The sequence below is a fragment of the Salvelinus fontinalis genome, chromosome 4 (assembly GCF_029448725.1).
Source record: "Salvelinus fontinalis isolate EN_2023a chromosome 4, ASM2944872v1, whole genome shotgun sequence".
Classification (NCBI taxonomy): domain Eukaryota; kingdom Metazoa; phylum Chordata; class Actinopteri; order Salmoniformes; family Salmonidae; genus Salvelinus; species Salvelinus fontinalis.
In genome coordinates, this window is record NC_074668.1 from 22713889 (window position 1) to 22775086 (window position 61198).

General features: G+C 44.4%; 2 protein-coding genes across 2 annotated transcripts; both read left to right on the forward strand.

Annotated features, from left to right (window-relative positions):
• Positions 1–9771: 9771 nt before the first annotated feature.
• Positions 9772–26183, forward strand: LOC129852834 (RING finger protein 10-like; the record flags this gene model as incomplete). The annotated part of the gene is made up of 17 exons (XM_055918476.1): positions 9772–9979; positions 20662–20846; positions 21130–21335; positions 21425–21515; positions 21601–21785; positions 21914–22050; positions 22316–22470; positions 22604–22732; positions 22831–23080; positions 23198–23331; positions 23449–23566; positions 23663–23764; positions 23870–24007; positions 24160–24251; positions 24425–24482; positions 24671–24814; positions 24904–26183. Coding segments are annotated over 17 exons (2409 nt in total), but the record flags the coding sequence as incomplete, so codon positions are not given.
• A 233-nt stretch (positions 26184–26416) lies between these two features.
• On the forward strand, positions 26417–59980 carry LOC129853374 (titin homolog). The gene is made up of 14 exons (XM_055919346.1): positions 26417–26528; positions 26792–26886; positions 31933–32023; positions 33525–34901; positions 34991–35081; positions 39720–43307; positions 43910–44104; positions 55569–55681; positions 56826–56991; positions 57075–57246; positions 57464–57600; positions 57718–57860; positions 57977–58066; positions 58248–59980. Exons 3-13 carry the CDS (start codon positions 31959–31961, stop codon positions 58050–58052), a joined length of 6123 nt encoding a protein of 2040 aa, XP_055775321.1. The 5' UTR covers positions 26417–26528; positions 26792–26886; positions 31933–31958; the 3' UTR covers positions 58053–58066; positions 58248–59980.
• The last annotated feature ends 1218 nt before the right edge of the window (positions 59981–61198 follow it).

Below are 61198 nucleotides of genomic sequence, written 5' to 3' on the forward strand. Positions count from 1 at the left end.
TCCCAGTGCGGCAAGGTGGAATAGCCCGCACTGGGCTAAGCACGCGTACTGGGGACACCGTGCGCTTTACCGCATAACACGGTGTCTGACCAGTACGACGCCCTCTTACTCCACGGCAAGCCCGGGGAGTTGGCTCAGGTATCCAACCCGGCTTCGCCACACTCCCCTTTAGCCCCCCCCCAAGAAATTCTTGGGTGAGCCTCTCGGGCTTCCAGCCTCTCATACGTGCTGCCTCCTCATACCAGCGCTCCTGGGCTGTGGCTGCCTTCCTCTCCTCCCGCGAGCGGCGATTCACACCAACCTTAGCCCAGGGTCCTTCTCCGTTGAATATTTGTTCCCAACTCCATTCCTCTTCTCTCCATTGCCTTAGTTCCCTTTCTCTCTCCTCAATCCGCTTGGTCCTGTTGTGGTGGGTGTTTCTGTAAAGGCAGTCAATGTTGTTCTCCCCCTTAGACGAGAAGGAGCATGGATAGGACCAAGATGCCGATTGAGGGAAATAAGCCATCTTTTAATGAAAACAGCAAACAAAACACTACAAAACTACAAAACAACAAACGTGACTAACCTTCAACCGTCCATGTGAGGACACAGGAACAAACACCCACAAAAGCCTACTGCCTATGGCTACCTTAAATCTGGCTCCCAATCAGAGACAAATGAATGACAGCTGTCTCTGATTGAGACCCAATCTAGGCAGCCATAGACATAACTAGACAACCTAACAAACACTATCCCATACACATACAACACCCATGGACTAACCAAACACACACAACATACAATGCCCACCCCAACTCACGCCCTGACCAACTAAACATAATCAAAATAACATAAAAATAGGTCAGGAACGTGACACATGTGACTAACAGAAATTGAATAATGTGTCCCTGACAAAGGGAGGGGGTCAAAATCAAAAGTAACAGTCAGTATCTGGTGTAGCCACCAGCTGCATTAAGTACTGCAGTACATCTCCTCCTCATGGACTGCACCAAATTTGCCAGTTCTTGCTGTGAGATGTTACTCCACTCTTCCACCAATGCACCTGCAAGTTCCCGGACATTTCTGGGAGGAATGGCCCTAGCCCTCACCCTCCGATCCAACAGGTCCCAAACGTGCTCAATGGGATTGAGATCCGGGCTCTTCGCTGGCCATGGCAGAACACTGATATTCCTGTCTTGCAGGAAATAACACACAGACCGATCAGTATGGCTGGTGGCATTGTCATGCTGGAGGGTCAGGATGAGTCTGCAGGAAGGGTACCACATGAGGGAGGAGGATGTCTTCCCTGTAACGCACAGCGTTGAGACTGCCTGTAATGACCCCAAGCTCAGTCCGATGGTGACACACCGCCCCAGACCATGACGGACCCTCCACCTCCAAATCGATCCCGCTCCAGAGTACAGGCCTCAGTGTAACACACATTCCTTCGACGATAAACGCAAATCCAACCATCACCCCTGGTGGGACAAAACTGTGACTCGTCAGTGAAGAGCACTTTTTGCCAGTGCCGTCTGGTCCAGCTACAGTGGGTTTGTGCCCATAGGCAACGTTTTTGCCGGTGATGTCTGGTGAGGACCTGCCTTACAACAGGCCTACAAGCCCTCAGTCCAGCCTCTCTCAGCCTATTGCGGACAGCCTGAGCACTGATGGAGGGATTGTGCGTTCCTGGTGTAACTCAGGCAGTTGTTGCCATCCTGTACCTGTCCCGCAGGTGTAATGTTCGGATGTACTGATCCCGTGCAGGTGTTGTTACACGTGGTCTCCCAATGTGAGGACGATCAGCTGTCCGTCCTGTCTCCCTGTAGCGCTGTCTTAGGCGTCTCACAGTAGGGACATTGCAATTCATTGCCCTGGCCACATCTGCAATCCTCATGCCTCCTTGCAGCATGCCTAAGGCACGTTCACGCAGATTAGCAGGGACCCAGGGCATCTTTCTTTTGGTGTTTTTCAGAGTCAGTAGAAAGGCCTCTTTAGTGTCCTAAGTTTTCATAACTCTGACCTCAATTTCCTACCGTCTGTAACCTGTTAGTGTCTTAACGACCGTTCCACGGGTGCATGTTCATTAATTAATGTTTATGGTTCATTGAACAAGCATGGAAAACTATCATGACACAAGGCGAGACCCAGATGCAGACACAAGAGGCAGATGGTTGGAGTCTTACAATGTTTATTAATACAAAAAAGGGGTAGGCAAGAGAATGGTCGTGTACAGGCAAAAGGTCAAAACCAGTTCAGAGTCCAAAATGTACCGAAGGGCAGGCAGAATCAAGGTCAGGGCAGGCAGGATGATCAGACAGACGGGAAAGTAGTCCAGTGTCAGGCAGGGGTCAAAACTGGGAAGACTATCAAAAAGAGAATAGCAAAAGGAGTACGGGAAAAACACTCTGGTTGACTTGACTAACATACAAGATGAACTGGCACAGAGAGACAGAAAACACAGGGATAAATACACTGGGGAAAATATGCAACACCTGGAGGGGGTGGAGACAATCACAGGAACTGGTGAAACCGATCAGGGCGTGACAGGAAACAGTGTTTAAACCCTTTTCAATGAAGATTTGATGTTATTTGGATTTTTACGAATTATCTTTGAAAGACAGGGTCCTGAAAAAGGGACATTTCTTTTTTTGCTGAGTTTATATATAAAAATCTGCCAATTAATCAGTATCAGCTTTTTTTGGTTCTCCAATAATCGGTATCAGCGTTGAAAAATCATAATCGGTCGACCTCTAATCTAGACTCAGTAGCACATTTAAGTGTTGTGGTGTACTGTTTTCGCTATCTTTTTTTCACCTGGCATATGCTGTCCTGCTTATTCTAGGGTTCAGACTGAATGCAGTTGTAAATGTGCTGCTCACAATTGACAGCAGCAACATAGACCTGTTAAATTGACAAGAAAGGTGTTGATATAGTCGTGTTAAGGCATGGCTTCCTTGTTTTGAGTCTGTTAAATGTGTTTCTCATTCTGCTGGAGTGACCTAGTATTTTACATAAAACTTACCTTACCCACTGTTTTTCCATTTGTAACTCACCCACCAAAATCACAATATGCTGTTTTACATTGTGTTATTTGTGCTGGTCTAATTCCTCATATGGAAAAGCAGAAGAATCTGTGTGCTCTCGGATAGTAATAATAGTTCCTGTGGTGCACTTCGATGTCCCATGTTTGTGACATTGATCAGTACATTTAAGGTTGACTTAAATTCAGAAGTGTATATACAGTGGGGCAAAAAAGTATTTAGTCAGCCACCAATTGTGCAAGTTCTCCCACTTAAAAAGATGAAAGAGGCCTGTAATTTTCATCATAGGTACAAAAAAAATCCAGAAAATCACATTGTAGGATTTTTTATGAATTTATTTGCAAATTATGGTGGAAAATAAGTATTTGGTCACCTACAAACAAGCAAGATTTCTGGCTCTCACAGACCTGTAACTTCTTCTTTAAGAGGCTCCTCTGTCTTCCACTCGTTACCTGTATTAATGGCACCTGTTTGAACTTGTTATCGGTATAAAAGACACCTGTCCACAACCTCAAACAGTCACACTCCAAACTCCACTATGGCCAAGACCAAAGAGCTGTCAAAGGACACCAGAAACAAAATTGTAGACCTGCACCAGGCTGGGAAGACTGAATCTGCAATAGGTAAGCAGCTTGGTTTGAAGAAATCAACTGTGGGAGCAATTATTAGGAAATGGAAGACATACAAGACCACTGATAATCTCCCTCGATCTGGGGCTCCACGCAAGATCTCACCCCGTGGGGTCAAAATGATCACAAGAACGGTGAGCAAAAATCCCAGAACCACACGGGGGGACCTAGTGAATGACCTGCAGAGAGCTGGGACCAAAGTAACAAAGCCTACCATCAGTAACACACTACGCCGCCAGGGACTCAAATCCTGCAGTGCAAGACGTGTCCCCCTGCTTAAGCCAGTACATGTCCAGGCCCGTCTGAAGTTTGCTAGGGAGCATTTGGATGATCCAGAAGAAGATTGGGAGAATGTCAAATGGTCAGATGAAACCAAAATAGAACTTTTTGGTAAAAACTCAACTCGTCGTGTTTGGAGGACAAAGAATGCTGAGTTGCATCCAAAGACCACCATACCTACTGTGAAGCATGGGGGTGGAAACATCATGCTTTGGGGCTGTTTTTCTGCAAAGAGACCAGGACGACTGATCCGTGTAAAGGAAAGAATGAATGTGGCCATGTATCGTGAGATTTTGAGTGAAAACCTCCTTCCATCAGCAAGGGCATTGAAGATGAAACGTGGCTGGGTCTTTCAGCATGACAATGATCCCAAACACACCGCCTGGGCAACGAAGGAGTGGCTTCGTAAGAAGCATTTCAAGGTCCTGGAGTGGCCTAGCCAGTCTCCAGATCTCAACCCCATAGAAAATCTTTGGAGGGAGTTGAAAGTCCGTGTTGCCCAGCAACAGCCCCAAAACATCACTGCTCAAGAGGAGATCTGCATGGAGGAATGGGCCAAAATACCAGCAACAGTGTGTGAAAACCTTGTGAAGACTTACAGAAAATGTTTGACCTCTGTCATTGCCAACAAAGGATATATAACAAAGTATTGAGATAAACTTTTGTTATTGACCAAATACTTATTTTCCACCATAATTTGCAAATAAATTCATTAAAAATCCTACAATGTGATTTTCTGGATTTTCTTTCCTCATTTTGTGTCATAGTTGAAGTGTACCTATGATGAAAATTACAGGCCTCCCTCATATTTTTTAAGTGGGAGAACTTGCACAATTGGTGGCTGACTAAATACTTTTTTGCCCCACTATTATGTATGAAAGGCACATGTAAGCATTGTTTACTATTTTGATTTATTTAAAAGAATGTAATTGTTGGTTCAGGTGTTTGACGTGATTGATGGGGGACTAGGTACCTTGTCAAATAAGTATGCTTATTCATTCATGATTATGGATACATTCTGCAATGAGTTAATCTGGCTTTGAATCTTCAACAGAAAACGTCAACAAGTTAGTTCTAAATTGCTTTAATACAGCAGTGCATTCGGACACTATGAATTGAAATATATTTCACCTTGTTCATATAGTTGTCAGAAATTATAAGTGATTAAATAAAGACCTCCACTGGCTAAAGGAGAAGAGGATCTGGTAAAATAAGAGTATGTTGCTAATATCATCTAGGTAGGTACAGTTGAAGTCGGAAGTTTACATACACCTTAGCGAAATATATTTAAATTAAGTTTTTCACAATTCCTGACATTTAATCCTAGTAAAATTTGTATTTTATTTCTTTCATCACATTCCCAGTGGGTCAGAAGTTTACATACACTCAATTAGTATTTGGTAGCATTGCATTTAAATTGTTTAACTTGGGTCAAACGTTTTGGGTAGCCTTCCACAATCTTCCCACAATATATTAGGTGAATTTTGGCCCATTCCTCCTGACAGAGCTGGTGTAACTGAGTCAGGTTTGTAGGCCTCCTTGCTCGCACGTGCTTTTTCAGTTCTGCCCTCAAATTTTCTATGGGATTGAGGTCAGGGCTTTGTGATGGCCACTCCTATACCTTGACTTTGTTGTCCTTAAGCCATTTTGCCACAACTTTGGAAGTATGCTTGAGATCATTGTCCATTTAGAAGTCCCATTTGCGACCAAGCTTTAACTTCCTGACTGATGTCTTGAGATGTTGCTTCAATATATCCACATCATTTTCTTTCCTCATGATGCCATCTATTTTGTGAAGTGTACCAGTCTCTCCTGCAGCAAAACACCCCCACAACATGATGCTGCCACCCCCATGCTTCACGATTGGGATGGTATTCTTCGGCTTGCAAGCATCCCCCTTTTCCTCCAAACATAACAATGGTCATTATGGCCAAACAGTTCTATTTTTGTGTCCTCAGACCAGAAAAGTATGATCTTTGTCCCCCTGTGCAGTTGCAAACCAGTCTGGCTTTTTTATGGTGATTTTGGAGCAGTCGCTTCTTCCTTGCGGAGCAGCCTTTCAGGTTATGTCGATATAGAACTCGTTTTACTGTGGATATAGATACTTTTGTACCTGTTTCCTCAAGCAGCTTCACAAGGTCCTTTGCTGTTGTTCTGGGATTGATTTGCACTTTTCGCACAAAAGTACGTTAATCTCTAGGAGACAAAACGCGTCTCCTTCCTGAGCGGTATGACGGCTGCATGGTACCTTCAGGCGTTTGGAAATTTCTCCCAAGGATGAACCAGACTTGTGGAGGTCAACAATTTTTTTCTGAGGTCTTGGCTAATTTCTTTTGATTTTCCCATAATGTCAAGCAAAGAGGCACTGAGTTTGAAGGTAGGCCTTGAAATACATCCACAGGTACACCCCCAATTGACTCAAATTATGTAAATTAGCCTATCAGAAGCTTCTAAAGCCATGACATCATTTTCTGGAATTTTCCAAGCTGTTTAAAGACACAGTCAACTTAGTGTATGTAAACTTCTGACCCACTGGAATTGTGATACAGTGAAATAAGTCTGTAAACAATTGTATGAAAAATGACTTGTGTCATGCACTAAGTAGATGTCCTAACCGACATGCCAAAACTATAGTTTGTTCACAAGAAATTTGTGGAGTGGTTGAAAAACGAGTTTTAATGACTCCAACCTAAGTGTATGTAAACCTCTGAATTCAACTGTATATACTACATACTTAATGAGTATATACTACATACTATAAATTAAATTTAGTATACTGTAAACGAACGAGTATCCTCTCAGTTGAGCATACCTGCCCTTCGCCTGTCTACCGGAAGTTGATGCTGTTGCTATGCAAACTCTTGCTAGCTAGATAGCATAACAAATGACTAGTTAGACATTTTACGACTTCGGGTGTGTTTTTAAATTCAATCTGGGGTGCCAGAGTGCGGTCGTAAATTCAGAGCGTTGCCAGATTGTCCGTTTGTAAATTCAGAGCGCACACTGGATGCACAGGCCGAGGAGTATGGTTGATTTTAGCATTCTGTCCTTATGTAACCGATGTGAAATGGATAGCTAGTTAGCGGGTGTGCGCTAATAACATTTCGGGGACGTCACTCGCTCTGAGACCATAAGAGTACCTAACCCGGATCCGGGAGCACCCCCCACACTGATTAGCATCGCTAGCATAGCGTCACAATTAAATAGTAGCATCTAAATATCATTAAATCACAAGTCCAAGACACCCAATGAAAGACACAGATCTTGTGAATAAAACCACCATTTCAGATTTTTTAAATGTTTTACAGGGAAGACACAATATGTAAATCTATTAGCTAAACACGTTAGCAAAATGACACCATTTTCTTACTCCAACAGTTTCTTACTCCATCAGGTGCTATCACCAATTCGGCTAAACTAAGATATTGATAGCCACTAACCAACAAAAAAATTCTTAAGATGACAGTCTGATAACATATTTATGGTATAGCATAGTTTTTTTTTTTTAAATGTGCATTTTTCAGGTATAAATCACAGTTCTACATTGCAGCTGCAATCTGATATAGTGCTGATGCAGCTAGAACAATTACAGAGACCAACGTTATATAACTAATTACTTGTCTTAAAACATTTCAGAAAAAATACACAGCGTACAGACATTGAAAGCCCAACATCTGGTGAATCCAAACAATATTTCAGATTTTTTAAATGTTTTATAGCGAAAACAAAATGTATCGCTAATTAGCATAACCAGGCCAGCCAGAACCGGCTGGACGCGCGCGACCAGTTCACATGCACGACAGATATATGAAATAACATCGTAAATTGGGTCTTACTATTGCTGATCTTTCATCAGAATGTTGATCAAGGTGTCCTTAGTCCTGATGAGTCGTTCAATCCATTCACAATGGCAACTTTCCCTCTTCATTTAGCCTGGGTATTGGTCGACTAGCACGGCTCTGTCCAAAGTTAAAAAACTCACAGAACGGAACACGGCAAAACTCCCGAAAAAATTCTAATAATCTGATTAAACTATATTGAAAAAACATACATTACGGTGATATGGTCACATGTATGAAACAAACTTCGACACGGAGCTAGTTTTCATCCGTAACGTCAGCATAACAAAAGACAATGCCACCTCTGAAAACGCGCATCTCAGAAACCGGAAGTTGTCGGTCACGCTAAAGAAATAAGTCTTATTTCACGTCAGTACAAGATAAACAAAAAATTTCTCCTCTGACGTCTTCCAGACACCCAGAGGAAGAAGAAGGAAGTGTCATTCGGGTCATAGGTGGCGTGACCATATATAGGCAGAGCTTTGAAGCGAGCATACACATCTTGCAATATTTTTCAGGCTCAGGGAAAGTGCTGTGAAATGACCTGTGTTTGACTCAGAGACTCAATTGGAACGGTTTTAGAAACCATAGCTTGTTTTCTATCCAATGCTATATGGTTATATGCATATAGTAACAGCAATAATTGAATAAGAGGCAGTTTAGTCTGTAGAGGCAATTATGCTAATGCGAAATAGCACCCCCTGTATTCTCAAGAAGTTTTAAGCACCCAAGCTAACGTTGGCTAGCTACTTTCATACAAACATGGGACAACTCTGACCATTTTACTCACCATAGCATAGCTGGTTAGGCAGTGTTTATGTTATCAAGAACGTTGGTGACTGTAACTGTGCAGCTGGCAACAATTTAATTACGCTTTTTGGCCGACGTTTACTGACACTGGTCATATTCAACGGGTGTTGAGCGCGCGTAAATTCATTATTCTGTGCTGGTACTCAAACGAGAGGGCTCTGAAATAACAGTATAGATAGCCCGAGCGAATTTACAAAGAACCCGAATGTCCATTGAGAACGCACACGACTATACCATTTAGCTCAGCTAAAATGAAGGGGATAATAAAGTCAATAAACGTTGGGTAATTAGTTAGATAGCCTGTTGTTAATATACTGTCAAGTTTGATGTATAAGCAGCTAGCTAACATTCCGGTACATACTGCTGTAATGATATGCTATGTGGTTCGTAAGGACAGCGTAGCTAACAAATTATCAGCCAACATAACGTGTGAGGTAACTTATTTTGAAACATTTGTCATAATTAGTTAAAGCAAGGAATTTGTATCCGCTCTCGTACTTCGGCTGCATGTTTTCTGCCATTTTCTTCAAATCTGAAAACGCACATTTCCTGAAGAATTGCACTATGGGCCCTACCATACGGAAATAGTGTCCTCTGCGTGTATACTTCATATTTTGGCGAATTTAGTACGATATCCGGGAACTTTTTGCATACTAACTATATCCATACTATAACCAATAAGCACACTATATACTCAATTCACGTCACAAATAGTACGGTTAGTATGAGTATTCGAACACAGCTTCAGTCTTCCACGTTTGTTATCCTATCTGCTCTGTTAATAATTAACATTAGCTATCGATGAGTTAAAAAATGTTGGGTTGTTACTACATTTCCCATAATCCCTCACCGTACAAAAGAACAAACACGCCGATCTCATCTGTGTCTTTACGGTTCCTGTTGCCATTATTAGGAGATCGTCCATGCGATCATATTTTTGGTGTAAAACTGCACAAGTGTCCGTTTGGACAGACCTTGGAGAACGGTTGGGGCCAAGTGTTTCCCAGAACGCGAAAAAGCAGAACTTTACGGGGTCTTGGCCCCGCGGTGTGAGCGTTGGTTTTCTCTTTCTACACAGCCTCCATTACTGAGACGCCTAAATTGTGTCTCTATTTTTCTCTTGTTTGTTTTGTCGTCAATATGTCGCCGTGATGGAGTTTCTGTGTTTGACAGAAATGAATCAGGGCCTGACCCGCAGTCGCAACAACCCGGTCTCCTCTCCCTTTGCACCATTTAATACTAGAGCGCTCGGACGCTCTCTCCCTGGAGCTCGGCCTAAATACCTCTCACAGAAAGGAGACAACTATGGAGAAGAATACAAACAGCAATGCCAACAGCAACAAGGTTCCGCCCCGTTCGGGTTCTACAGGCCCAACAGCTGGTGAATCTAAACCGAAAACAGGTGAACATTAATTAATAATTCGAACCAAATCCTAGTAAATTTTTCTTGACTGGTTTAACTACCCATCCAACGTTCTCTTAGCTTGCTAAATCGTTAGCTAGCTTTAAAGCTGGCCTAGCTGTAGTGCATGGTTTGTTTACTTGATATGGGAGATGACGTGCCTTGACAGAACGGGTGCGTTCGCTCTGAGTGTGCAAGAGTTCAGAATAACTGAAGTATTTACGAACGCTCAACACCCGTTTATGGTGTCAGTATTTTTATTTATTTAACTAGGCAAGTCAGTTAAGAACAAATTGTTATTTACATGACTGCCTACACCAGAAAAACCCAAACCAGGACGACGCTGGGCAAATTGTGGCCTGCCCTATGGGATTCCCGATCACGACCGGTTGTGATACAGCCCGCGATTGAACCTGGCTCTATAGTGATGCCTCTAGCACTGTGATGCAGTGCCTTAGACCGCTGTGCCTCTCGGGAGCACGAGTCGGTAAAGAAGTCTGCAAAAAAAGCGTATTTCAATTGTTGACAGTTGCAGTTAGTCACCAATGCTCTGGGTAACATAACAGCCATAACAAGCTCTGCCAGGTTGAGTAAAATGGTCTTAAAATAGAGACACAATTTAGTAGCTAGCAAGTTAGCCAGCTAGCTTGGGTGCTTGGCTGTCGTTGAGGTCAGAACGCTCAGATCAACCCTACTCGGTCAGAGTGTTTTGTGTGTGCCCCGAGAGCGAAACTCTCTGAATTTACCAACGACCAGAGCGCCCTCTGGCACTCCACATTGAAGTTTTGAGAACACACAACATTGAAACATTCACTAAGATTCCAATGCTTAAGTTAAGGATATTTGCACATTGCATAGAATTTTACACATATACAGTACCAGTCAAAAGTTTGGGGACACCTACTCATTCAATGGTTTTTCTTTATTTTTACTATTTTCTACATTGTAGAATAGTGATAGTGAAGACATCAAAACTATAAAATAACACATGGAATCATTTAGTAACCAAAAAAGTGTTAAACAAATCAAAATATGAGATTATTCAAATAGCCACCCTTTGTCTTTGACAGCTTTGCACGAGCTTGGCATTCTCAACCAGCTTCGAGGTAGTCACCTGGAATGCATTTCAAGTAACAGGTGTGCCATGTTCAAAGTTAATTTGTGGAATTTCTTTCCTTAATGCGTTTGAGCCAATCAGTTGTGTTGTGACAAGGTAGGATTGGTGTACAGAAGATGGCCCTATTTGGTAAAAGACCAAGTCCATATTATAGCAAGAGCAGCTCAAATAAGCAAAGAGAAACCACAGTCCATTATTACTTTAAGTCAATCCTGAAAATTTCAAGAACTTTGAAAGTTTCTTCAAATGCAGTCGCAAAAACCATCAAGCGCTACGATGAAACTGGCTCTCATGAGGACCGCCACAGGAAAGGAAGACCCATAGTTACCTCTGCTGCAGAGGATAAGTTCATTAGAGTTACCAGCCTCAGTAATCGGCAATTAACTGCACCTCAGATTGCAGCCCAAATAAATGCTTCTCAGAGTTCAAGTAACAGACACATCTCAACATCATAAATAAAGGTTCAATAAAAAATCAACTGTTCAGAGGAGATTGCGTGAATCAGACCTTCATGGTCAAATTGCTGCAAAGAAACCACTAAAGGACACAAATAATAAGAAGAGACTTGCTTGGGCCAAGAAACACGAGCATTGGACATTAGACCAGTGGAAATCTGTAATTTGGTCTGATGAGTCCAAATTTGAGTTATTGTTCCAACCACTGTGTATTTGTGAGACGCAGAGTAGGTGAACGGATTATCTCTGGATGTGTGGTTCCCACTGTGAAGCATGGATGTGTGATGGTATCGGGGTGCTTTGTTGGTGACACGGTCAGTGATTTATTTAGAATATAAGGTACTTAACCAGCATGGCTACCACAGCATTCTGCAGCGATACGCCATCCCATCCGGTTTTGCGCTTAGTGGGCCTATCATTTGTTTTTCAACACGAAAATGATCCAAAACACACCTCTAGGCTGTGTAAGGTCTACTTGACCAAGAAGGAGTGTGATGGAGTGCTGCGTCATATGACCTGACCTCCTCAATCACCCGACCTCAACCCAATTTGAGATGGTTTGGGATGAGTTGGACCGCAGAGTGAAGGAAAAGTAGTCAACAAGTGCTCAGCATATGTGGGAACTACTTCAAGACTGTAGGAAAAATATTCCAGGTTACCAACTCTTGAAGCTGGTTGAGAGAATGGCAAGTGTGTGCAAATCTGTCATCAAGGCAAAGGGTGGCTACTGGTTAACACTTTATTATTTATTATTTGGTTAACACTTTATTTGGTTACTACATGATTCCATATGTGTTATTTCATAGTTTTGATGTCTTTGCTATTATTCTACAATGTAGAAAATAGTAAAAATAAAGAAACCCTTGAAAGAGTAGGTGTGTCCAAACTTTTGACTGGTACTGTATATTCAACAAATAATGCTAATATCTAACCACAGGTTAACTATTGTTCAGTTGAGAATCTAGTTATTCAAAGGGTCTGTTTCATGCATACACTGAGTGCTTACTTAACACCAGAGGCTGGTGGAGTTAAAAGTGAGCTTGCCCAATAATGGACTAAAGTAGCCTTACATTACAACTTTTAGTCCAAGGACCTTACATGTTCTGTTTAGAGGTGAATTGTTCTGGTAGCCGAAACAGCTAAATACTCCAGCTAAATACTCCCAATTGATTCTCAATTGCGTTAAGGTTCTAGAAACCTAAAGCCCTCTACTTTCATATCACATCAAAATAATTTCACAAATGTGAAATATACACTTAATATACACTTTACAACAGTTGCAGCCAACAATATTTTTTTTTGTGACAATCTTCAATTTACACACAGGTGTTCGGACATGCAGATGGCTAATTGGCACAGGTATGTCTCTGTCTGTTTTCCGTAAACAAGAGCAGTAGCATCGAAATATGGCCGAGTGGGAATCCTAACCCTATAAAGGTGTGTAGTAACTTTTACATTTTTTAGAATATTATTTTTCGCTGATATGAAAGATAAGTTACTTATGTTTCCATAACCGTACCGCAAGTGACGCGTTTTAACTTTCGGAACGAGCTTCGGGGCTTAACAAAACCCCCGGCCACCAGATACTATTGTTATTAGGCGCTAATGTAGTTAGTGTCTATGCATTGGGTAAAAGTGAGTTTATGAAGGCCAGTGAAGGACACCATCTAGTTTTAGCATTGTAGATTGTCTCCCTTTGCCATTCATTTGGGATTGAGGCATAGGTTTTTAACAGGAGCTACACAACATTTTTTTATTTTATTTTTTTATTTTACCAGGTAAGTTGACTGAGAACACGTTCTCATTTGCAGCAACGACCTGGGGAATAGTTACAGGGGAGAGGAGGGGGATGAATGAGCCAATTGTAAACTGGGGATTATTAGGTGACCATGATGGTTTGAGGGCCAGATTGGGAATTTAGCCAGGACACCGGGGTTAACACCCCTACTCTTACGATAAGTGCCATGGGATCTTTTAATGACCTCAGAGAGTCAGGACACCCGTTTAACGTCCCATCCGAAAGACGGCACCCTACACAGGGCAGTGTCCCCAATCACTGCCCTGGGGCATTGGGATATTTTTTAGACCAGAGGAAAGAGTGCCTCCTACTGGCCCTCCAACACCACTTCCAGCAGCATCTGGTCTCCCATCCAGGGCCTGACCAGGACCAACCCTGCTTAGCTTCAGAAGCAAGCCAGTAGTGGTATGCAGGGTGGTATGCTGCTGGCACATGTCCAACAACTCCTGACAACTTAGATTTTAGAGTGATCTATCACTTTAAATGTATGCAATTATGAGTTGACTTGCTCTGTCTTGTGCATAAGTCCACACAGCCCACCCAGTGCTAGTCATGTGGGTTCTAAATATCAGCTTGCACAGTTTGCTAGGATTTTTTGAAAATGAGATGGCTGTCAGTATTTTGTTTACTTTTCACCAATAGGCCTTTCAGTATTGTTGTCTTTTAGATACATTGCCTTCAGAAAGTATTCACCCCTTGACTTTTTCCACATTTTGGGTTACAACATGAATTTGAAATGGGTAAAAACGGGCCTACACACAATACCCCATAATGTCAGTGGAATTATGTTTTAAAAAAATGTTAACAAATTAAAAAATATATTTATAAAAATGTAAAGCTACTAACCAATAATGCAAAAAAAATATTGGCAAAGCAATTAACTTTTTGTCCTGAATACAAAGTGTTATGTTTGGGGCAAATGCAACACATTTACTAAGTACCACTCTCCATATGTTCAACCATAGTTGTGGCTGGATCATGTTATGGGTATGCTTGTAATCGTTAAGGACTGGGGAGGATAAAAAAGAAACGGAATGGAGCTATGCACGGGCTATATCTTAGAGGAAAACCTTGTTCAGTCTGTTTTACACCAGACACTGGGAGACAAATTCACCTTTCAGCAGGACAATAACCTTAAAAACAAGGCCAAATCTACACTGGAGTTGCTTACCAAGAAGACAGTGAAAGTTCCTGAGTGGCTGAGTTACAGTTTTGACTTAAATCTGCATAAATCTTTGGCAAGACTTGAAAATGTTTGTCTTGCAATGATCAACAACCAATTTGACAGAGCTTGAAGAATATTGAAAAGAATAAAGGGCAAATAATGTACAATCCAGGTGTGCAAAGCTCTTAGACTTATCCAGAAAGACTCACAGCTGATATCGCTGCTAAGGTGATTCTAACATGTATTGACTCAGGGGTGTGAATACTTATGTAAATTAAATATTTATGTATTTCATTTACATACATTTCTTAGAACGTTTTCAATTTGTCATTATGGGGTATTGTGTGTAGATGGGTGAGAACATCTATTTAATACATTTTGAATTCAGGCTGTAACATAACAAAATGTGGTTTAAGTCAAGGGGTTTGAATACTTTCTGAAGGCATTGTAGGTATTTCATACAACAGTAATAATATCAGCAAGATCTTCATAATCTTCACCCCTTCCTTAGATTGATATGTTTTGTACTTTACATCAGAGTGCCTCAGGGAAATTGTGCGAAAGGCAGATAAAGCAATGCAAATAATGCAGTCAGGTGGGAAATTCACTTTAGGCTCCAACTACATGAATACGGTTCAGTAGCTCAAATCAGCAGGATAGGGGGCATTAAATTTAGGAGGCCATGGATCACTAAAATAATGATTATGGTCACAAATATTATGGGGACACCTACACATTTGGCACCCAAGCACGAGTTATCAGTATTAGAGGTCAACCGATTATTGGAGGACCCCAAAAAAAGCCGATACCGATTAATCAACCTATTATTTTTTTTTTCATTATATTATTTATTTATTTAATATATTTTTTGATATATATATTTGTAATAAATGACAATTACAACAATACTGAATGAACTTAATATATTGATTTGTATTATATAATACAAATCAATTTAGTCTCAAATAAATAATGAAACATGTTAAATTTGGTTTAAATAATGCAAAAACGGTGTTGGATAAGAAAGTAAAAGTGCAATATGTGCCATGTAAAAAAATCTAATGTTTATGTTCCTTGCTCAGAACATGAGAACATATGAAAACTGGTGGTTCCTTTTAACATGAGTCTTCAATATTCCCAGTTAAGAAGTTTTAGGTTATAGTTATTATATAGGAATTATAGGACTTTCTCTGTATACCATTTGTATTTCATATACCTTTTGACTATTGGATGTTCTTATAGGCACTTTAGTATTGCCAGCCTAATCTCAGGAGTTGATAGGCTAGAAGTCATAAACAGAGCTGTGCATCCCAGCATTGCTAAGAGCTGCTGTTTGAATGAATGCTTAGAGCCTGCTGCTGCAGACCACCGCTCATACAAACTGCTATATCAAATCATATACTTAATTCTAATATAATAAACATACAGAAATACGAGCCTTTGGTCATTAATATGGTCAAATCCAGAAACTCTTATTTCGAAAACAAAACGTTTATTCTTTCAGTGAAATATGGAACTGTTCTGTATTTTAATCGAACGAGGTGGCATCCATAAGTCTAAATATTACTGTTACATTGCACAACCTTTGATGTTATGTCATAATTATGTAAAATTCTGGCAAATGAATAACGGTCTTTGTTAGGAATAAATGGCCTTTCAACAGTTCGTAACGAGCCAGGCGGCCCAAACTGCTGCATATACACCCTACTCTGCTTGCACAGAACGCAAGAGAAGTGACACAATTTCCCTTTTTAATATTGACTGCAAACATGAATTTCTTTTAACTACATATGCAGGTTTAAAAAAATATACTTGATTTTAAGAAAGGCATTGATGTTTATGGTTCGGTATATTATTGCAACAATTGTGCTCTTTTTGCAAATGCGCTTTTGTTAAATCATCAAGTTAAAGTAGACTGTGATTCGATGATAAATTAACAGGCACGGCATTGATTATATGCAACGCAGAACAAGCTGGTTAACCTAGTAATATCATCAACCATGTGTAGTTAACTAGTGATTATGTGAAGATTGATTGTTTTTTATAAGTTTAATGCTAACTAGCAACTTACCATGGCTCCTTGCAGCCACAAGGTCCTTTTGATGCAGCACTCAGCCTGCCACACAGTCTCCTCGTGTATTGCAATGTAATCGGCCATAATCGGCATCCAAAAAGGCAGATTACCGATTGTTATGAAAACTTGAAATCGGCCCTAATTAATAATCGGTCGACCTCTAATCAGTATTGCTAATTATCATCTAGACATGACATTGGAATGTCTTCACTCCTACAATAAAACCCTATACAATAGGCTTCAATCATAAGTCAATTCAATTGGAGAGAAAAAAAATGGATCACAATTCAGTTTGGAAAAACTAATCGTGTGTGAATCGTCCTCTGGCATAATGCACGTGCTTGGTTAATAAATACAAAACCGTCTCTAGTAATACCTGTCTGAATAGGGCCATGACATGGCAAAGAATAGGCTTATCAGCGTAGAGTGCGCCGCATCATTCCATGGGATCCGTCAAGGCTGCACACAGCAGAAATATCACTGAAATATACTAGCTCCTACACCGCCCCTTCTATATTCAAACAAAATAGGCCTTTTTTATAGTCCTAAGTTGATGAGCAAATGGGCAGCATCATGCTCATATCAGTTCTCTAGAACGCAAATGTAGTCTTCCTAGTAGGACTCTGCAATAACAAGGTGCTGTATGCGCATATTTTTCAGTGTGTTTTGGGAGTGGGAGCAAGAGTAGACTCCAACCACAGGAGTCATCAAGGATCTATCTGTACTTTGCTCGGTTCATCTTTCCCTTGATCCTGACTAGTCTCCCGGTTCCTGTCACTGAAAAATATCCCCACAGCATGATGCTGCCACCACCATGCTTCGCCGTAGGGATGGTGCCAGGTTTCCTCCAGATGTGACGCTTGCATTGAGGCCAAAGAGTTCAATCTTGTTTCTCATGGTCTGAGAGTCTTTAGGTGCCATTTGGCAAAGTCCAAGTGTGTTGTCATGTGCCTTTTACTGAGCACTGGCTTCCGTCTGGCCACTCTAAAATAAAGCCCTGATTGGTGGAGTGTTGCAGAGATGGTTGTCCTTCTGGAAGGTTCTCCCAGCTCAACAGAGGAACTCTGGAGCTCTGTCAGAGTGAACATCGGGTTCTTGGTCACCTCCCTGACCAAGGCCCTTCTCCCCAGATTGCTCAGTTTGGCCGGGCTCTAGGAAGAGTCTTGGTGGTTCCAAACTTCTTCCATTTAAGAATGATGGAGGCCACTGTGTTCTTGGGGAAATTCAATGCTGCATAAATGTTTTGGTACCCTACTCTAGATCTGTGCCTCGACACAATCCTGTCTCTGAGCTCTACGGACAATTCCTTCGACCTCATTGCTTTGTTTTTGCTCTGACATGCACTGTCAACTGTGGGACCTTTCTTTTTTTTCTTCTTTAAAAAAAAATGTTATCCCATTTTCTCCCCAATTTTCGTGGTATCCAATCGCTAGTAATTACTATCTTGTCTCATCGCTACAACTCCCGTACGGGCTCGGGAGAGACGAAGGTCGAAAGCCATGCGTCCTCCGAAGCACAACCCAACCAAGCCGCACTGCTTCTTAACACAGCGCGCCTCCAACCTGGAAGCCAGCCGCACCAATGTGTCGGAGGAAACACCGTGTACCTGGCCCCCTTGGTTAGCGCGCACTGCGCCCGGCCCGCCACAGGAGTCGCTGGAGCGCGATGAGACAAGGATATCCCTACCGGCCAAACCCTCCCTAACCCGGACAACGCTATGCCAATTGTGCGTCGCCCCACGGACCTCCCGGGCGCGGCCGGCTGCGACAGCCTGGGCGCGAACCCAGAAACTCTGGTGGCGCAGTTAGCACTGCGATGCAGTGCCCTAGACCACTGCACCACCCGGGAGGCCCCAACTGTGGGACCTTTCTATATAGACCGGTGTGTGCCTTTCCAAATCATGTCCAATCAATTGAATTTACCACAGGTGGACTCCAATCAAGTTGTAGAAACATCTCAAGGATGATAAATGGAAACCTGATGCACCTGAGCTCAATTTCAAGTCTCATAGCAAAGGGTCTGAATACTTACGTAAATAAGGTTTTTCTGTTTTAATACATTTGCATAAACATCTAAACCTATTTTTGCTTTGTCATTTGGGGTATTGTGTGTAGATTGAGGATTTTTTGTTTTTAATCAATTTTAGAATAAGGCTGTAACGTAACAAAATGTGGAAAAAGTCAAGGGGTCTAAATACTTTCCGAATGCACTGTACATTCTAGTCACCAATGACAAAATCTACCCGCAGGTGTTAATTTCCAATCCTCAATGCAGTGTTTCCCATATAGATGGGTTGGTTGTTTAACAACAAAACCGAAAGTGTACTCCTCAAAACAAGACATTTTATCAAGAACAGGATGAAGCGAGCCACCTTACTAGTCCCCACGTGGCAGGGGTTCTTTATATTCTTGCTAGCATTCTGGCCATACAGAATCACAGCAACACGTTGACTTCTGCCCCATTTGAAGCACCCACAACGTTTTTGTGACGTCGTCAGCCAACCCATCTATATTAATTTAGCAGCTGCGGGCAGGCTTTTTTTTTTTTTTTTTTTTAATAATTTGTGATAAATCATTTTCAGTGTGTACTTGAACAACTAAAACCAGATATAAAATATCTCAACGATAAAGGACCTAATATATTTTTGTATTAGATGAGAGAACTAAAAAGCATTGCATGAGGTCCACGTTTGAGTCACTAAAATAGCATTAAAAACACGTCATAAGCCATGGCAAAATTTGTAGAATTTCAGGAATTTGACTTTTTAAACCTGTACATTTCCTCTCGGGCCCTATGGCAAAATGTGTAGAATAGAGTAGGGAGGAGCATACAGTGTTCCGAAGCGACTTCACCATACATTTTCTGGATTCAGCGTCATTTTAAGATTTGTTTTACCATTGACAGTTACAGCTGATTTCGGGATTGTATATTGATTCACCCTCTTTTAAATAGACATCATTTGATTCGTTTCAGTCAACCGTTTCGCTGCCAGCTCCTGATATTAGGGCATAAAAACTACAATCTGTCTCCTAAATTAGTTTTTGTCCTCATTGCCAAAACTACTTTGCTAGTTATACAATGATGTAACTAAGGAATTAGCTAGAAAGAAAATCATTTTTGTTGAATAGTCACGACTGTTGTAAGATGTGGATCCAAGTCAAGTTTTGAGGTCCATCGGCGTCTTTGGCGTAAGGTTAGCTGGACGTTTCTGACTGGTCTTGGAACTGTGATAACGGACAGCCTCTCCCCGCATGGCTCGATGGGATATGTAGTGATTTTGCTAACACAGACAGATATGTACAGTCATGTTTCCTTAACTTTTTTAAACTGACTATCGTATTTGTTGAGTTAAATCGGACTTTATTAATAATTTTTTATATATTACTATTTTTTACCCCCTTTTTTTCTCCCCAATTTCGTGGTATGCAATTGGTAGTTAGTCTTGTCTCATCACTGCAACTCCTGTACAGACTCGGGAGAGGTGAAGGTCGAGAGCGATGCGACCTCAAACACGACCCAACCAAGCCGCGCTGCTTCTTGACACAATGTGTCGGAGGAAACGCCATACACCTGGCGACCGTGTCAGCGTGCATGCGCCTGGCCCGCCACAGGAGTCGCTAGAGCGCAATGGAACAAGGACATCACTGCCGGCCTAACCCTCCCCTAACCTGCACAACGTTGGGCCAATTGTGCGCCACCCCATGGGTCTCCCGGTTGCGGCCGGCTGCGACAGAGCCAAGACTCAAACAAGGGTCTCTAGTGGCACAGCTAGCACTGCCTTAGACCACTGCACCACTCGGGAGGCCCCAGACTTTATTCATATAATGAGTAATCGAGAAATGTCAGGCGTAAATTGACCCAAGAAAACTTGAGAAAATAGCAACTCTACAGAGCGCAATGACTACAATGAAAGGCTAAATTACTTCCGGACACAAAGGGTCCGCAGAGCTCTTCCTCACCACTATTGCAGGAAATTGGCTTTAAAACACACAAACTGTACCACTGCTGAAATAAGTCCTAGGGGAAACACTGGAGTTGTGCTAGAATGATAACTCCCCTTTCATTCTCCCCAGATGGTAAGAATAATGGAAGCTCTAAGCGCTACAGCCGCAAGCGAGAGCCCTCCCTTCCCAAGAGTGACAGTTTCCCTGGCCCTCATCGTACCAATTCACAGAAAAGCAAGAATTTTGACAAGAGGCCCATCCAGAGAGGTGAAGCCCGGCAGTATGGAATTACAGGTGGAGGAAGACGTGAAGAGGTGAGCGTTCACAAGACTTGACATTTATTTATCCTTTTTTGGATATGGAATAACATCAGAAGTCTATTAAAAAGAGAGCTTTGTTGGGTCCTATATTTGTATATTCCCACATTGAATTAATATCAATATAATTGCACTTATTGACAAATGAATGGTAGAATTATGAGTCACTGAACGGTAGAAACAAGGCAGCATCAACCCACATACAGTAGGACATCTAACTGGAATATTATTATTCCTACCTGTCAAAGTTGGGCTCTAATTTTCTTCTCCCTTCCCCCAGGTAGCAGAGTGCCGCCGGGCCGAGTTCAGCTCGGCTCAGTTTGCTGGACCCAAAAAGATCAGTTTGAACCACTTGCTCAACTTCACGTATGAGCCTCGTGGGGGCCATGGTGGCCTAGGAGGAGAGAAACACTCCTGCTGGGGCCGCCACAACAAGTGGGGCCACAAGCATAAGCCCTTCAACAAGGAGCTTTTCCTCCAGGCCAAGTGAGCTCCTTACCAATTCAGTCTACTTTGTACAGTATGAATTGTTAGGTTGCTATTTATTAACTAATTGGTGTTTTTTTGTGCCTTAGCTGCCAGTTTGTGGTGACTGATGACCAGGACTACAAGGCTCACTTCACTGACCCAGACACTCTTGTGAACTGGGACTGTGTGCAGCAAGTGGTAAGTTCCGTACACCAGACCTCTTTGGCTTGAAATCGCCACGTCTAATTAGACTTTTAATGCAAATATTATTTCCCCCCTCCAGCGCATCTACAGTCATGAGGTTCCCTCCTGCCCCATCTGCCTCTACCCCCCTGTAGCGGCCCATATCACCCGCTGTGGCCACATCTTCTGCTGGCCATGCATGCTGCACTACCTGTCTCTCAGTGACAAGAGCTGGTCAAAGTGCCCCATCTGTTATGAGTCTGTACACTCTGACGACCTCAAAAGGTTAGAGAGAGAGAGCGATGTTAAACAGCCTTATTAGAAAATTCTGTATCGCCACCTTAGGGAAATAAAATATTATGGTTGAAAATGGTTAGTAACAAGCTCTTCTATCCCCTCGTATCTCACTGCAGTGTGGTTGCGATGGAGACCAGGCAGTATACAGTTGGTGATCTCATCACCATGCGCCTAATGCGAAGGGAGAAGGGGGCTCTGGTGGCCATGCCCACCTCGCAGTGGGTGAAGGTGGAGGAGCCTATTTGCTTTGGAGGTGAGAGATTTTCATTTTAGCAGACGGTCTGAATATCCAGTGACTTATGGTTAGTGCATCCATCTTAAGGTAGTTAGGCGAGACAACCACATCAGTCATAGTGAGTACATTTTTCCTCAGTAAGGTAGCCATCAGCAAAGTCAGTGCTAGTAAGAAAAGACAGGTGTTAGTGCAAAGAAGGCAAGGTTGGATTATGACCAAATGTTTACCATATAACTGTGTCTGTGGTATGCTGTATGTGAGTTGTTGTACCCCTGTGTTGTAGATGTGCATCTGAGCCCATACTCCAAGCTGCTGCTTGCCTCTCAAGAGCAGGTACTGGGCCTGGTGGCTGAGGAGAGGTGTGTTTTGCAGGCTCAGCTCACCCAGGAGGAGGATGCCACAGCCTGCTTCATCCAGAGCGCCCTGTGCAGTCTCCAGGTAACACTGACAAACTACTAGCTTGTAATTTAAAACACAGGTAGTGTCTACTGCATTGTTACCCAAACTTGGTTCAAGTAATATAGGCCTAGGTAGCATGAACTGTCAGCTTCTTTCCTCTGCTGTGGTCCAGGAGCGAGAGGAGGCTCTGCTGAAGCACCAAAAGGCATGTACTAAGGACAACTTAGAACTGTCAAGTCTCACTCTGGCAGACCCCCCCTCCCCTGAGGAGGAAGTAGTGACAATCTTCAGCAGTACCAAGGTAAGTGTTGCCATTTAAAACACCTTTATGTAACATTACTCTCCAAATTCACCCGTGTTATTGGGTCTGAGAGATTATCCGTGTTTTACTCTTTCCAGCCGGTGCTGCAATACTCCTCTGCATTTGATGATGAGGTAGCAGAGGTTCCAGAGGAGGACCCAGAGGATGCGCCTGGTGAGGAACCAGAGCTCCCGGAAGGGCTCCTGGAGAGAGGGCTAGAGGAGTCCACTGAGGCCTCTGGGGTTGCAGCTCCAGAGCCCCAGCCTGCTGAGGAGAACTCTTCCAGCCAGGCTGAAACAATGCACCCCCAAACCTCAGAGCATGGCCCCTCCTATTACTTCTACCAAGGTAGGATACCCTTTAGCAAAATGTCTTCATCAGTCTCTCCACTCAATGCCTACCTTGTCATCTATATTGTCATCAAAAGTCCAGTCTCTGTACTTACTCCTTTCGTTCTCCCTTCAGCGGAGGACTGCCAGCAGATGTTTTTGCACCCAGTGAACGTGCGCTGTCTGCTGCGGGAGTACGGCAGCCTGGAGGCCAGCCCTCACACCATCACTGCCAGTGTGGTGGAGATTGAGGGGCAGACGATCACAGAGGTAAGTGATTAGATCTATAACATACTACTTACGGTAAGTATGTTTATTCATGAAATGTACCAATATTTGTTTTTGTTTTTCTGGCTCATTTAAATTTTTTCATTCTCTTGGCTAAAGGAGATTCGCCGTCGACACCGCTACCTGGCTCACCTGCCGCTCACCTGTGAGTTCAGCATCTGTGAGCTGGCCCTGCACCCCCCCACCCTGTCCAAAGAGACCCTGGACAGCTTTGCAGGTTAGATATCCTAACACACACAGTCTATTCATGGGTTGTTACAGTACTACTCCTCATATCCAAATCTTCTTTCTCCGTCACTCATATGTGACTCAGATGACTTGGAGAAAAGAAAGCGTCTTAGACAAAAGAAAGCAAGGGATGAGAAGCGTAGGGAGAGGCGTATTGAGATGGAGGAGAACAAGAAGCAGGGGAAATGTGAGTACATTTTACATTAGGTTGTTTCTCAATGTAAAATGTGTAACTAAAAACCAGTGGTCAGATGGGGTATATTAAATTTACGGTCTTCTCGCTCTCTCTCAGATCCAGAGGTGCATATTGGGCTGGAGAATTTTCAGCAGTTCCCGGCATTTGGATCACCACTTCACAATGGCAGTCCACCTGTGTACCCTGACTTTCTGTTATCCCCTCCCTCATTCCTCAGCAGCAGCCCTGTCTCTGGTGAGACCAGCTCTTTCAACTCTCCCGTCTTAGCAACTCAAGCGATTTTGTGACATGGAATTCATATTTTGGACAAAATATAGCGCATTACAAACAGTGCCTTGGATGTGTGAGCCTTGTGAACTGATAACACCATTTCCCTGTTGTTGCAGATGGGCTGATGTTCCCCAGTCTGAGTGGACACAGCCCTGTGCCCAGCGTAGGCAGTGTGGAGGATGACTCTAACTGCATGTCGTTCGCTCAGGTCTGTTGGCCTAACTCATTAATGTACTCACTCCTACATGTATTATTTTCATTACGGACTGATTACCTTGGATGTCAGGACCTATCACGGCCTTTGGATATTGACTATGTAGACCAGTAATAGACAATTTGTATAACTTTCTTGCTCATCATCCCTTATTCTCCCCTGTATAGATGCTGAGAGATGGGAAAGCCAGGGCAGATGCTGGGCAATGGACCACCTCAAAGAAAGGTGACGACACATCTAAAACCTTCCATTTCTCCTGTGTCTGTTAGTGCTTGCTCAAATCAGTTGGCCAGACAAGTATTGTCAGCTGAAACCTATATTGGACAGCGAAGTGTCAATAAAGTGCAGTGTTGGACCATGTTTGACTCCTCTTTTCTGTGCTGCTCCCTCATACATGCTGCTGGCTCCTCCAGTGGCAGATAGCGATGGAGAGAGTGATGGAGAGAGTAACCGGGTCCCAGTTCCCAGCTTCCAGAACTCTTTCAGCCAGGCCTTTGAGGAGGCACTCCTGCAGCACCAAGGTCCAACTGCTCCAACCCAGCCGTTGGTCATCCCTGGTCAGTCTTTCACAGTGTCTTTGCTTGTGAGTGATGACTTATTTATGGCGTTAGACTGCATACTCATCTCATTCCTCACTCTCTTTCAGAGGAAAAGGGAGGGAAAAGGAAGAAGAAACAGAAACAGAAGCTTCTATTCAGCACCTCCATGGTTCACACAAAGTAGACTACACTGAAGTTGAAACTTTTCCCTTTACCCTCACACTTTTTATTTGATCCATCTCCTGCTATCACTCTTGTCATTTTTCATTGCAGCTCTATTTTAGAATTATAAGCAATGGAGAAAAAATGTTTAGTATGTAGCCAAAGTAAGTAATACCTCCACCACAGTCCCACTCACTTTCTTCACTGGAACACCATGCAATTGGTTTATTATGCATTCTACAATAATGCGAGCATGCAAAGATTTGTTCCATAACAAAGATTTTGTCAGACATACTTTGGGGTTAGACTGATCAGTTTACCATAGTAGGACCTACTTAGGGTTGATTTAGAATGGAATAAGTTTAAGGGATGCATTTTATATTTGGGGTAGCAGTCAGCCATCTGTAGGTTCGTTACACCCAATGAACCCTTCAGATTTTCAATCCTGAGTCCGAACACTGTCAGCCCTGAATTTGGTCTTCAAACAAATGTCTAATTAACTAACTGGTAAAAGGCAGAAGCTGACATTTTTAGTGGTGCAGACTGAGCGTAAACTAAAAAAATAGAAGCACACTGTTTCCAAACATTTTAATGGGTATAGTAACCAGCATTGCTGAAACATTGGTTGGGAGCATAATTAGTGTGCCACTTTATTTTTATACTAAACTAACAAAAACCCTTCCAATGAAAGTTGTTATTTGAGCTTCATGCTGAGATGGCCTGAACATAGCAGAACCTCCATGCATGAGTCTGATTCTCTTAACGGTCTGGAGGAAATGCAAGGAATACAGTGTAGCTTGTATTAAAGAGGCTTGAAAACCTGTTGTGTGTTGGTGGCTGAGAAATGCACTGTAGACTTTGATTTTTTTTAGACCATGCATATGAATTTTCTTCTTTGTTCAGTTTTTCCCTTTTACCACAAGCATTTAGCAGTCCTTTTCCTCATTTTACTTTGAAGAACTAGTGTGCGGTCCAATTTGTAACATTGTCATTTTACCCCCTGGTTTCAATTCAGTATTGCAAATATATTTTGTGTGAAGCTAGAGATTTGCATACTTTTGATTGCTTGCTATATGAGGAGTGAAAAGGTGGGATTTAAAGACACTTTGTTTGAACGTTATTTTATTTACCTTTTGATTATTTGGGGGGAAACATGAGTAAACATGAAATAGGCTTACATTAACTGGCCTGACATTGGAATGAATAAAGGGTTATCACAAGCAAACTAATTGTCTGGATATTTTTGGTATTGCAGCAACAATGATATGGTATTGATGCGCCATTGTACTAGGTAACTAGGAGGAATGGGTTGATTTTTGAAAAATGTATCGTTGTTAAAAGAATGTCCCTAATCAGAACCTACCCATTTATCGAAGGAGATGCCGTTACATCTCACCTGTCGCAGACCATGTCGGTGTAGTAATGGAAACTGTCCACATGGTGGGACACCATACTGTACCTACCAACTTGTAGCAAGCAGGCAGCCAGCCAACTACAGTATCAAAACAAATCCCTCACCTCTACTACCAAGTTGGAGTGAGCCTGGTGTCAAGGGTGTGAGGAGAGAAAAGTAAGTCAACTAGTTACAGATGGCTATCAACTCAACTTGTTTAGCCAGTTTCAAATGTATCTATTGAAAGCTCATGTCTCAGAATAGCTGCGGTTCAACCAATAATCGTCTTGACATTTGGTGCTGGGAGAGTCCCAGCACAATGTCAAAAGACAATTGTTGGTTGAATCGCAGCTAATCTCCGAGCAACCTGGCTACTAGTGTGTTCGCAACAGGTTCGCCTCTGCCTGACTGATATAACGTTACCCTTTCCCACACCGCAGATCGATCGATTGACTGAGGTTTGGTTGAAGAAAATTATTAGGTCCCTGGTGAAAGGTACGGATAAACACGACAGGTGGATGGATTTCTCAGTGAAGTAAGTTAATTTAGATTCCTGTATTAAGGTTAGCTTGCTAATGACAAAGCTGCGACGGGATAATAGTTCACACCAGCCAGGTTTTGTAGCTAGATACTCATCTGACGATTGTTTAAACGAATCGATTCACATAAAAACGACGCAGGGATACGCATGGCTAAGTTGGTAAGTAAGCTAGCAACTACATTGAGCTAATTGTCAGATAGCTAGCTAACGATTTAGCAATCTAGTAACGTTAGCTAATTATGCCCGGCTACGTATCGCTTGCTAGTTTGTATTTTTCTTCTCTGATCCTCATGGTTTCACACGTGCTGGATAATATTGTAATGTTTATCTAGTTTGTCTGTTTTTCTAAATCAGCGTCTCTTGACTGAGACTAACTGTTAGTTAGCTAGGTCCGACTAGCCAGGTAACGTTATACTAGCTAAGCTCCGACATAGATACGACTCACTACTCGTTAGGTAACTTTTCGCAAAATTACATGAAATGCATTTTAAAGAATCGATTCAGGATCGCATGTAGCAAGTGTTACACCAAAGGCAGTTTCAAAACTCTAGGCTAAAAGTTGGTTAGCCATTTTCTTTATGCTCTTGCGGTGGTGCGTAGCTGTTGCGCTAACGTTAGCTAAACAACTAACGAACAACGTTAGAGAACGTGTAGGGCCAAGACGAGACTGACCGCTGAATTAAATATCACAATGCATTATGTTATCACTTTCCTGGGCAATGAACTATCATCGATCTGACAGAATAAGAGTGAACACGCTAATACGAAAAGAATCGCACCCCTATTTTCTACACCCCCACACTACTAGTCTCACACAAGCAACTTCTCATAGGTTAAAGTGTTTTTTATTTTATTTCACTTGTATTTAACTAGATGTTGCTTAGTTTTTGTTCACATAACAGTTTCGTAAGTATTTTTCCTCTGCAAAACTTAAACTGGCTAAACCAGACTGTCATTGACATGCCAGTGTTACCACACAATACCAAGGCACAGTACAGGAAATTAGGCTTCATTTTAACCATTCCAGATGCCTTTTTATTACACGGGTATGCTAGTGTTACTCATAACCATTTCAGACAGAAGATGTGGTATATTTCCTTTATATATATATATATATATATTTTTTTTTTAAACTTTCAAACAGCCCCTTATTTACCACTTTCTTGCAGCCATACCGTTTGTATACATATCAGTGGGTAACTGGCAAATCAGGAGAGGTGGGGGGTGTTTTCATTTATTTGACCAGGTAAGTTGACTGAGAACACATTCTCATTTACAGCAAGGACCTGGGGAATAGTTACAGGGGGATTAATGAGCCAATTGGAAGCTGGGGGTGTTTAGGTGGCCATGATGATATGAGGGCCAGATTGGGAATTTAACCATGTGGTCTATTTGCATTTCAAATTAGGGAGTTATTAAACATAGAAGTGTTCATTTTCCTACAAAAAACAGGGAACCATTCACAGACCTGGTACCTGTATTTTGGTTACAGGGTCTGTGACAAGGTCTTCATGTGGCTTTTAATTTACCATGTTTTTTACCCCTACGTAATTCAGATATATATGGAAAAGCTGGTATAATTTTTTTTTAAAGCAGGCATGGTAAATTAGTGGTATTTCGGTCTGTATGAAAGGTATGCCAATGGTGTCACCTAATGATTAATGACTATTAGTGAGTACAATATGTGTATCCAGACCACACTGTCAAATAGATCCTTAGTTCCTCTTAAGAACAGTGACTAAAGTCTAAAAGTGTCTATACTTACCAATATGATAGAGGACATAGTGGTGTGCATGCACCACACACTGACACTAGCAGGTTGCAACAAATAAATGTAGCCTAATTCTGATTTTGGCTCAGAAAAGTGCTAGGTCTAATATTAAGTTCTCTATTGATCTTTACTTTCCTTTCTTCTTCATCTTAGGATCTTATCTTTTCCTTTCATCTCCCAAATTACTTTTGTTCTCTAGTAGTCAAGTCACCACCAAGTTATTCCTTGTGAGTGTCAATGTTTGTGTGTCCGTAATGGTTGTCATCCTATCACGGTGCCACGTTGAAAGTCACTGCGCTCTTCAGTACGGGCCATTCTGATGGCAATGTTTGTCTATGGAGATTGCATAGCTGCGTGCTCGATTTTATACTTTTTCTGCCATCTGTAAGTCTAAGAAACATTTCCTTGTGCCTTGAACACACACTTTGAACAAAAATATAGATGCAACATGTAAAGTGTTGTTCCCAAGTTTCATGAGCTGAAAGTTGATGTGAGTATTTCTCCTTTGCCAAGATAATCCATCCACCTGACAGGTGTGGCATATCAAGATGCTGAATAAACAGCATGGTCATTACACAGGTGCACCTTGTGTTGGGGACAATACATGGCCACTCAAATGTGCAGTTTTGTCACAACACAATGCCACATACAATGTTCCCTCTAACTTTTTTGTCAGGTCTGTTGAGGGCAAACTTGAACGTTATGAGAATTCTGTGCAACTTCCGCCGCGCGTTTACTGTGAACACTGAGGCTGTACCTGCTTTAAGTTAGTTTTAACAGTGGTCAAGTAGGCTACTGTTGTTATTTGATCATAATGTAGACCTACCAGAGTGGCCTACCTTTAAAAAAAACAATGGAGAAAATGCATCCCATAACATTTTAACATGTTAATAGCTGTTCTATCATTCAGCCTACAGTAGCAGCCAATGTGTGGTGTTCAGTGTAGGTCTACATTCCTTGAGACTTGGAGAAAAAAAACATGCAGGGCTTGATATTAACCTGTTTATCCACTTGTCCTAAAGACAAGGAAATTACTGAAAATGTTGTGATGTTTGATGCAAGAAACCACTTTACAAAATAAAATGCATCATTATTCCCATACCATTATTACAGAGAATCAGACAAACTATGCTACCCTCTGCCTATTGGCTACATATGCAAACATGCAAGCCTGTTTCAAAATACAACACTGCCCCTTTAAGACACAAAGTTCTTTACATTACTAATTTTTGAAATATGTCTTGAAATACACACCTTTTTGTGCTCTGTAGGAAGCAAATTATCTATACTGAACAAAAATATAAATGCAATTTCAGTGATTTTAGAGTTACAATTCATATAAGGAAATCTGTCAATTGAAATAAATTCTTCAGGCCCTGATCTATGGATTTGACATGACTGGACAGGGGAGCAGCCATGGGTGGGCCTGGGAGGGCAGAGGCCCACCCACTTGGGAGCCAGGCCAACTCACTGGGGAGCCAGGCCCAGCCAATAAGAATTTGTATTTCCCCACAAGGGCTTTATAAAGTACAGAAATACTCCTCCGTTTTATCAGCTGTCTGTGTGGCTGGTCTTAGATGATCCCGCCGGATGTGGAGGTCCTGGGCTGGCGTGGTTACACATGGTCTGCGGATGTGAGACCAGCCACCCGGACAGCTGTTGAAACTGTGGGTTTGTTTGCACAACCAAAGAATTTCTGCATAAATTGTCAGAAACCATCTCAGGGAAGCTTATCTGCATGCTCATTATCCTCACCAGGGTCTTGACCTGAATGCAGTTCGGCATCGTCACAGAGATACCGCGACGAGATCCTGATGCCCATTGTCGTGCCATTCATCCGCTGCCATCAACTCATGTTTCAGCATGATAATGCACAACCCTATGACGCAAGGATCTGTACACTTCCTGGAAGCTGAAAATGTCCCCCCCAGTTCTTCCATGGCCTGCATACTCACCAGACGTCACCTATTGAGCATGTTTGGGATGCTTTGGATCGACGTGTACGACACCGTTTTCCATTTCCTGCCAATATTCAGCAACTTCGCACAGCCATTGAAGAGGAGTTGAACAACATTCCACAGGTCACAATCAACAGCCTGATCAACTCTATGCGATGGAGATGTGTCGTGATGCGTGAGGATATTGGTGGTCACACCAGATACTGACTGGTTTTCTGATCCAAGCCCCTACCTTTTTATTAAAGGTATCTGTACCCAACAGATGCGTATCTGTATTCCCAGTCGTGAAATCCATAGTTTAGGGCCTAATTAATGAATTTCAATTGACTAAAATCTTTACATGAACTGTAACTCAGTAAAATCGTAGGAATTTGTTCAGTATATTTTCTAAATTATCTCCCTCATGAGGAGGATAATGAACATTCACAGAAGTAACAGATGAAGTTAGACCTATCAATTTTTTTTATGAAGCGATTTGAAACTCAAATTTCCCAAAAATCGGCAACGGATTTTCTGCAATTGAATTGGCTACAATGGGAAATCATAATAGTCACAAACCACTGGTTTGTTAAACTATGAAATGAATGTTTTTTGTTTGGCATACATTTAATGCCCATGTCAAACACATATCTATCTACTATATTCTCTTCCCCAGTTGCGATGAGCTTATTTTGAATCTGTCTCATAGTAGAGCTCATTCCATGTTTTTACCTCATTTGTCTCTCTAGTTGAAAGGTAGGCTAGTCCCTACTCAATTGAACTTGGTTAGATCTTGTCCAGATTTAGGATATGTTTGTACTTTAAAAAGCAAATGAGCTGTTTGCAAGGGAAATGGTGGTTGTGCAGTGCAATTCTTACAGCCAGTGGTTTTTCCTCCAGTCCCTGCTGTGTTGCTGGGCCCATCTACAGTGAATGGTTAGCATTCCAGCTTTGCAAAAGCGTTTCCTGTCAACAACCACTGCCTCAATTTATCAGCCCCCTGCTAGCAGTAGGATACTCTTTCCCTTTACTCCCATTCTTTTCTTTCTCTTTTCCATGTTATATCTATTATGCAAGTTGTGACATCTACAATTTTTGTTAGTCTTTTTTGAATCTTTGTTTACATCCTTCAAAATGTATGTTAGGGTATTTCTCTGTCTGCGTGTTTCCATAAATGAAAAATGCTAAGTGGATTTCCGGTGGGAGGTCTGAGACTATAGTAATGATGCTGAGGTCTGTGCTACACTTTGATGTATGCAGCCGCAGGGTCTAATGTTACAGGAAACAGAGTTCCTTCCTTTGTAATGACACCAAATTGTGCCCTCTCCCCAGGCACCTACTCCTTACTCCAGTGTGATATGACATCACTGAGTGGTTACCACAGAAACCAGGGCTCCACTGCAGACGGTTGCCAGCCAGTCAAGTGAGTGATGATGGGATTGCCCACAACAACAACTAGGACGTTTGTGCGACCAATAAAATTTGCGACCGATGACATTTTATTTGAACTGCAGTCGAAGCAGAATTGGATAATTGCACCACCAAACAGTTCTGTGTCCCCCCCCCTCTCACACCGTAGGAGAGCAGTCAATCCCTTACAGAGAAGCCTAACTCAAGAGAAGAACATGTGGAATACATGATCAGATCTGCAGGAGCCTCTTAAAGGGCAGCAGTCCACCAAATGTTGTTGCTTTGATGTTTTTGCTCTCAAATCAAATGTTATTGGTCACATACACATATTTAGCAGATGTTATTGCGGGTGTTGCGAGAAATGCTCTCCCTCTTGATGATGGGAACATCTGATATGACTGTGTTTACTGTACGTTAATTAACAGTCAATTACTGTTAGACCGACAATTATTTGCTTAACAATCACCGGTTGATAATGTAGTGACCGCCTCAGTACTGGTAGAGCACTTTAGTATGGGAGGAGCCGAATATCTAATTACTTGTGTAGCTTTTCAATGGAATTCCCCTTTTACTGCCATAGGCCAGACCTGCCTTGCATTACTACACTGACTGAATGGAAAAGACAACAATGACACTCATAGGAGAGTGAGCCTTCCTGCCTCACTGTTCCTGCTGTCTGGTGCAGCTCTGTAATCTTCAGATTACTGTAGATCTTCAAAAGGAGTGCCAGACGGTCATTGTGCTGGCAGGATTTCTGCTGTCTCACCTGTAGCTACATCTATATTTTGAGTTCTTGGGATTATAAGGTTCTATCTGCAAAAAGATGATTCTGAGATAATTGGCTTTAAAGTTCCAAACCCTAATTGGTTTGAATGGTGTCAGCTATTTTTATTTTGAATTTAGAGTACTATATAGGTAGCCTTGGTCTGTTCACTGTTTCTATGTCAATAATTACATCTTGACAAAAATGCAGATAGAACATTATAGTCCCAAGCTCACGATGTTGTCTCAGACTTTGTGTACTGGTTATCTCTGAGTCAGACCCAGTCACGGCAGATGGAGAAACAGTAGATGGAAACGATGCTGCCAGGGAACTGAACCTTTCAGCGTACCCAGGGAACTGAACGCTTCCCTCTATATGGGGAACTGAACCCTCCAGAGGTGATGGATCTCTCCCTCTCCCCCTGGCTGAGGCCCGCCATACTAATGAATGGCCTGTGTTTAACAGCCAATCTGCTTCTAGAGCAGTCAGCCACATCTCTGGGTGCATGGCGCCTCCCAAGGCAAAGTCCAGAATAGTGCTCAGATAACCAAGACAGCCTTTACTTCCTCTGTCCCATGTTCGTGATGTGAATGCACCCGTCGTAGTACAGTCAGTGCATTGTATCAGAGAAAGGAGTGGCAGTACGACTCGCTGAATAGATCATTTATTGAACTTTGTTTATGGTTTTACTGCTAGACCAACAGTTAATGGCCAAAGGTGCTGATAGAGATTTGCACATTCCTCTCCCTAGGTGTTTTTCCACAGGGATGGCTGCACAAGTGGAGGTGCAGACTGGGGAGGTGGAAAGGATTGGTGTAGGGGGACGACTGCACCTCAGCCCTCTGTCTGACTCCAGTAACAAGCGCCTCACGGAGGGTCCCTGCAACACCCAGGCCTCCCTCATCATCACTCCAGAGCCTAGTAAGCCTGTCCCTGCACCCAAACCACGGCTCACTCCCAGACCTTTCGCTGTGGAGAAAACCCCCACCATCCGGCCCATACTTGCGCCTAAGCCTAATACCAACCCCCGACCAGTGCCCACTCACCCTACTTCTTACAAACCTGACTCACCCAGCACCCCAAAACCTCAGCAGCCGAATGTCACCAGCAAACACAGGCCAGTGCCGATCAACCCCAGCTGTCCTGCTCCTAACTCCTACAAACCCTCTCATAAGTTGAGCATGGGACAAACCACGAAGCCTGTAGCCCAGCCCTTCAAACCCGCCCCTCTTCTAACCCTTGGGGACCCCAGCAAACCAACTCCCTCCCAACCGGTCCGGCGTCAGAAGCCAGCTGCGGCAGGCTTGTTCCATTCACGATGCCCTAAGAAACCGCCTTCAGCAGAATGGTCCGGATCCACCAAACCGGAGAAGGAAAGGAACAAAACAGCATCCAGTATCAGAGCTGGGGCAGCCTCTATGACCAGAGCCAAGTCTATGGGCTTCCTCAGTCAGATAGGGCAAGATGAGGAGGAAAGGAAGGGGGATGAAGGGCCCAAGGTCACAGTTCAACTCCGATCCCAGTCTAGAGCCTCCAGGCCCAGACCTGTGTCGGCCATCTTCCTGCCCTCTCCCACTCAGGCTGAGTCGCCCACCCCAGCTGCTCGCTGGGCAGTGAGACGTCCCCTCTCAGCCGACCTCACCTCCAAGTTTGAGTCCATTGGCCTGTCACTGCACCACGGTCGACCTGCCAAGACCGACAGCAAGGAAAACACTCCAGTGGAACCGCTACGGAGGACAGAGAAGGAGAAGGGAGCAGAGGGGACCAATGTTACACCACCGGCCCCAGACAGCAAGCCCTCAGCCCTCGTATTAGGGAGAGAGAAGAAAACAGAGGAAGAAGAGGAGGAGGAGGATGATGGAAAGGGTGGAGGCAGCATTAAGAGACGGATCAGTCTCTTGCTAGATTCCTCCTCTTCTTTCTCTCCTGTGGTTCCTCTCCGTGTTGCTGCCCAAAGACCAGGGTCTAACTCTCCAGTACAGCCAATCCAAGAGGCAGATGTAACATTGGGTGGTGTTAAACAGCGAATCAGGAAGCTTACTGAAGATACTGTTACACCACCAGCCCAGACCCCTGCTGTTAGACCACAGTTCAAGTCCCGCCCACTGCCCCCTGACCTGACCAAAAGGTAGGAGCTCCTCACTACACTGTCTGTCAGTCCTTTTATGGCTCTCCCATTGGCATGTCTTGTGTGATATGTGTGTTTCTCTTCATCAGGCTTGGCTCTGAGAGGACCACAGACCTCGGCAGTCCCTCCTCCAGTGAGGCGACAGACCGCCATGAGAGTGACACTGATCCTCAAAGGAGGGTAAGAGAGGCTCTGGGATTTGCTTCGGTTAATCTGGTGTAGGTGGTTTGGTGTAGGATTGCAGTGAGCCCTGTGAGAATTGTTCAAACTCCCGTGCCTACCAGGCAAACCCAGTTGAAACACTACTGTCTATGATAGGCAAGCAACGACAGTTCAAGCTAGAATCCTTACTTGGTGAAACTGCCATGTTTGTTTGGGATATTACAACAACAATGAAGTTACTGCAAACAACCAACACTGTTTTATAAGATAGAACAGCAGAATATGTACTGCAATTTATTTTACCACACTGCATGATGCTCCTCACCTCAAAACACCACGCTGCCAGACACTCCTCGCCTCAAAACACCACAATGCCAGACACTCCTCGCCTCAAAACACCACGCTGCCAGACACTCCTCGCCTCAAAACACCACGCTGCCAGACACTCCTCACCTCAAAACACCACGCTGCCAGACACTCCTCACCTCAAAACACCACGCTGCCAGACACTCCTCGCCTCAAAACACCACGCTGCCAGACAGTCCTCACCTCAAAACACCACGCTGCCAGACACTCCTCACCTCAAACACCACGCTGCCAGACACTCCTCGCCTCAAAACACCACGCTGCCAGACAGTCCTCACCTCAAAACACCACGCTGCCAGACAGTCCTCACCTCAAAACACCATGCTGCCAGACACTCCTCACCTCAAAACACCATGCTGCCAGACACTCCTCACCTCAAAACACCATGCTGCCAGACAGTCCTCACCTCAAAACACCATGCTGCCAGACACTCCTCACCTCAAAACAAAAACAAAGGCGCTGCGACGAACAGTGGCACTGTTTCTCCAAATGCGAATTAGATTTTTTAATCCCTGGTCTTCAGTAACCAGGTTTTCATCCAACCTTTTTATGCGAGTGAAGTACAGATAAAATGTCTGATAAAAAATGTCACAACACGCCCGATGGAAACAGCTAAGTTGTCGGAAAACTTGACCAGTGTCGACAAAACAAAATACGCTAGACATGGTGGGATCTTTTTGTGTCGGTATAATTAATTATGCGAGAAATGGCGGTGTAAATGTTTTTATCTGCAAATATTGATATAATAACCATTATATCGAAGTAAACTTGAAGTCACGTGATGGCATGTTGTGTGGTCTTCGTACTACGAGTCAGGAAAGCATGCAGTTTTAGGCTACAGATGAAATTAGTTATGATGAACTTCACAGGGTGGTAAAAGTACAAAGTGATTTAGCTTGATGCTCCTTTCCAATAAATATCATGATGGGTGGCAGGTAGCATAGCGGTTAAAGAGTTGGACCAGTAATGGTTGCTAGTTCGAATTTCCGACAAGGTGACAAATCTGATCTGCCCTTGAGCAAGGCACTTAACCCTAATTGCTCCAGCATCGCCGTCAATAATGTCTGATCCCTGGCCGCGACCCCACTCTCTGAGAGTGTCTCAGGGGGAGTGGGATATGCAAAAAAACATGTTTCCATTTCACACACATACTTGTACAGGTTGCACACTTGTACATATGTGAAACAGGACAAATACAGTGCCTTGCAAAAGTATTCACCCCCATGGCGTTTTTCTTATTTTGTTGCATTACAACCTGCAATTCAAATTGATTTTTATTTTGATTTCATGTAATGGACATACTCAAAATATTCAAAATTGGTGAAGTGACATTTAAAAAATTACTTGTTTCAAAAAAGTTTAAAACTGAAAAGTGGTGCGTGCGTATGTATTCATCCCCTTTGCTATGAAGCCCCTAAATAAGATCTGGTGCCACCAATTACCTTCAGAAGTCACATAATTAGTTAGATTGCACACAGGTGGACTTTAAGTGTCACATGATCTGTCACAAGATAGCTAGATATATACCTGTTCTGAAAGGCCCCAGAGTCTGCAACGCCACTAAGCAAGGGGCACCACCAAGCAAGTGGAACCACGAAGACCAAATAGGTCAGGAACGAAGTTGTGGAGAAGTACAGATCAGGGTTGGGTTATAAAAAAATATCTGAAACTTTGAACATCCCATGGAGCACCATTAAATCTATTATTAAAAAATGGAAAGAATATGGCACCACAACAAACCTGCCAAGAGAGGGCCGCCCACCAAAACTCACAGACCAGGCAAGGAGGGCATTAATCAGAGAGGCAACAAATAGACCAAAGATAACCCTGAAGGAGCTGCAAAGCTCCACAGCGGAGATTGGAGTATCTGTCCATAGGACTACTTTAAGCCGTACACTCCACAGAGCTGGGCTTTACAGAAGAGTGGCCAGAAAAAAAGCCATTGCTTAAAGAAAAAAATAAGCAAACACGTTTGGTGTTCACCAAAAGGCATGTGGGAGACTCCCTAAACATATGAAAGAAGGTACTCTGGTCAGGTGAGACTAAAATTGAGCTTTTTGACCATTAAGGAAAATGCTATGTCTGGCACAAACCCAACACCTCTCATCACCCCGTGAACAACATCCCCACAGTGAAGCATGGTGGTGGCAGCATCATGCTGTGGGGATGTTTTTCATCAGCAGGGACTGTGAAACTGGTCAGACTTGAAGGAATGATGGATGGCGCTAAATACAGGGAAATTCTTGAGGGAAACCTGTTTCCGTCTTCCAGAGATTTGAGACTGGAACGGAGGTTCACCTTCCAGCAGGACAATGACCCTAAGCATACTGCTAAAGCAACAATCGAGTGGTTTAAGGGGAAACATTTAAATGTCTTGGAATGGCCTAGTCAAAGCCCAAACCTCAATCCAATTGAGAATCTGTGGTATGACTTAAAGATTTTTGTACACCAGCAGGAATCCATCCAACTTGAAGGAGCTGGAGCAGTTTTGCCTTGAAGAATGGGCAAGAATCTCAGTGGCTAGAAGTGCCAAGCTTATAGAAAGATATCCTAAGAGACTTGCAGCTGTAATTGCTGCAAAAGGTGGCTCTACAAAGTATTGACTTTGGGGGGTGGTTCAGTTTTTTTATATTTTGCATCTTCAAAGTGGTAGATATGTTGTGTGAATCAAATGATACAAACCCCCCAAAAATGTATTTTAATTCCAGGTTGTAAGGCAACAAAATAGGAAAAATGCCAAGAGGGGTGAATACTTTCGCAATGCACCCTATTTGACATTTTACCTTTTAATACTTGGCTGCCGTTTGAGAAATATTTTGTCCATTATTATCTCATCATGTAGGTTATACCTGCACTGTATATGCGAGCTGTTGGTCAGGAAGCACGTCACAATACCAGAGTATGGCATATTTAACGCAAACGTTTGTTGTCGTGAGAAAACCATCAGTGGAGTTGAAAATGTGATGGAAACCCTTTTAACTTTTTATGGAAATTGAACCGCAAAAGTTATTTTTATGTGTACTATGTCATCACGCACAGCCTTTTATCCACAACAAGTCAAATTGATGGAAACGCATCTCTCATGGGAAATGCGCATTGTTTTATGCAGATTCTTCAATATATGCATGAAAATCTGTCGCCAATTGGAAAGAAACTTAGCTAGTGACACAAAATAAAGTTGTCTCGTTTCCTATAAAAACAGAATGAGAGCCATTCCAGCAATTTACTAATGCCCATCCAATTTGAGTTTACTAGCAAATTACCAAAGATGTTGATAGATAAATTGAATCAGCCTGTTAAATGATCTCAGTCACAACACTGGGGATTTGGTAAGTGCTTGTACTTTGTTTCCTGTCTTGTTTTACGGTCACTGTTTGAGCAACATTTGAAGATGGTGTTAACTTAGTTAAAGCTTTGTGAATACAGTATATTCCTTTATTTCATAGTTTTTTTTACTAGTTTCGATTTTTGAAAATGTAATGTATTTATATAGTTTCTGTGTTTGCCACTGTAAGCCCCAAAAAATAACTTGATCTTCGTGCAACGTTTCCATTATAAGGACTATGTTCAAGGAAAATTCTGATTTGCAATTCAACTCTCAAACAACCTGGGCACAAAACATTTTCTCCTAATCAGTCTTTGCTCTAGTTATGGGAAAGCATGTCCCATAGGAAAATGGAACACCACTGCCACAGAGGTACAAAGAACTGTGAAACCTAATCTGGGGCATTCGTCATCTCTGGTTGTTCTGTGTGTTGGTTATGAAACATGCGGAGAGTGAAGCACTGGGTAAAGGTCAACATGGAGAGGCTTTGATTACCACGTCACCACCACACCTACTTTTATGGACCCAACAAAGAGGAGTGGGATCCCCTTTCTTCCCAGACACAATGCCTCGCTCAATCACTTCACTTTGTATCACCCTCTCTTTTTCTCTGTCGTTATGTAATACTTAAAACAAATTTGACTATTTGTCAAACAGACACGTTCACTCCCAGATCTTATATTATCCACCAGCTAAGTGTATCTGTTGAAATTCATTTCTTGAAAGAAAATGGCAGATGATATTGGCTTTCAGCTATAAGTTAGAAAATTGTCCCCTTATCAATTTCTTATCCATAGTTAGGTATATTGACATGAGCACTCATAAGTAAATTAATAACCGGTGAATAAATATTGAAGAAATCTTGATTTGAGATGACATGCAACTTGTCAAGGCAGTGCTCATAAGGATTATTGTCAGACTGTCTGACTTAATGTAACCAAACTCATTAAATTACTCATTTTTAGGTGGAGGACTCCGTTTACAGCTTCAGTGACCAAAAAAGGGTGGATGAGGACATCAGAGGAATACAAGAGCAGCCCACCCAGACCACCTCTGACCTCTCAGCAGTACTGACTGAGGCAGGGCGACGGATGGAGAGCTGCCCCAGCAGTGGGGCGCAGACAGTGCGAGCAGCCCTGTTTGAGAACGTGGTGGAGAGACACAGTGTGCTGCTGATGGAGGAGGACAGGGCACAGAGTGCCACAAAGGGCTGTCCCAAGAGAAGTGTGTCCCTCAAACTTGGGGATGGGGAGAACGACGGCAGCCTGGTCACCGCCACCTACCACAAGCCTGTGTCTCCCTCCAGCCCACATCTTGTAGAGCACTTGTTTGACACTGTGCAGGCGGTGGGAGAGAGCAGAGCCGTTAGTGAGAGTGTCCCTTTGGCTCAGCTGGAGGACAAAGCCATGACCCTCCGTTCCAGGCGTTCTGAGGGGAATCGGTCAGCCAGGGCTGAGCCAGTGGAGGAGAGACATGCTCAGGTCCAAGGAGTCCTCAGTTTGGCTCAAAGGAGAGCACCAGCCTCCCAACAGGAACAGGGACCACGCTACCTGAGGGTTGGAGTTCTGCAGAAGTGGAATACCACTGAGATGGATAGGGAGGCAGAGGTAGAGAAAGGAAGGCAAAGGGAAAAGGAGAAGGAGAGAAAGGAGAAAGAGAGGCAGAGGGAAGCGGAGAGGAGGATGCAAATGGATGTAGACAGGGAGAAGCCGAGAGAACAGGAGAGGGAGAGAGAGGAAGTGGCAGCACCGAAGCGGTTGAAAATGCTGGAGCCAGATGAGCAGCCACCCAAGCCCAGGGCCACCTACTTTGCTCTGACTGGTCAGATCCAGGAAGCCGTATCTTATGGGGACGAGGAAACCGAGAGAGGGGACGTGGAAGTTCCCTTTGACGATTTCTCTATGAAGTCTGGACAATGGGGCTCTCAAGGGAAGGTCTTACAAGTACGAAGGAACCCCTCTCTAGATGAAGCTTTTGGAAAAAGCTCCCAAGGTCAAGAAGAAGAACTGATGGAGCGGAATCAAACACAGGAAAGGGAGAGAGGAACGGCATGGGACAGACGGACATGGAGGGAGGAGCTGGAAATAGAAAAACAAAAACAAGTAGACCTTGAGAAAGTAAGAGAATTGGAGAGGGAGAAAGAATGGCAGAGGGAGAGCAAGGAGTTTGAGAGGGAGAAACAGACACGGCTGGACATGGAGAGACAGAAACCGTTAGAATATGCAAGAAAGAGAGAGCTAAAGCTAAAAGAATTAGAAAGAGAGAAACACAATGAGTTGGAGAACGAGAGACTGAGCGAGAGGCAAAGAGAGCTGGAAAGACAGCGATGGCAAGAGCTACAGAGGGAGAGCCAGATAGAGTTGGAGAGACAGAGAGAGCAGGAGAGACAGAAAGAGTTTGAAAAGGAGAGGCAGAGACAGTTAGACTTGGAGAGGCAGAGACAGTTAGACTTGGAGAGGCAGAGACAGTTAGACTTGGAGAGGCAGAGACAGTTAGACTTGGAGAGGCAGAGACAGTTAGACTTGGAGAGGCAGAAAGAGTTTGAAAAGGAGAGGCAGAAAGAGTTTGAAAAGGAGAGGCAGAGACAGTTAGACTTAGAGAGACAGGAGGAGTTTGAAAAGGAGAGGCAGAGACAGTTAGACTCGGAGAGACAGAAGGAGTTTGAAAAGGAGAGGCAGAGACAGTTAGACTTGGAGAGACAGAAGGAGTTTGAAAAGGAGAGGCAGAGACAGTTAGACTCAGAGAGACAGAAGGAGTTTGAAAAGGAGAGGCAGAGACAGTTAGACTCAGAGAGACAGAAGGAGTTTGAAAAGGAGAGGCAGAGACAGTTAGACTCGGAGAGACAGAAGGAGTTTGAAAAGGAGAGGCAGAGACAGTTAGACTTGGAGAGACAGAAGGAGTTTGAAAAGGAGAGGCAGAGACAGTTAGACTTAGAGAGGCAGAAAGAGTTTGAAAAGGAGAGGCAGAGACAGTTAGACTTAGAGAGGCAGAAAGAGTTTGAAAAGGAGAGGCAGAGACAGTTAGACTTGGAGAGGCAGAAAGAGTTTGAAAAGGAGAGGCAGAGACAGTTAGACTTGGAGAGGCAGAAAGAGTTTGAAAAGGAGAGGCAGAGACAGTTAGACTTGGAGAGGCAGAAAGAGTTTGAAAAGGAGAGGCAGAGACAGTTAGACTTGGAGAGGCAGAAAGAGTTTGAAAAGGAGAGGCAGAGACAGTTAGACTTGGAGAGGCAGAAAGAGTTTGAAAAGGAGAGGCAGAGACAGTTAGACTTAGAGAGACAGAAGAAGTTGGACAAGGAGAGGACTGAAGAGTTGGAGAGAATAAAGGAGATGGAGAGAAGGCAAATGTTTGAAAAACAGAAGCAGAATGAGAGAGGGAGGCAACAGCTTCTGGAACTTGAAAAGCAGAGACAACGAGAGAGAATGGAGAGAGAGGAGCAGGAAAAGATGAGACAGCAAGCCATACAACAGGAGGAAGACAGACAGAGAGAGTTGGAAAGGGAAAGAGTGCAAGAGTTGGAGAGACAGAGGCAACGCGATCTGGAAAGACAAAAACAGAGAGAGTTGGAGAGACAGAAACAGTTGGACTTTGAGAGACAGGAATTGGAAAACCAGAGGGATAGAAAAAGGGAGTTAGAGAGGGAGAGACAGAGGATAGAAGAACTGGAGAGAATAAAGGAGATGGAGAGAAGACAACTGTTTGAGTTTGAAAAACAGAAGCAGAATGAGAGAGAGAGACAACTGCTTCATGAGCTTGGAAAGCAGAGACTAAGGGAAAAGATGGAGAGAGAGGAACAGGAGAAGATGAGACACGTAGCCATACAAGAGGAGGCAGAGAGACAGAGAATCATGGAGAGGCAGAGGAGAGAGAACCAGGAGAGGGGGGTGCTGGACTTTTTACCTCTCAGACCTAAAATGCTGGATCTAGACTCTGGGTGCTGGTCTCTGGGTGACCTGCACTCCAGAGGCAGTCCCCACTCCCCTAGTGTCAGATGGAAGCAGCCCTCTCCCTGGGCAGATGACCACTACAGACCTGGTATCCTGGACATAGACTCATTCAGGTCCCAGACCGAGACACAACCCTTGCCCACTAGAGAGGTGTTCCCTGTTACTGGCATCCAGGGCTCAGACCCAGGTAGTGGGGTGAGATCCCACCCCCACTCTCCAGAAAGGGAAGGTGGCCATAGGATGGCTCCCGAGGGCGCAGTGGGGCGACCCAGTACAGTGTGGGCCCCCTCTCAGCAGGAGCTGTGGGAGCAGAGGCTAAGCATCGACGAGGAATCAGTGGATAGGCCCATGGCTGGACCAGAGCCACCCAGGAAGCCTGCCAATAAACCCAGCCTGGAGCAGCTCCTCCACAGGCTGGAGGACAGGGCCACGGCCCCCATCCTGGTCCCAGAGAGACGCTGGTCTGGTATGCCCAGTGAACCATCCTTCCCCAGGAGAGCGCCCCAAAGCCCTGGGTCCCCCATGGAGCAGACCTGGTTCCCCCAGGACTCAGAGCCCCAGGGGCACAGGGTAGAGGCCAGAGGCCAGAGGAGATCTCAGGGCTCCCAGGTAAGAAACAGTATCATAAGGAGAGACATAGGATATGTGAATCAGTGGCATCTATAGATTCAATGAATTCAACCAGTACAAGTGCTTTTGTGTAATGTTATGATTATGGGGGGTAGTTTAGTGTTGACACACAGCTGGGCAGTACACTACCAGGATACACTTCCACACTCCTTCCCCAGGTGGCAGCACCGACCGGCTCAGGGGCAGGTGCTGTGCCAAGCCTTATTAAGCCCACAGGTGGAGGAAATCTAAAGATGATTAGGGTGCAAGCTTGCAGAACCAGGAGGATGCAGGGTTATTTTTCTTAGTGGGCTTTGGTTTTGTTTTGTTTGTTTATTTTTGTATATGTATTTCTGTCACCATTTTGAACGAATAGTGATCTGCTTGGGATAGCCGAGGAGGCGTTAAGACTGAGCTGGTTGCTCTCCTGGATATAAGTGCATACAACACGGTCCTCATACGCTGATTTCTTTAAATCAGGTTACAGACCGGTTAACCAGGCGTAAGACCGCTAGACTTTCCAGCATATCAATATTAGCAGGCTAGTAAACTGTTCCGTAACAGCAAACATTCGATTTCATTCTACGCTCCCCATGTCTTAGGAGCTGAACCGGATGAGGTCCCGCAGCGTGTCCCGTAGATCAGCCCCGTCTGAGTGTGCTATGGAGGGGAGCCTGTCCAGGATGAGGTCCCGCAGCGTGTCCCGTAGATCAGCCCTGTCTGCGAGTGCTATGGAGGGGAGCCTGTCCAGGATTAGGAGCAGGAGTACACATAGAGAGAGAGGCCGACAGAGCTGGGTGAGTCATGATGCTCTGTTTCCATACACACAGGTGTACACACACACAATCACCTCATTTCGGACTCAAAGTTGGACAAGCTTCAGAAATGAGCTTCTGCTACAGTGAAATTACACTGCTTCATCATGGTAACAATTGGACCCCCTCAGTTCTATGTGTTATCACTGTTTATACTTTTGAGCTGAATCTCACAGAAACCCCTGGTGATTTGTAAAAGATGTGCTTGTATATGACTTGATTTGCAGATTGGTTTGTGTGAGTTACAGTAGGGTGGAGTAGGAATGCAGTTAGTCACTGGGGGTGATGAGTAATGTGACAGTCATGATCTCGCTCATCTCTCCACCCCTTTTTACAGCACAAAGCAGAGAAATGAAATCGTGTTTTTAGGCCTGTAATTCAGGATTATGTGCTGCTCATTTTGACAGCCTTCTGTTTGCATAGCTGAAGAAAGGCTCTGCAGTGACATTTCCCATTGTGTGATAGACATTCCTTTTATTCAAGCACCTGTCTTAATACTTTAGTGTTTGTGCTCCTCTTTACCACTGGTACACTACAGACACCCATGTAAATAGCCTGTGCTGCAAAGCAGATTCCATTCAGAGACAAGGCTGCCCTCCCCTCCCCCAATGATCCCCCCCCCCAATGAGCCCTCCCCTCCCTTCCCCCAATGAGCCCTCCCTTCGTCCAATGAGCCCCCCCTTCGTCCAATGAGCCCTCCCCTCCCCCGATGAGCCCTCCCTGTGTTACTTCATGCTGTTTTCTGTGTGTCTGTCACCTCCTGCTGGTCTGAGTGGTGCTGCAATTACCGCAGGGATTCTAGTTTTTAATTGTTTGGAGACCAACTCGGCTGTCTCTGTTTTCTTTTCATGTCTCATCCCTCTATGTATTTATTATTTATCATCACTTTTTGTGCAACAGTGCAATGGTGTGACCAGATGTGCAGTTACTTACCTCTTACTTACTGTAATAATGTTAGCTTTTATTTACGTTTTAGTTCCCTAGATGCTTTCCTACTACCATCACTTGGCATCGGTCTATTTTTGTTTTATCTTTTACTGGTATTTATGTAAGAGTTGATACTGAAGTGTCCTATGATTCCTTCCCTTCCTCTTGAAAGACTTGTTCTTGGCCCTGGAGCCCTTCAATCCAAATGACGGTTAAGATTTTAAGTTGCAGTTTCTTTTTTGTGAGATACCTGGTCTAGAATGAGTTATTGATGTAACAGCTACCAACCAGAACATTAAGCTAGCCAAGACCAACAACAGACTATACATACAGACAATACTAAACGAGGTAAATGTCTTACCTGTGAAATGTTTTCCCACACATAGCTATGTGTAGCCTACTTGGACACCGGGTCTCCACAATTTCCCACTCTCCCACGCCGAATAGCCAGAAGCCACAGGGCTCTTCTCGCAGGCTCTATTTCCCTATGTGGGAGCATGGTGAACTGTAGGTCGGAATTATTTACCTGGTTACGTGTACATTGAACAACACAGCAGCTTTTCTGCAAAAAATGTACAATGAAGTTGGGTTTTTTACACTGAGGGTCAATGGGAAAGAAGGTTTTTCTCCAATTTATGGGTGTAGTTGAGGGGACCTCCTTATTGAGTGAGTGTGGATTTGGAGTATCAACATGTGTCAATGACTGGATGTTGTGGTGATAGTGTTTCTCTGTATCAGTGTGGAAGTTGGGCCTAGTGTGAGTGCGCACTATGGTCACCAGGCTCAGACTACATGAGCTGTCTAAGGCATCTACACTGGCTGTGATGGGAGATGATTCATCAGAGCAGGGAAACCAGGGAGAGGACAGACGAGACGGATACAACTGAAGTCATTAGGCCAACGTCCCTTTGTGGACTCTGTTTAGAGGTGACTTGAGGGCCGTCATTTCTTGCTGGACAATTGTTATTAGCAGACTTTGTTTTCTGTAGTAAAATGGTTATCTTCATAGTTGGTGTTGATGAAACTTGAGTCTGTGTGTCTGGAGAGAACTGTGATTTCCAGCTATAGGATGGTTCCTGGAGGTAGTCTGTTCTTAAAGCAATGTTCCTCAGAACTGTTCTCCAGAAGTCCACCAGGGGGCACTTGTGGGCAGTTCAGAGTAGCAGTCATCAGCCTCTGCCCCAGTTTGTTCTCAGGGGGTTTCTGTTTGAGAATAAATCTGTGGTACTCGGTTGTTTTATAGACTAGAGTGTCTTACTTACTCGCTAATGTTAAATTCAGTGAGATGAAAGTGGGAAAGGACAGAGTTTTGTGACCTGACATGCAGTTTGCATGAGTCAGGGAGACATTTGTTAGGCAAACTCTGACACACTGTCATGATTCCTCCCTTTAGCCATGAGCTCACTGCTGCTGACGGCCACAACCCCGGCTCTTGAAAACCGCTACACCGGTCTCCTCCTTGCTCTTTTGCTCCCTCTCTCTCTTTCAGGCAAGCATTCTCTCCATCTATTTGAAGGTATAGGCTCAACATAAAGTTCCTATCACTTTCAACCCCCACCCCCCCATCCTTCCTATGCTTGCTTTCTACCCCCTCTGCCCTGTGCTGACTATGCCTGTGAGAATTCTCTCTTGGTCGCTGCAAGCAGAAACATGCAGGCGAGATGGAGCACCGCAGAACATATCGCCCTCCCCTCCTGCACTGCAAATCAGGGCCCTCCCTCTCTCCGCTTCTCCCTGCCTCCTCTCTCCCCTCCCTCACTTTGTTCACTCAATTTCTCCTTGAGCGTGAGTCCTGTAGTGCTGGGGAATGGGAGCAGGAGACTGACGCATTTCTCTATCGGCCTGTACCTGCAGGAAAGGAAGGACAGTGCACTGGTCTTTGTCTCTCATGGATTTGACCTTAGCATCACAATCTCCTCTCCTGTTTGTGCTTCTATATCCACGGCGCTGCTCTGCTGTTGGTGTGCTGTGTACTCCGAGGGAATAGGAATCAGTACAGCTCTTCCTCCTGCCTGACACCAGCTGTTCTGTTCAGCACCGTTCTTCCTGTAAAGTTTTCCACCAGGAAGACGACTGCAGTGTGGGGTCTATGGAGAGGTAGATTTTTAAAATTGTTTTCCTCCGATTGCGGACGTGTCTGAGCAGCAGCGACAGCTTCAGAAACCCGCTGTGAGGGGCGTGAGAATCAGAACAGATGAGCTATGTTGTGACATTGCATTGCACTTCTACGTCTGTGGGTTTATTGCTGCTACTTGGTCTGATCATTATGTGGCTCAAGAACCTGTTTGCAGACGGTGCAGCAGTATATCTCCTGTGAACGCATCGTCACACCTGATTCTCTACCAGCTGGGGTTGTCTGTTAAGGGTTCCCCGCTACGATCTTGCCCTTCTGTATAGATGTATGGAAATAAGCATTTTGCAGAAAAGCAGAAAGCTTAGAGTTCACCTCGCTGCCGATGATGGACTGAAATGGAGTCATGATGCATCTGACAGGCTGTGCTATCCCTTCCAAACAGCCCAGCTACTGCAGCATTGACCTAGATACGCACCTCAACAGTATCCAGGACACCAGCTCTGGTCCTGGATGACTACCTGGCTCAAGGACTCACCATCGACCACGATATCACACTGGATTCAGGACCTACAGTACCGGACCACAGCCTGACTGAGCGCTTTGTCCGGACTTCATTCTGTGACGTTGGTCTTTTAGTGATCTGAGATGGAGTACCTGGGGGACAAGCTGTCGGTGGCCCAGTCCCAGGTGTCTGGGTGGATGGGGACCGCACGCCGGTCCCTGCAGGGGGCGCTCAGCTTGGTGTCCAGTGCAGTGGAACGTAGGGGCAGGGGGGCCGAGGACAGCCCCGGGGACTTCAAGAGGGCCAACTCGTTACGTTCTCTGGCCTCTCGCAGCCGGGACTCTTTCCGTAGGTTCTCTCTGCGCAGCCAGCAGCGCCTGTCCCTACGCAGGCGTCCTGGGACCAGCACCCCCAACACCCCCACTGCTGTAAGACACACACAATTTGACACTTGCTCCCCCCCCCATCAATCCTTCTCACCACCAACTGTCCTTTTGTCAGTCACTGCCCATTCCAAGCACCTCAAACTTGTCAAGGCCTTCTCTACTTGTGTGTTTTATGTCTGTCTATTTGTGTTGCAATGTGGATTCTCTCTCTGATCCTGATAGTTCCTGACTGTTCTGCTGTTCTGTGCTCACAGTGCTCCCCTCTGTGCCTCATCTGCTTCTGTGTCCTCTCTCTCTCGCCCTATGCGTCTCATACCATCTTTGACATAACACTGACCTTTGTCTGTGTGTGCACCATAGCTCCCACTGCAACCGCAGTGTCAGTGGCTCCTCAGGTCATAGCTTACTGTGGGCTGGAGTTGTGTTTCTCGCCCCCTGTCCCTCCCTCCTAAACTATGGTCTGGTTTAATCAAGTCAAATCAAATCAAAGTTGATTTGTAACGTGCGCCAAATACAACAGGTGTAGACCTTACAGTGAAATGCTTACTTACAGGCTCTAACCAATAGTGCAAAAAATGTATTAGGTGAACAATAGGTAAGTAAAGAAATAAAACAGTAAAAAGACAGGCTATATACAGTAGCGAGGCTATAAAAGTAGCGAGGCTACATACAGACACCGGTTAGTCAGGCTGATTGAGGTAGTATGTACATGTAGATATGGTTAAAGTGACTATGCATATATGATGAACAGAGAGTAGCAGTAGCGTAAAAGAGGGGTTGGTGGGTGGCGGGACACTGCAGATAGCCCGGTTAGCCAATGTGCGGGAGCACTGGTCGGTCGGCCCAATTGAGGTAGTATGTACATGAATGTATAGTTAAAGTGACTATGCATATATGATAAACGGAGTAGCAGCAGTGTAAAAAGAGGGGTTGGGAGGGGCACAATGCAAATAGTCCGGGTAGCCATTTGATTACCTGTTCAGGAGTCTTATGGCTTGGGGGTAAAATCCGTCTGTGTATAGAGCAGTCAACAACAGTGCTGGAATCTATGTATGGATACAGACTATATAGCTATGGATCCCATGTAGTTGCAGTAGATGTGTAATGACACCCATTGTAGGTCAGTTATCTTAGACAATGAAGTCCGGGTGTGAGATGAAGTGTTAATTGTACTGTTAGTCTGGATACAGTTTGATTGCAGTTTTTACGAGATTTGCAGATCTGCTTGTTTGTGTGTCATTGACCAGGAGCATCAGTGTGTTCTGCAGCTGGTCAGGAGAGAGGTGATGAATGGCCATAGAACGGAGCCCAGTGAGATGTGAGGAGAAAGAGCTGAACAGGGGCCAGCCAGATAATGGAGCGCTAGAAAGGGTGAGAGGAGTTTGGGGGGTGGTCTACTCACTGAAAGGACCATGGGGGTGCTGGGATGGATGGTACACAACTGCCCATGCACAACTCCAGTCCTCAAGGGATGCAGTACTGCTGGTTTTTCCCCCTCCACGGTACCTAACGCCCAGAAGGTCCACACACCTGGACTCTCACTTCTGAATACAAAGAAAGAACGTAACCCCCACACAGACTCAGCAGCCCTTTACTGATTCACTCTCTCTGTCTGGCTTGTGTGTATGTGTGGTCTGTTTTTAGCTAGAGCCTGTTAGTTGTCCGTACAGTACCTGAGAAGCAGCTGGTGGATCCTCCAGATGCCCTGGTCTCCCTCAGGCTGATCCAGCTGACCTGAACCCACCACCTCTCCCTCTGGACCCAGTCCTCTACCCTGCAGCCTGTATCAGCCAGGCCCACTGGTCTTAAGTTCTTAAGCCGAGTCAGTCTGGTTTTAATGACATTCTGTTCTGCATTCTTAGCAAACACTTGGCCCCTTGTCTGTACATTACACTGATGTAATAATGACAGAACAAAATACCCTGTTCAGTTCAGGTCAGTGTTTTGGTAACTGTCAACTGTGTTTATTTTCAGCAAACTTAACATGTGTAAACATTTGTATGAACGTAACAAGATTCAACAACTGAGACATAAACTGAACCCGTTCCACAGACATGTGACTAACAGAAATTGAATAATGTGTCTCTGAACAAAGGGGGGGGGTCAAAATCAAAAGTAAGTCGGTATCTGGTGTAACAGTCAGTACCAGCTGCATTAAGTACTGCAGTGCATCTCCTCCTCATGGACTGCACCAGATTTGCCAGTTCTTGCTGTGAGATGTTACCCCACTCTTCCACCAAGGCACCTGCAAGTTCCCAGACATTTCTGGGAGGAATGGCCCTAGCCCTCACCCTCCGATCCAACAGTTCCCAGATGTGCTCAATGGGATTGAGATCCGGGCTCTTCGCTGGCCATGGCAGAACACTGACATTCCTGTCTTGCAGGAAATCACACCAGAACGAGCAGTATGGCTGGTGGCATTGTCATGCTGGAGGGTCATGTCAGGATGAGCCTGCAGGAAGGGTACCACATGAGGGAGGAGGATGTCTTCCCTGTAACGCACAGCGTTGAGATTGCCTGCAATGACAATAAGCTCAGTCCTATGATGCTGTGACACACCGCCCCAGACCATGACGGACCCTCCACCTCCAAATCGATCCCGCTCCAGGGTACAGGCCTCAGTGTAACGCTCATTCCTTTGACGATAAACACGAATCCGACCATCACCCCTGGTGAGACAAAACCGTGACTTGTGAGTGAAGAACACTTTTTGCCAGTCCTGTCTGGTCCAGCGACGGTGGGTTTGTGCCCATAGGCGACGTTGTTGCCGGTGATGTCTGGTGAGGACCTGCCTTACAACAGGCCTACAAGCCCTCAGTCCAGCCTATTGCGAACAGTCTGAGCACTGATGCAGGGATTGTGTGTTCCTGGTGTAACTCAGGCAGTTGTTGTTGCCATCCTGTACCTGTCCCGCAGGTGTGATGTTTGCATGTACCGATCCTGTGCAGGTGTTGTTACACGTGGTCTGCCACTGCGAGGACGATCAGCTGTCCGTCTTGTCTCCCTGAAGCGCTGTCTTAGGCGTCTCACAGTACGGATATTGCAATTTTTTGCCCTGGCCACATCTGCAGTCCTCATGCCTCCTTGCAGCATACCTAAGGCACGTTCACGCAGATGAGCAGGGACCCTGGGCATCTTTCTTTTGGTGTTTTTCCGAGTCAGTAGAAAGGCCTCTTAGTGTCCTAAGTTTTCATAACTGTAACCTCAATTGCCTACCGTAAGCTGTTAGTGTCTTAGGTGCATGTTCATTAATTGTTTATGGTTCATTGAACAAACATGGGAAACGGTGTTTAAACCCTTTATAATGAAGATCTGTAAAGTTATTTGGATTTTTATGAATTATCTTTGAAAGACATGATCCTGAAAAAGGGACGTTCCTTATTTTGCTAAGTTTGTGACATGTGGCTAGAGTGCTGCTCTGTTGTTGACAGGATTGGTGCTCATGGGATCTGTAGTCATATTAGGATAGCTGCAAAGTGTCGTTGTTGACCAGTCCACTCCATGATCAATGGGTTTACTGTTAAACATTCCTACTGAGGAAGACTACACCTAGAGGGGTTAGAGCAGGAGAGAGGTGTTGGGGCGTACTGGGGGCAGTGTGAGGTTTGTTCTGCAGTGTTCGTGCTGGGGTCATTGTACCTGCACTAAGTAACTGGCCTGTTATGTGTTGTCTGCTTCCAGGCAGCAGGACCATATGTTAAATGTCTTAGAGCTGCACAGCACTTCCTCATTCGTAGAGCTGTGTGACTGACTGACTGACTGTTATTCAGGGGGGATATGAATGAGTGTTTTGCAGTAAGGAAGTGGATTAATCCAACTTAAAGTGACTATGCCTTCACAGTAACGTAATAGGCCCAGCATGTGTTTCATCTCAACCCAAAGTAGGCATATTGTATTAAAATAAGAAGGGGATTTACGGTAAACATTTTCATAAATGTGATGTCATAATACCAGGCTGTGTTTCAGAGCCGTGATGTCTGGCAGGTCTAACTTTCCAAGGCCTTGGCTCCTCTACTTCCTCAAACATGTTAGATTATCAATCACCCTTTCTCTCCTCCCTCCTTCTATTCATCCGCTCATTGTTCTGTCATTTCCATTGACACACCCTTCCTGTCCACAGAGGGGGTATCTTAGCAGAGGAGGCTGGCCAAGGCTAATGTTATTAAGAAAACATCTACTTCACTACTCTGATTCACAATAAGGTGCCATGCATGCCTGCTCTTTCCTAGTGTCCAGAGTGCATTGTTGATAGCAGAGCCTACACCCTCACATGGTCAATACTAAGGGCTTTAAGCAGCACTACAAGTCAGCCTATGTTATTTCTTAACCCTCTCTGTCTTGCTGCTATTGTTTGGTTGGCAGGTAACCGGGTAGCCTCAGGAGCGGCAAACACTAAGTGAGGGTGTGTTTGGGTGTGCTATAGATCAACCACGTACACGGTGGATATGGTACAAGTTCCAAGGAATTTAGATTACAGGAGATTTGCTTATTGAGTCCTACATGCTTAGTCCTGTGAATTAGTTGTACTAAATCTTAGGCTGAAATTCATGATATAGAGGGATTAAGTGGGTGTGAGGTCTTTCTCTGACTGTCTTTTGAACTATCAGGAACCATTCCTGCCAGAAATGAGAGGGTTTTAGAAGGCAACACTTAAGCGTTCATCTCTTACTGCACGTTGTTGGTCTCTTCACTGTGTTGCTATTGTTACTCCTATGCTTCTCAGTAAACCCCTCAGTGTCTCTTCACTGTGTTGCTATTGTTACTCCTATGCTTCTCGGTAAACCCCTCAGTGTCTCTTCACTGTGTTGCTATTGTTACTCCTATGCTTCTCGGTAAACCCCTCAGTGTCTCTTCACTGTGTTGCTATTGTTACTCCTATGCTTCTCAGTAAACCCCTCAGTGTCTCTTCACTGTGTTGATATTGTTACTCCTATGCTTCTCAGTAAACCCCTCACGTCGGGAAACGTAGCTGTACCATAACACTGACCCAACCTAATCTGTTTGAAAGGCCTATGCATGTAGATCGATTAGCATTCCTGTTTAATTGACCCTGAGCCCAGCCCACCTGTTAGCCTGAGGCATTAGTCATGTGACCAACAGCATGTTCGAACGGGTGCTTGTTTAACTGCTGAAGCCAGATTTGGCAGAAAGATCCGTGTGGATTTAAAAACAGGCCTAGGTTACTATGCTGTAAATATACTTTTTTTATGGCTGTAAAGCCTGGAGAGGAGGAGTTAATGTACTTTCTCAGATGGAGTTTCTTACTGTTCTCCCTGGCCTTTCTTCCTGTCAGGAAAGGCATTGATGATGAATGACATCCTGTACTGTTGTTCTCCCTTTCCCTCCTCTCTCTGGCCCTGCTCTCACTCCTTTACACACACACACACACACACACACACACACACACACACACACACACACACACACACACACACACACACACACACACACACACACCAAACACCCATTACATTTCCCTCAATCATTCTCTTTAGACATGGTGTTGTGGTGCAGCAGTGCATCTGTATAGCACTGTCAAGGAAGTCAGTAGAGATCATGGAAGTTCAGCAGTATTTCTCTATTTCTATACAGTATGTGTGCGCACTTACACAGGCTTGAATGCATGCACAGGACCAGTGAGTGTGTGGTTTTAGGACAGTGTGCCCTCTGTAGAAGCCTCATTAAAAGAGCCACGGTTCAGTAGACGGCAAACAGTGTCTCACCAGTCTCTGGCCCTGTGAGTTCATCCCATTACCTCTCATTATCCTTCTCACCCACTGCTGGCCTGGCCATAGCCACACAATACAGGGCTATCAGGACCAGCGTCACTCTCCCTTTCTCTCTCAACTGGACAACTTTGTTACTGTAGGCTGGGCGGAGTTTCGCTCCACAGGCGTAGTGATGGATTGAACCAACAGCCAATAAGATGCTTTGATAGTTTGTTTCAGGCTGGTGGAGAGGAATCCAGTTCTGTCGTATTGGAATGTGTTCCCTCTGACCTCCGAGGGGTACTCCAATGGCACATACAGTGCATTCGGAAAGAATCCAGACCCCTTCACTTATTCCACATTTTGTTATGTTACGATCTTGTTCTAAAGTTGAGAATTTTTTTTTATTTTTCTTCTTTTTTTTCTCATCAATCTACATTCACTACCCCATAATGACAAAGCAAAAACTGTTTGCGTAATATTCAGTACTTTGTTGAAGCACCTTTTGGCAGCGACTACAGCCTCTTCTTGTGTATGACGTTACAAGCTTGGTACCCTGTATTTGGGTAGTTTGTCCCGTTCTTCTCTGCAGATCCTATCAAGCTCTGTCAGGTTGGATGGGGAGTGTCACTGCACAGCTATTTTCAGGTCTCTCCAGAGATGTTCGATCGGGTTCAAGTCCGGGCTCTGGCTGGGCCACTCAAGGACATTGATTCTTGTCTCGGAGCCACTCTTGCGTTGTCTTGGCTGTGTGCTTAGGGTCGTTGTCCTGTTGGAAGGTGAACCTTCACCCCAGTCTGAGGTCCTGAGCACTCTGGAGCAGGTTTTCATCAAGGATCTCTCTGTACTTTGCTCCGTTCATCTTTCCCTCAATTGTGACAAGTCTCTCAGTCCCTGCCGATGAAAAACATCCCCACAGCGTAATGCTGCCGTCACAATGCTTCACCGTCCCTCCAGAATTGATGCTTGGCATTCAGGCCAAAGAGTTCAATCTTGATTTCATCAGACCAGAGAATCTTGTTTCTCATGGTCTGAGAGTCCTTTAGGTCCCTTTTGGCAAACTCCAAGTGGGCCGTCATGTTGCTTCTGTCTGGCCACTCTACCACTAAGGCCTGATTGGTGGAGTGCTGTAGAGATGGAAGAACCTTCCAGAAGAACAACCAACTCCACAGAGGAACTCTGGTGCTCTTTCAGAGTGACCACCGGGTTCTTGGTCACCTCCCTGAACAAGACCCTTCTCTCCCGATTGCTCAGTTTGGCCGGCCAGCTCTAGAAAGTCTTGGTGGTTCCATATTTCTTCCATTTAAGAATGAGGGAGGCCACTGTGTTCTTTTGTACCTTCAATGCTGCAGATTTTTTTTGGTACCCTTCCCCTGATCTGTGCCTCGACACAATCTTGTCTCGGGTCTCTACGGACAATTCCTTTGACCTCATGGCTTGGTTTTTGTTCTGACATGCACTGAACTGTGGGACCTTATATAGACAGGTGTGTGCCTTTCCAAATCATGTCCAATCAATTGAATTTACCACAGGTGGAGTTGTAGAAACATCTCAAGGATGATCAATGGAAACAGGATGCACTTGAGCTCAATGTCGAGTCTCATAGCAAAGGGTCTGAATACTTATGGAAATAACTATTTTTGTATACATTTGCAAACATTTCTGAACTTATTTTCATTATGGGGTATTTTGTGTAGATTAATGAGGGATTTTTTTATTCTTCTCCCCTTTAGAATAAGGCTGTAACGTAACAAAAGGGGAAGGGGTCTGAATACTATCTGAATGCACTGCATCAACTCCTTTTTGACTGACTTGTCATTTTCTCCCTGTCCATCTCTCTCTCTCTCAGGAGCAGTTGAAGCAGAATGTGGACGGTGAGGAGGGGAGGGACATGGACACACTGGTCCGTGAGACGGACAGTCAGTACGGAACCTGGGAGACAGGACTGCACACTGACGATAGGTGAATATATAGATATAGATATAGATAGATATAGATATAGATAACTGTGGGCTGGACCTATGAAACAGGATGTGCTCATGTTTTCGGTTACTAAATATGCTGATCCTCTATGATTACTAATTTCCCATGAGGCTTTACCCTGATATCAAGACATCTCGACATCCCTAGTACTGAATGCCTCCCAGTCACTTCTCCCTCTAAATATACAATCCTCAACCATTTGATCTCCAATTTAACACCCCCTGGATTGATAAGTAGTATTGCATGGATGCAGCTAAAGGGAGAGATGTGCGCTATCGTCTCTTCTCCTGGAGCAGCATTGACCTTAAGACAAAGTCACGGAGACGCGTTGGGTCCTGCCTTCTAGATAGGGCAGAGTGGACAATTAGCCGCAGGCAATGGATTCTCTGCTGTCCCACCATTATGGCTAATAATCATCTCAACCTTTTTCCTTACAACATACAACACCCACAAGCATCTCCTCCAAGGCAGAGACAGTTACTGATATTGAAATAAATCAACATACTATGGTATCTATAGGTACTTCCTGTACAGATACAGTAGAATCTCAGCACTCCTGACACATTGTGGTCAAGGAGCAGCAGCAGCTCACTGAAACCTGGTTTACGCCAGCACTCAAAATGGCCTCTCTCAGCAGGCCGGTCTATCACTGACCTCCTGTGGCTAGGAGATGGTATCACAGCAACAAAAATCTGGATAATGTTAAGTAGAAATGACTGGATGCTGTAGTAGAGTTTCAGATAAAGATACGATATAAGGGACTGTCAACAGATAGTGGGTCATTTTAATGTAATTCAAATGAATCACCTCGGGGATGATTTTGAGCTAGCATGATTGTGTACAGTAGATGACTCACCACTGTTTGCGTCCCTCAATGTGAAATAAAGTGGAGCGTGAGTCTGCCTGTCTTCCGTTGTCGTCATGCACATGCATCCTCTATGAAATGTGATGCTCCTACCGTAAACCCAGAAAGGAGAATATTACTCGGTCACAGAGCTAGTAGACACAGTACCTGTCACGTTGTTCTCTCATTGCCAATGCATGCATTTAACAGACTGTAGTGTAGTTTTAGGAAGGTAGCCTAAAGTACTCTTCTGTTTGTTCCCGTCTGTCCTTCCTGTAGCCTGACTCCTGCCACGCCCCCCTCAGACAGCCACCCCAGTCAATCCCCTCGGAAACCCACTCCACTTTACACGTCAGGGGAACATGTCCACACCCCGCCCAGTGACCACGACACTCCAGACGGCTTCTCTGCCCAGCCCGAGATACAACCACTCCCCTTCCCTGAGGTAAGACTGACTTCACCTTTTTAAAAAGACGTAGAAGTCAGAGTTTCTTTGTTTCCAAAGATTTGCTTTGTGTTTCTCTCCAGGCCTCCACCAGCCTACTGGACTCCAGTGCTCTGCGCTCCAGGGTGCAGTTGAGTAAGATGCGGGGGCCACGTTCACGCCCCTCCAGGGTCTCTCGTCAGACTGCTGCTCTGTCTGTACATCCAGAGGGACAGGCCACGCCTACTGAGGACTGGCGCTCTCGAGACTCCACAGGTCAGCCTTGGACTCTGCTCTCATGTAGACCCCCTCGGCCAGATCTCCATCCACTACCTTGTTCTGCTGCATACCTTTTACTATGGATTGAGTGGACATGATTTGACCAGATAGACTGGAGATGTGACTTAGATGGTCAAAGATCTGTTAGACTTCTGAATAACCTATTTGTTTTGATTGTGAAATGATGTATTCAGAGGTGTGTTGTCCTCTACAGAGGACAAAGTGGAGTCTTCCAAGAAGGACTCAGACTCTGAGGAGCAAGCGAGAGGAGCAGACCCCCGCTCTGCTGCTGCCTCCTCCCAGCCCCAGAGAGTCGCCCTCTTCCCTGGGATGGACCCGTCTGCTCTCATGGTGAGGCTTCCCAAGAGAAACAGACAGAGTTGACCAGGAGTGTAATGTTGTCACTCCTACTGCTCTGAAAAATGCTTTTGATATGTTTTCCTGCTGGTTTCTCCCTCTGTTTGGCAGGCCCAGCTTAAGAAGAGAAGCGATTCTGACAATCAGACAGAGGGACCCGCCACTTCTCCCTCCCAGTTATCCCGTTCTCCTAAATCACCCTTCCTGCCCCGGGCGTCCCGTGTGCTGCCCCCCTCCGTAGGGAAAGAAAATGGGTAAGATGGTGACCCTGTCTCTTCCCTCTGTTCAGCCTGGATCTAATAACCCAAACCAGGGGTTGTTGATAGTTGGAACAGAAATATTTACCAGTTGTAATGTCTGTCTCTCTTAGTGAAGAGGCCTCACCACAGTGGCTGAGAGAGCTGAAGTCCAAGAAGCGCTTGAGTCAGTATGAAAATGACAGCTAAGTGTGAATGAGCAGGTGAGCTCTCTTCTCACAAATGTTCCTTATTATGAATCATTCTTTATCATAGGGTGCTGTATGCAATAAAACTGACATTTTACCATATTTTCATAATTAGACAATATTCTAGTGTCTGTTTTGCTAATACGTAACCCTAAAATGCTGATGGTTTGTATCTGTTTGCATCGTCCCTCTGTAGGTTGCCTTAACTGAAGAATCTGGTGGAGAATCGGACAGTAGCCTTAACATTGGACCCTGAGAAGATGGGAATTCTGCTGCTGACGTTGTAATTCGTCATCTGTTTGTTTCTTTTCTCTGTTCTCTTCCTGCCTTGCTCAAATCCATGTGCATGGTGCCTTCTTTCAGACAACCTCGGTCTTATGGATGAAACAAGCAAGGGAAAACATGGGGCTGCTCTGCTCAGCGTGTCCATTTCACTGCTAGCTCCTCCACCTCCTGGGTCAGGGGGGTCTTTGCATAAAGCCACTTTACCCTCTCACGTGACAGGGAAGACTACGGAAGGGGGGGGATCCCATTCTCTCCTGTCAGGTTGTATTTCATTAATGGTTAACTTGTGGGACCACATGCCTCTTAACCCGGAAGTGCTTCAATAAGCTGGAGGACAGTATAGCACCTCCACAAGACATATTTTTATTTCGTTTTCTCTTTTAAATATAATTTTCAGGTTAGTCTATGCGTTAATTGTATCTGTCAGTGGAGGAGTGTTGGAAAATATTTCAGATTTTATTTTTTGTCGTGGATCATAGAGAACAAAACACTGCTGAACTAATGGTCAGCCAGCCTGTATTATGTGTTACTAATAAATATGGTATCTGTAATCATGAAATGTTATATTTGTATTGTTGCTAATTTGGAAGCTGAATGCTGGGTTTGTATGGAGAGCATTTAAAGCATCACTACAGCAGAGGTCCCCAACCCCATTCCTCTGAGCCACTCAGTGACTGATGTCATGAACTAACTGAGAATCTGTTGTTGACTTCATGCAGTCCCTTTAAACTTATGGGTAAAGAGGAATGCTTTGTGTTCGCTGTATTTTCAATCATGTCTGAATCTGTTTCTACTGGTGGGGGAGGGGAAGGGACATCTACCTCCATCTCAATTAAACGCACACACGCATGAACGCTAATCAGCCTGTTCTTCCTCCCTTCACCTCCACTTACCTCTTCAGTGAAAGATCAAATGATTGTGTGTGTAATACTGATGGATGAGTGAGTAAGGATTGCAAGGAAATTGTACATGTTACCAATGAGCCATACATTCAATGTGCACTCCCTGGTTTCTGTTTTACCAGCATGTCTGCAACACATCTCCCATTTAGCGACCTCACGTGCATTTTCCCATCATTGTTTGGGAAAGGATATGCATGCACAGTCTCTGGTCCTTTTTATCATGCTTTACTCAGACACTTAACTGAATGGCCACACCAAGTAGCAGTGGTACAATCACAGTCTGGATATCATGGCTTCATCCACAACTGTAATGGTCCCATTGTGCACATGGTCAGTGGAGTATGGCGTACACTACTCCAGTGGGGAAAGCAAGTAAAGTATATTGTTTTGAGATGAGGGTGGTAATTTACCCTTTTTTCTGCACATGACTTGGACTATTTGCACCAGTTGTTTTAGGGCTTGTTTGAGCTGACTTAGGCCATTCCCCTGACCATGTTAGCCGTGCTCCACTGTCCCACTACTTCCACTACAGCATTTTTGTAGACAGACGTTGGAACTCTAATGCAATGCAAGTGAATGTTTTGAGTTGTTGTCCCTTTGGTGTCTGTCCATGGAGTTTGACTTTGTCATTACTTATTTTTTTCTCTTTCTCGTCTGTTTTATTTGAAAGTAAAATGTATATTGCACTGTTGTAAGGCCGTTGTTCAAAAGTGTCAATTCTCAATAAAATGTACTGCGTTAAGCTTCTGATTTTGTAATTATTGGGCAAAATATAACTTTTGCATTATGCTCATTTCAGTTCAGGCCCACCTCCTTCAGTCTGCGGTGTTATGAATTTAAAATGGTGTCTTTTGTGTAACAGAGCGGTCGATAGTGTTTGTACTAGGGAAGTACATATAGGCAAGGTAGTATTTGGTGTAGGGTGGTATTGGAGAGGCAGTGTTTTAGTGTAGGGAGGTTTAAGAGTGGTAGATTTGTGTAGGGAGGTTTAAGAGAGTGGTGTAGGGAGGTTTAAGAGAGTGGTATAGCGAGGTTTAAGAGAGTGGTGTAGCGAGGTTTAAGAGAGTGGTGTAGGGAGGTTTAAGAGAGTGGTGTAGGGAGGTTTAAGAGAGTGGTGTAGCGAGGTTTAAGAGGGTGGTGTAGCGAGGTTTAAGAGGGTGGTGTAGCGAGGTTTAAGAGGGTGGTGTAGCGAGGTTTAAGAGGGTGGTGTAGCGAGGTTTAAGAGGGTGGTGTAGCGAGGTTTAAGTGAGGTCGAGTCGTGTAGCGAGGTTTAAGTGAGGTCGAGTCGTGTAGCGAGGTTTAAGTGAGGTCGAGTCGTGTAGCGAGGTTTAAGTGAGGTCGAGTCGTGTAGCGAGGTTTAAGTGAGGTCGAGTCGTGTAGCGAGGTTTAAGTGAGGTCGAGTCGTGTAGCGAGGTTTAAGTGAGGTCGAGTCGTGTAGCGAGGTTTAAGTGAGGTCGAGTCGTGTAGCGAGGTTTAAGTGAGGTCGAGTCGTGTAGCGAGGTTTAAGTGAGGTCGAGTCGTGTAGCGAGGTTTAAGTGAGGTCGAGTCGTGTAGCGAGGTTTAAAGTGAGGTCGAGTCGTGTAGCGAGGTTTAAGTGAGGTCGAGTCGTGTAGCGAGGTTTAAGTGAGGTCGAGTCGTGTAGCGAGGTTTAAGTGAGGTCGAGTCGTGTAGCGAGGTTTAAGTGAGGTCGAGTCGTGTAGCGAGGTTTAAGTGAGGTCGAGTCGTGTAGCGAGGTTTAAGTGAGGTCGAGTCGTGTAGCGAGGTTTAAGTGAGGTCGAGTCGTGTAGCGAGGTTTAAGTGAGGTCGAGTCGTGTAGCGAGGTTTAAAGTGAGGTCGAGTCGTGTAGCGAGGTTTAAGTGAGGTCGAGTCGTGTAGCGAGGTTTAAGTGAGGTCGAGTCGTGTAGCGAGGTTTAAGTGAGGTCGAGTCGTGTAGCGAGGTTTAAGTGAGGTCGAGTCGTGT

Coding starts and splice junctions, on each gene's coding strand:
- LOC129853374 (XM_055919346.1), top strand. CDS start 31,959: ATGACATCACTGAGTGGTTACCACAGAAACCAGGGCTCCACTGCAGAC. Junction 34,902..34,990: donor CCCCCTGACCTGACCAAAAG/GTAGGAGCTCCT, acceptor TCTCTTCATCAG/GCTTGGCTCTGAGAGGACCA. Junction 56,992..57,074: donor AACCACTCCCCTTCCCTGAG/GTAAGACTGACT, acceptor GTTTCTCTCCAG/GCCTCCACCAGCCTACTGGA.